General features: G+C 49.1%; 2 protein-coding genes across 2 annotated transcripts; both read right to left on the reverse strand.

The window, feature by feature from the left end:
• Positions 1-14,317: 14,317 nt before the first annotated feature.
• LOC143770274 (ferritin heavy chain B-like) lies at positions 14,318-17,796 on the reverse strand. Its single transcript, XM_077259742.1, has 4 exons — positions 17,536-17,796; positions 16,153-16,299; positions 15,170-15,295; positions 14,318-14,649 (listed from the first exon to the last, which is right to left on the reverse strand). The coding sequence occupies exons 1-4, from the start codon at positions 17,635-17,637 to the stop codon at positions 14,494-14,496; spliced, it is 531 nt and encodes a 176-aa protein (XP_077115857.1). The 5' UTR covers positions 17,638-17,796; the 3' UTR covers positions 14,318-14,493.
• Positions 17,797-25,345: 7,549 nt separating this feature from the next.
• LOC143770275 (ferritin, lower subunit) lies at positions 25,346-28,679 on the reverse strand. Its single transcript, XM_077259743.1, has 4 exons — positions 28,523-28,679; positions 27,371-27,517; positions 26,487-26,612; positions 25,346-25,634 (listed from the first exon to the last, which is right to left on the reverse strand). Exons 1-4 carry the CDS (start codon positions 28,622-28,624, stop codon positions 25,488-25,490), a joined length of 522 nt encoding a protein of 173 aa, XP_077115858.1. The 5' UTR covers positions 28,625-28,679; the 3' UTR covers positions 25,346-25,487.
• Positions 28,680-72,089: the final 43,410 nt, after the last annotated feature.

A 72,089-nucleotide genomic window follows, 5' to 3' on the forward strand; every position in this document is an offset into this window, starting at 1 on the left:
TCACACCCTCGCAGTCCAAATAAATAAGACACCGAGGGGCGTTGTGTGGGTCAGGGCGGCCGCAGAGGCGCAGGCAGCCAAACAATGATGCCAGAAGACGGGCAGCGCTACCAAGGAGCTTGTTGCGTGTCAATACAAAGGAAAATCACACCTGAGGGACGTTTTAATGGTCGCAGAGGACTCATTTTAGACGTGTTCAGTTCAACATGGGCAAGGAGAATAAGTTTCTGAGCCACCTTGCACACATGCAGCATTACTGTCGTACAAGGTGGCTGTAAAACGTAGAAACACCTGGGGGAGGGGGGACAGGTTCCCTTCAATTTCAGTTCTTGTGTCTGCGTGGCTGTTGCAGGACACGTTGCCGGCTGCACAGCAGGGGAACAGCTGGCGGTGCTGAACCCCACTGACACATTGGCTGGTGTTTTTCTCTGTGCGGCTAGCACATCTGGGCCCCAACTGGCGGTGTTAGAGCCCAGGGTCAGCAGGAGGAGGAGAGGGAGCAGAGTGTAGGCCGAAGCCTGCACTGGCGGCAGCTTTGGGTCTGTTGTGCCTGCGTGGCTGTTGCAGGACACGTTGCCGGCTGCACAGCAGGGGAACAGCTGGCGGTGCTGAACCCCACTGACACTTTGGCTGGTGTTTTTCTCTGTGCAGCTAGCACATCTGGGCCCCAACTGGCGGTGTTAGAGCCCAGGGTCAGCAGGAGGAGGACAGGGGGAGCGGAGTGTAGGCCGAAGCCTAATTGAACCAATTTCAAAGGTAACCTTTAACCCCCCCTCAGGTGTTCCAAACTAGAAGAGCCACAGCTTATGCAGCAGTAGTGCTGCACAAGTCAAAGGTTGCTCTTTTAATTTTGCTCCTTGCACACGCTGAAAGGAACACGTATAACATTTAGGCCCTTACACAGTCAAACTGATTTTGAGGCGTGAGTTCCCTTCGTAAAGAGACGCAGTACAGCTGGCAAAAATGCCACCTTGGTGCTTTGCGCGGCCTCCTGAACATCGTTATTTGTTGCACAGGAGTCTGCGCTGTCGTGTTATCCCTTGGCCTTGCGCTGTTAGCGCTGCCCATCTTCTAACATCATTTAATGTCGGCCGTTGCGGTTTGCGATGACCATGAATCCCAGCCCCGCAGTGTCTTAACATTGTTAAAACACTGTGGGGCTGGGATTCATGGCCTGGCGCAGTACATATGTTCGCCTCTCTCTTGGGTTCTTACACCCGCTTCAGACTATGCGGCGTCAGCTGATCCCTTATCGCATGCCACGGCCATGAAGACGCACAGTCCGAAGAAGGCGGAAGGAGATGAGGGACAGGCGAAGAAATGCACGGTTCATGCCCGTCAATCACACCCTCGCAGTCCAAATAAATAAGACACCGAGGGGCGTTGTGTGGGTCAGGGCGGCCGCAGAGGCGCAGGCAGCCAAACAATGATGCCAGAAGACGGGCAGCGCTACCAAGGAGCTTGTTGTGTGTCAATACAAAGGAAAATCACACCTGAGGGACGTTTTAATGGTCGCAGAGGACTCATTTTAGACGTGTTCAGTTCAACATGGGCAAGGAGAATAAGTTTCTGAGCCACCTTGCACACATGCAGCATTACTGTCGTACAAGGTGGCTGTAAAACGTAGAAACACCTGGGGGAGGGGGGACAGGTTCCCTTCAATTTCAGTTCTTGTGTCTGCGTGGCTGTTGCAGGACACGTTGCCGGCTGCACAGCAGGGGAACAGCTGGCGGTGCTGAACCCCACTGACACATTGGCTGGTGTTTTTCTCTGTGCAGCTAGCACATCTGGGCCCCAACTGGCGGTGTTAGAGCCCAGGGTCAGCAGGAGGAGGAGAGGGAGCAGAGTGTAGGCCGAAGCCTGCACTGGCGGCAGCTTTGGGTCTGTTGTGCCTGCGTGGCTGTTGCAGGACACGTTGCCGGCTGCACAGCAGGGGAACAGCTGGCGGTGCTGAACCCCACTGACACTTTGGCTGGTGTTTTTCTCTGTGCAGCTAGCACATCTGGGCCCCAACTGGCGGTGTTAGAGCCCAGGGTCAGCAGGAGGAGGAGAGGGAGCAGAGTGTAGGCCGAAGCCTGCACTGGCGGCAGCTTTGGGTCTGTTGTGCCTGCGTGGCTGTTGCAGGACACGTTGCCGGCTGCACAGCAGGGGAACAGCTGGCGGTGCTGAACCCCACTGACACTTTGGCTGGTGTTTTTCTCTGTGCAGCTAGCACATCTGGGCCCCAACTGGCGGTGTTAGAGCCCAGGGTCAGCAGGAGGAGGACAGGGGGAGCGGAGTGTAGGCCGAAGCCTAATTGAACCAATTTCAAAGGTAACCTTTAACCCCCCCTCAGGTGTTCCAAACTAGAAGAGCCACAGCTTATGCAGCAGTAGTGCTGCACAAGTCATAGGTTGCTCTTTTAATTTTGCTCCTTGCACACGCTGAAAGGAACACGTATAACATTTAGGCCCTTACACAGTCAAACTGATTTTGAGGCGTGAGTTCCCTTCGTAAAGAGACGCAGTACAGCTGGCAAAAATGCCACCTTGGTGCTTTGCGCGGCCTCCTGAACATCGTTATTTCTTGCACAGGAGTCTGCGCTGTCGTGTTATCCCTTGGCTATGCGCTGTTAGCGCTGCCCATCTTCTAACATCATTTAATGTCGGCCATTGCGGTTTGCGATGACCATGAATCCCAGCCCCGCAGTGTCTTAACATTGTTAAAACACTGCGGGGCTGGGATTCATGGCCTGGCGCAGTACATATGTTCGCCTCTCTCTTGGGTTCTTACACCCGCTTCAGACTATGCGGCGTCAGCTGATCCCTTATCGCATGCCACGGCCATGAAGACGCACAGTCCGAAGAAGGCGGAAGGAGATGAAGGACAGGCGAAGAAATGCACGGTTCATGCCCGTCAATCACACCATCGCAGTCCAAATAAATAAGACACCGAGGGGCGTTGTGTGGGTCAGGGCGGCCGCAGAGGCGCAGGCAGCCAAACAATGATGCCAGAAGACGGGCAGCGCTACCAAGGAGCTTGTTGCGTGTCAATACAAAGGAAAATCACACCTGAGGGACGTTTTAATGGTCGCAGAGGACTCATTTTAGACGTGTTCAGTTCAACATGGGCAAGGAGAATAAGTTTCTGAGCCACCTTGCACACATGCAGCATTACTGTCGTACAAGGTGGCTGTAAAACGTAGAAACACCTGGGGGAGGGGGGACAGGTTCCCTTCAATTTCAGTTCTTGTGTCTGCGTGGCTGTTGCAGGACACGTTGCCGGCTGCACAGCAGGGGAACAGCTGGCGGTGCTGAACCCCACTGACACATTGGCTGGTGTTTTTCTCTGTGCGGCTAGCACATCTGGGCCCCAACTGGCGGTGTTAGAGCCCAGGGTCAGCAGGAGGAGGAGAGGGAGCAGAGTGTAGGCCGAAGCCTGCACTGGCGGCAGCTTTGGGTCTGTTGTGCCTGCGTGGCTGTTGCAGGACACGTTGCCGGCTGCACAGCAGGGGAACAGCTGGCGGTGCTGAACCCCACTGACACTTTGGCTGGTGTTTTTCTCTGTGCAGCTAGCACATCTGGGCCCCAACTGGCGGTGTTAGAGCCCAGGGTCAGCAGGAGGAGGACAGGGGGAGCGGAGTGTAGGCCGAAGCCTAATTGAACCAATTTCAAAGGTAACCTTTAACCCCCCCTCAGGTGTTCCAAACTAGAAGAGCCACAGCTTATGCAGCAGTAGTGCTGCACAAGTCAAAGGTTGCTCTTTTAATTTTGCTCCTTGCACACGCTGAAAGGAACACGTATAACATTTAGGCCCTTACACAGTCAAACTGATTTTGAGGCGTGAGTTCCCTTCGTAAAGAGACGCAGTACAGCTGGCAAAAATGCCACCTTGGTGCTTTGCGCGGCCTCCTGAACATCGTTATTTGTTGCACAGGAGTCTGCGCTGTCGTGTTATCCCTTGGCCTTGCGCTGTTAGCGCTGCCCATCTTCTAACATCATTTAATGTCGGCCGTTGCGGTTTGCGATGACCATGAATCCCAGCCCCGCAGTGTCTTAACATTGTTAAAACACTGCGGGGCTGGGATTCATGGCCTGGCGCAGTACATATGTTCGCCTCTCTCTTGGGTTCTTACACCCGCTTCAGACTATGCGGCGTCAGCTGATCCCTTATCGCATGCCACGGCCATGAAGACGCACAGTCCGAAGAAGGCGGAAGGAGATGAGGGACAGGCGAAGAAATGCACGGTTCATGCCCGTCAATCACACCCTCGCAGTCCAAATAAATAAGACACCGAGGGGCGTTGTGTGGGTCAGGGCGGCCGCAGAGGCGCAGGCAGCCAAACAATGATGCCAGAAGACGGGCAGCGCTACCAAGGAGCTTGTTGCGTGTCAATACAAAGGAAAATCACACCTGAGGGACGTTTTAATGGTCGCAGAGGACTCATTTTAGACGTGTTCAGTTCAACATGGGCAAGGAGAATAAGTTTCTGAGCCACCTTGCACACATGCAGCATTACTGTCGTACAAGGTGGCTGTAAAACGTAGAAACACCTGGGGGAGGGGGGACAGGTTCCCTTCAATTTCAGTTCTTGTGTCTGCGTGGCTGTTGCAGGACACGTTGCCGGCTGCACAGCAGGGGAACAGCTGGCGGTGCTGAACCCCACTGACACTTTGGCTGGTGTTTTTCTCTGTGCAGCCAGCACATCTGGGCCCCAACTGGCGGTGTCAGAGCCCAGGGTCAGCAGGAGGAGGAGAGGGAGCAGAGTGTAGGCCGAAGCCTGCACTGGAGCAAGTTGAAAGGGAACCTTTAACCCCCCCCCCCCCAGGCGTTTGTAGCTGAAAGAGCCATCGTGTACAGAACTAATGCTGGAAAAGGTAAACTTAGCTCTTTTAATTATGGTCCTTGCACATGCTGAACCTAACACTTATGAAATGTGTCCCCTCCTACCGTGATACCGTCCGGTAGGTGGAACTTTCCTTTGTGATGTGAAGCAGCACAGCCGTCATTCTTACCCCCTTGGCGCCGTGCGCCGCCTCCTCAGCGTTGTTTGAGTCAGTCCCGGAGCCTGCGCTGTTAGGTTAGCCCTTGGCCATGCACACATTTTGCGCTGCCCGTCTTCTGACATCATTTGGTGTCAGACTGGCTGCGCCTGTGCGGCTGCGCTGGCCGAGATCCCGCCTCGCAGTGTCGTCTAATGTAATCCCACCGCGGGCCTGGGATCCATGGCCATGCGCAGTGCATATCCTCGCCTCTCACTCCCCTCCCTACGGCTTCTTCAGACTGTGCGGTGTCACGGCCGTGGCATGCTATTAGGGACCAGCTGACACCGCACAGTCTGAAGAAGCCGTAGGGAGATGAGTGAGAGGTGGAGGTTCAGATATGCACTGCGCATGTCCATGGATCTCAGGCCCCCAGTGGGATTAAATCAGAAGACACTACGAGGCGGGATCTCGTCCAGCGCGGCCGCACAGGCTCAGCCAGCCTGACCCCAAATAATGTCAGAAGACGGGCAGCGCAAAATGTGTGCATGGCCAAGGGCTAACCTAACAGCGCAGGCTCCGGGACTGACTCAAACAACGCTGAGGAGGCGGCGCACGGCGCCAAGGGGGTAAGAATGATGGCTGTGCTGCGTCACATGACAAAGGAAAGTTCCACCTACCGGACGGTATCACGGTAGGAGGGGACACATTTCATAAGTGTTAGGTTCAGCATGTGCAAGGAGCACCACAAAAAGAGGCACTTTTTCCCTTTGCATCATTACCGCTGCAAAAGGTGGCTCCTTCAGTAACAAACGCCTGGGGGGGGGGGGACAGGCTCCCTTAAATTTAACTTGTTGTGCCTGCATGGCGGTCGCAGTACACGTTGCCGTATACACAGCAGGGGAACAGCTGGCGGTGCTGAACCCCACTAACACATTGGCGAGGTGTTTGGCTCTGTGCGGACAGCACTTCTGGACAGCAACTAGCGGTGTTGGAGCCCAGAGACAGGAGGAGGAGGAGGAGGTGGAGGAGATAGGAGGGATTGCCACACACACAACAGGGGAACAGCTGACGTTACTGAACCCCAATAACAGAGGAGGGACTGTTGGGACTGTGCGTACAGCACTACCAGGCAACAACTAGCGGTGTTGGAGCCCAGGGACAGGAGGAGGAGGAGGTGGAGGAGATAGGAGGGATTGCCACACACACAGCTGGGGAACAGCTGACGTTACTGAACCCCAATAACAGAGGAGGGACTGTTGGGACTGTGCGTACAGCACTACCAGGCAACAACTAGCGGTGTTGGAGCCCAGGGACAGGAGGAGGAGGAGGAGGTGGAGGAGATAGGAGGGATTGCCACACACACAGCAGGGGAACAGCTGACATTACTGAACCCCAATAACAGAGGAGGGACTGTTGACTGTGCGTACAGCACTTCTGGACAGCAACTAGCGGTGTTGGAGCCCAGGGACAGGAGGAGGAGGAGGAGGTGGAGGAGATAGGAGGGATTGCCACACACACAGCTGGGGAACAGCTGACGTTACTGAACCCCAATAACAGAGGAGGGACTGTTGGGACTGTGCGTACAGCACTTCTGGACAGCAACTAGCGGTGTTGGAGCCCAGGGACAGGAGGAGGAGGAGGAGGTGGAGGAGATAGGAGGGATTGCCACACACACAGCTGGGGAACAGCTGACGTTACTGAACCCCAATAACAGAGGAGGGACTGTTGGGACTGTGCGTACAGCACTACCAGGCAACAACTAGCGGTGTTGGAGCCCAGGGACAGGAGGAGGAGGAGGTGGGGGAGATAGGAGGGATTGCCACACACACAGCAGGGGAACAGCTGACGTTACTGAACCCCAATAACAGAGGAGGGACTGTTGGGACTGTGCGTACAGCACTACCGGGCAACAACTAGCGGTGTTGGAGCCCAGGGACAGGAGGAGGAGGAGGAGGTGGAGGAGATAGGAGGGATTGCCACACACACAGCTGGGGAACAGCTGACGTTACTGAACCCCAATAACAGAGGAGGGACTGTTGGGACTGTGCGTACAGCACTACCAGGCAACAACTAGCGGTGTTGGAGCCCAGGGACAGGAGGAGGAGGAGGAGGTGGAGGAGATAGGAGGGATTGCCACACACACAGCTGGGGAACAGCTGACGTTACTGAACCCCAATAACAGAGGAGGGACTGTTGGGACTGTGCGTACAGCACTACCAGGCAACAACTAGCTGTGTTGGAGCCCAGGGACAGGAGGAGGAGGAGGAGGTGGGGGAGATAGGAGGGATTGCCACACACACACAGCAGGGGAACAGCTGACATTACTGAACCCCAATAACAGAGGAGGGACTGTTGACTGTGCGTACAGCACTTCTGGACAGCAACTAGCGGTGTTGGAGCCCAGGGACAGGAGGAGGAGGAGGAGGTGGAGGAGATAGGAGGGATTGCCACACACACAGCTGGGGAACAGCTGACGTTACTGAACCCCAATAACAGAGGAGGGACTGTTGGGACTGTGCGTACAGCACTACCAGGCAACAACTAGCGGTGTTGGAGCCCAGGGACAGGAGAAGGAGGAGGAGGTGGAGGAGATAGGAGGGATTGCCACACACACAGCTGGGGAACAGCTGACGTTACTGAACCCCAATAACAGAGGAGGGACTGTTGGGACTGTGCGTACAGCACTACCAGGCAACAACTAGCGGTGTTGGAGCCCAGGGACAGGAGGAGGAGGAGGAGGTGGGGGAGATAGGAGGGATTGCCACACACACAGCAGGGGAACAGCTGACGTTACTGAACCCCAATAACAGAGGAGGGACTGTTGGGACTGTGCATACAGCACTACCAGGCAACAACTAGCGGTGTTGGAGCCCAGGGACAGGAGGAGGAGGTGGAGGAGATAGGAGGGATTGCCACACACACAGCTGGGGAACAGCTGACGTTACTGAACCCCAATAACAGAGGAGGGACTGTTGGGACTGTGCGTACAGCACTACCAGGCAACAACTAGCGGTGTTGGAGCCCAGGGACAGGAGGAGGAGGAGGAGGTGGAGGAGATAGGAGGGATTGCCACACACACAGCTGGGGAACAGCTGACGTTACTGAACCCCAATAACAGAGGAGGGACTGTTGGGACTGTGCGTACAGCACTACCAGGCAACAACTAGCTGTGTTGGAGCCCAGGGACAGGAGGAGGAGGAGGAGGTGGGGGAGATAGGAGGGATTGCCACACACACAGCAGGGGAACAGCTGACATTACTGAACCCCAATAACAGAGGAGGGACTGTTGACTGTGCGTACAGCACTTCTGGACAGCAACTAGCGGTGTTGGAGCCCAGGGACAGGAGGAGGAGGTGGAGGAGATAGGAGGGATTGCCACACACACAGCTGGGGAACAGCTGACGTTACTGAACCCCAATAACAGAGGAGGGACTGTTGGGACTGTGCGTACAGCACTACCAGGCAACAACTAGCGGTGTTGGAGCCCAGGGACAGCAGGAGAAGCAGAGGAACACAATGTAGGCCGAAGCCTGATTGGAGAAAGTCGAAAGGGAACCTTTAACCCCCCCCCCCAAGGCGTTTGTAGCTGAAAGAGCCAGCTTGTGCAGCACAAAAGATGCAAAAGGAAAAGGTGGCTCTTTTCATTATGCTCCTTGCAAACACAGAACTAAACACTTATAAAATGTGTCCCCTGAAACCGTGAGACCGTCCCGGAGGTGGGACTTTCCTTCGTAATATGACGCAGCACAGCTGTCATTCCTACCCCCCTGGTGCCGTGCCCCGGCTCCTCAGCGTTGTTTGAATCTGTCACAGAGCCTGCGCTGTTATGTTATCCCTTGGCCAGGCACACTTAGCGCTGCCCATCTTCTGACATCATTTGGTGTCAGGCTGGCTGCGCCTGTGCGGCCGCGCTGGACGAGATCCCGCCTCGCAGTGTCGTCTAATGTAATCCCACCGCGGGCCTGGGATCCGTGGCCATGCGCAGTGCATATCCTCGCCTTTCACTCCCCTCCCTACGGCCTCTTCAGACTGTGCGGCGTCACGGCCGTGGCATGCTATTAGGGATCAGCTGACGGCGCACAGTCTGAAGAAGGCGTAGGGAGATGAGTGAGAGGCGGAGGTTCAGATATGCACTGCGCATGTCCATGGATCTCAGGCCCCCAGTGGGATGAAATCAGAAGACAATGCGAGGCGGGCTCTCGGCCAGCGCGGCCGCACAGGCGCAGCCAGCCTGACACCAAATGATGTCAGAAGATGGGCAGCGCTAAGTGTGCCTGGCCAAGGGATAACATAACAGCGCAGGCTCCGGGACAGATTTAAACAACGCTGAAGAGCTGGGGCACGGCGCCAAGGGGGTAGGAATGACAGCTGTGCTGCGTCATATTACGAAGGAAAGTCCCACCTCCGGGACGGTTTTACGGTATCAGTGGACACATTTTATAAGTGTTAAGTTCTGCGTGTGCAAAGAGCTAAACAAAAATAGCTACCTTTTCCTTGTGCAGCATTACTGCTGCACAAGGTGGCTCTTTCAGTAACAAACGCCTTGGGGGGGGGGGACAGGTTCCCTTACATTTCAGTTGTTGTGTCAGCGTGGCGGTCGCAGGACACATTGCCGGCTGCACAGCTGGGGATCAGCTGACGTTACTGAAACCCAATAACACTGGGTCGTATGTTTTGACTGTGCAGACGGCACTTCTGAGCCTCAACTGGCGGTGTTGGAGCCCAGGAATTTAAGTTCAGGTGGTAGAAAGATGAACACAACAGGAGACCTGGATAACGTAGACAGTCACCTAATTATTTAATCAGGAAGAGGAGTGGCAAATTCCTGCGAGATCCAGGCCTTGTTCATTTTCAGGAAAGTAAGCCGGTCAACGTTATCGGAGGATAGTCGCATGCGACGGTCAGTTAGTACACCACCTGCAGCACTAAAGACGCGTTCCGATAATACACTAGCCGCAGGGCAAGCCAGCACCTCCAATGCATACTGGCTTAGCTCTGGCCATGTATCCAGCTTTGAGACCCAAAACTTGAAAGGTGAAGAGCCGTCTGGGAGTACAGCAAGAGGGCAAGACATGTAGTCTGTCACCATCTGACGGAACCGTTGCCTCCTGCTGAATGGAGCCGTCTGTGATGGTGTTGACTTTTGTGGCGGGCACAGAAAACTGTGCCACAGTTGGGCCATACTGCTCTTGCCTTGGGCAGAGGCACTGCTTCTGCTCCCTCTTTGTGCAGAGCCTCCACCACTGCCTGGACGCACTGAGCTGCTTTGTAATGCACTAGCAGCACTTCTCTCACTTGGAATGGAGAAGATGATGGAATTCACCAGTGTGTCTTGGTACTCCCGCATTTTTCGCTCCCGGTTCAACGGTGTGATGAGGCTTTCTACGTTGTCCCGGTAGCGAGGATCGAGGAGGGTGAACACCCAATATTCAGACATGTTGAGAATGTGGGCGATGCGGCGGTCGTTTCTCAGCCACTGCAGCATGTAATCCACCATGTGCTGCAGACTGCCAACTGCCCAAGAAACGCTGTCCCCTGCTGGAGGCGTGATCTCTGCCCGCTCGTCATCACCCCACCCTCGCTGTACACACTGAGTACTGGACAATTGTGTAACTCCCTCCTCTGGACGGATGTCTTCCTCCTCCATTGACTCCTCCTCATCCTCCTCACAAAGTGTCCCCTGCCTACGCGTTTGTGAGGAACCACGTGGCGCTGACTGTCCAGAAGATGATTGAAATGGTGAATCCTCATCCTCCACCTCTTCCACAGCATCATCCCTTAGCGCTTGCAGTGATTTTTCAAGCAGGCAGATAAGGGGGACAGTCATGCTGACTAGTGCATCATCTGCACTCGCCATCCGCGTGGAATAATCGAATGGACGCAAAACCTGGCAGACGTCATTCATAGTGGCCCACTCTGTGGTTGTGAAGTCTGAACGGCGCGGAGTGCGACTTCTTTGCGCCTGATGCAGCTGGTACTCCATTACAGCTTGCTGCTGCTCACACAACCGCTCCAACATATGTAACGTGGAATTCCACCTGGTAGGTAGGTCACATATGATGCGATGTTCCGGCAGGTGGTGTCGGCGCTGCAGAGCCGCAATGCGCGCTTTTGCCGTGCTGGAACGCCGCAAGTGAGCACACTCTAGGCGGACCTTGTGCAGCAGTGCATCAAGATCCGGATAGTCCCTCAAAAAACTCTGCACGACCAAATTGAGCACATGTGCCAGACATGGGATGTGAGTGAGGTTGCCGAGGCCCAGAGCTGCCACCAGATTTCGGCCATTATCACACACTACCATGCCTGGCTGGAGATTCGCTGGCACAAACCACACATCGCTCTCCTGCTTGATGGCATTCCAGAGCTCCTGCGCTGTGTGGCTTCGATTCCCCAAAGAAATTAATTTCAAGACGGCCTGTTGACGTTTGGCCACGGCTGTGCTCATGTCGGTCGTAACAGGTAAACGTTCATCACGGGTCCATGTGGAGGTGGACTGTGACGGCTCCTGCAGCGATGATTCTGAGGAACTGGTGTAAGAGGAGGAGTCAATGCGTACAGAATGGATTCCTGCAATCCTTGGAGTGGGCAGGACACGTCCTGCGCCACTCGCACGATCTGTACCCGGCTCAACGACATTAACCCAATGGGCAGTGAGGGAAAGGTATCGCCCCTGTCCATGTTGACTGGTCCACGCATCGGTGGTGAGGTGGACCTTGCTACTGACGGCATTCAGTAGCGCGTGTTTTATGTGTCCCTCCACATGCTTGTGCAGGGCAGGGACGGCTTGCCTGCTGAAGTAAAAGCGGCTGGGCACATTGTACTGTGGGACTGCCAATGACATCAAGTCACGGAAGCTGTCAGTCTCCACCAGCCTGAATGACAGCATTTCCAGTGACAGAAGTTTGGCAATGCCTGCAGTCAGAGCCTGTGCTCGTGGGTGGTTTGACGAGAAAGGCCGCCTTTTCTCCCATGCCTGTACTACCGATGGCTGTAGACTGGGCTGGGAGTGTGTGGATGACTGGGAAAGTGGTGCTGCGGGTGGAATTACAGCGGGTCTCTGGACAACAGGGCCAGAGGTTCTTCCACGGCGATCCTGGGAGGAAGCCGAACCAGCTGCGTGTGAGCTGGAGGAAGAGGCAACACGAGCTGAAGAGGTGGTAGCTGCCGCTGTTGGTTGGCCTAGCTCTTCAGTGTGTTTTTCTAACAATGCCGCGTGCTTGGTCCGCACATGTTTCCACATGTTGGAGGTATTGAGGCTGCTGACATTTCGACCTCTTTTGACTTTGTGATGACACACCTTGCATTTGACATAGCAAATGTCATCTGCAACTGTGTCAAAAAAGGCCCAGGCACTGCAAGTCTTGGGAGCGCCCTTTTTGGCTTTTGGAAGAGACATGCTCCTAACGGGTGCCAAAGCGGAGGCTGCAGGATCCACAGTCTTCCCCCTCCCTCTCCCTCTTTGGGCCGTACGGGGAATCTCTTCCTCAGAGCTGCTCCCACCACCTTCCTGTCCCTCACGCCAAGATGGGTCAAGGACCTCATCATCTACACTACCCTCTGCCCCCAACTGCTCCTCCTGGGTAGTCTCAGCAGCAGAGCACGCACCAGAAAGTGGCACCTGAGTGTCATCATCAGCGGATGCGGCCTGCGATGTGGTGACCGGAAGCACTGGCCCACCCGCCTCTTCAGAGGAAGAGAGAAAAAGCTGTTGGGCATCACTGCACCCTGCCTCTTCTTCCATTTCTCCAATGCTGCTTGGCTGGCCCCCTGTTTCCAAGCCAAGAGATTCAGAGAACAGAAGTAGAGACGGCTCCTGTCCTGGGCTCTCTGTCTGCCTGGGCAATTTGGCAGGTGGTGAAGAGACAGATGGCTGCTCTCCAGTGCTCTGTGTCTGAGAGGATGTGGCACTAATTGAAGTTGATGCATTAGCTGCCATCCATCCGACAACGGCTTCAATTTGTTCTTCACGCAGTAGCGGTGTACGGCGCTCTGCGACAAAGCTGCGCATGAAGGACTGTTCCCTGGTGAAAGTGGGTGCTGATGAGTCACCGGTGCCCGCAGCAGGCACAGAATCCCCACGTCCTCTCCCTGCTCCGCGCCCACGTGCCTTACTCACTGCCTTCTTCATCTTGGTTAACTGATAAAGATAAGCAGAAAAGTACTAACGGCTTTGTGTGCTTATTCCTGAACAACTCCTAACAGGTATAAGAAACACTAATTTTATAAAGTGTGGACTAGACTTTAATATGAGCTAATGTGGCCTACACAAATGTTAAGTGGTGTCACTGGTGTGTTTGGTGAACTTTATTATTTATTTTTTGGGGACTGAACTGACAACAGAGAGAGCTGCAGTCACACGGAGACCGTGCAGACAGCCGTAAACGGCGCTGCAAGGCTCAAAAACCCTCCTCTACTTTATCCTATGTAGTGTTTTTCCACAAGTTAGCTGGAGACGGGTGGAAAGACACTAATAGGAATTTTTGGACAAAAAAAAACAAAAAAAAAAACAAAACAGTATGAGGCAATGAACCACCCTCCCTGAACTGAATACAACCAGCTATGGATGGCCTATGGCTGCACTCAGACTAGAGAGTGGGCTGCACTCACACACACAGACCTTGCAGATCGCTGTGAAAACAGCACTACAAGGCAAAAGCAAGGTGAATAGTAGGTGAACACAGCGGTTGCTAAATTAGCCTTTGAAAAGCACAAAGAAGCAAATCGCTATCTCTAAACTGGCCCTCAGTCAGCAAACAGCGTCCTGTCACTAACTGAATTCACAGCAGAGTGAGCGCAAAATGGCGCCAGCGACTTTTAAACTGCATCATGACATCATTTCAGCAGCCAATCACAGCCATGCCAGTAGTTTCATGCCCTCCATGCTGAACAGGATGTGCCCACACTTGGAATCATTCTCATTGGCTGAATTTGTGCAGTTTGAATCTGGGAACTTCCGATTCCGGTATCCGATACGCGGCAAGTATCGGATCTCGGTATTGGAATTCCGATACCGCTAAGTATCGGCCGATACTTGCGGTATCGGAATGCTCAACACTAATCAGGACTTCTCTCACTTGTGCAGCACTATGGAAGTCTTGAAAACATGACCTGTGGGGTCAGTGAGGGCTGGCGTTTAGAAATACTGAACTAGAGGGACCCAGGTTGACAATGCAGTGAATCATGAAAATCTGACCTGTACCAACCTTTTGTGAATTAAGTTTAGGCTGCGGTCATATCTAATCAATCACTCCCCCCCCCCCCCCCCCCAAAAAAAAAAAAAAAAAAAAAAAGCAAAAGGCACTTAATAACTCATTTGAAGGCTACATTTTCATAAACTTTAGATTTGACACATGTTGAAATACAGAAAGACTTTATTGGAAAACTTGCTGACAAGCACGGTCACGTCTGATCAGGGAACAAAGATCACACAAGGATTAAGGAGGCCCAACACATCTCAGGGGGCATTATAATTATTCCAGATGGACAAGGAGATGCAGACGAGACTGGTGGTATCCAGGAGGGAGACATCTTAGCTGCTCTCCCCCAGGGTGTGCTTGTCGAACAGGTACTCGCCCATGCCGTTCTGGGGGACCCCAAGGCGCTTCAGGTTGGTGATGTAGTCTCCGAGCTGCTTCATGGCCTTCACCTGTTCTTCCAGGTATTCAGATTCTAAGAAGTCACAGAGCTGGAAGAGAAGGAGGTCGGTTATTAATATGCAAGAATTACTAGTCTCATTACGGGAACAGTTAAACTCAAGTCGATAACACAGCTAACTTCTGTCAAGAGAAATAAATATATAGTACAGATGAATTTGTCTTGGCTACAATATCCTAATCAAATTCAATAGAGCCCAGCTACAACAATATCAAGACTAGTGTAGCACCAAAGTTCAGAATTAACCAGCCATGCTTTTCAAATACTGTAAAGTGCTGCAGAATATGTTAGTGTTCTATAAAAATTAAGACTATTACTGTACTACCCCTTTAAAACATATGAGGATGTTTTTCTACAAGATGAAGTTTCAGCCATAAGCATTATAAGACTGTAGCAGCAAATATTGATGTGGCGAATAGACATATCTGTGTGCAATGCATACACTAAAAGTTTCGCAGTGGGAAGGAAAAAAAAACAAAACAAAAGACAGGATATTACAGGGTAGGGTGGTGTTAACGTTTCATATGAGACAGATCTTCAGGAGCACTTACATGAGGGTCAACCTTGTCAGTAGCCAATTTGTGAAGATCCAGAAGGGCCTGGTTCACAGTCTTCTCCAGCTCCAGAGCAGCCTGCATGGCCTCCAGGGTGTTGGCCCACTCATCACGCTCAGGTTTCTAAGAGAAAAAAAAACAAACGACAATGATCCTAACTATCACTTCTTAAGCTTCATTTTATCTCGAAAACTGAAGACTGAGGTTCCATTCCTGACAAACCTATACCAATAGGTATTCATTCTAAAGGTACCTTCACACTAAACGATATCGCTAGCGATCCGTGACGTTGCAGCATCCTGGATAGCGATATCGTTGTGTTTGACACGCAGCAGCGATCAGGATCCTGCTGTGATATCGCTGGTCGTTGGTTAAAGTTCAGAACTTTATTTGGTCGTCAAGATCGCCGTGTACCGTTGTGTTTGACAGCAAAAGCAACGATGCCAGCGATGTTTTACAATGGTAACCAGGGTAAATATCGGGTTACTAAGCGCAGGGCCGCGCTTAGTAACCCGATGTTTACCCTGGTTACCAGTGTAAAAAAAAACAAACAGTACATACTCACCTTCGCGTCCCCCGGCGTCCGCTTCCTGCACTGACTGAGCGACGGCCGTGAAGTGAAAGCACAGCACAGCGGTGATGTCACCGCTCTGCTGTTAGGGTCGGCACTCAGTCAGTGCAGGGAAGCGGACGCCAAGGTGAGTATGTACTGTTTGTTATTTTACATTTTACACTGGTAACCAGGGTAAACATCGGGTTACTAAGCGCGGCCCTGCACTTAGCAACCCGATGTTTACCCTGGTTACCCGGGGACCTCGGCATCGTTGGTCGCTGGAGAGCGGTCTGTGTGACAGCTCTCCAGCGACCAAACAGCGACGCTGCAGAGATTGGCATCGTTGTCTGTATCGCTGCAGCGTCGCTTAGTGTGAAGGTACCTTAAGTCTACTTTCTGCATGAGAACAGATGAACACAAAAGTCACCTTAATATCCTGCAGGACAACTCGCCCCCCACGCTTGTTCTGGTACTTCAGAAACTTCTCAGCATGCTCCCTCTCTTCATGGCTCTGCTCCTTGAAGAATTTAGCCACGTGGTGAAAGGCAACATCGTCACGGTCAAAGTAGAAGGACTGAAAAAAAAAAAAGGAAAGACAGTGTTAAGGTACCGTCACATTAAGCGACGCTGCATCGATAGCGACAACGATGGCGATCGCTGCAGCGTGGCTGTTTGGTCGCTGGAGAGCTGTCACACAGACCGCTCTCCAGCGACCAACGATGCCGAGGTCCCCGGGTAACCAGGGTAAACATCGGGTTGCTAAGCGCAGGGCCGCGCTTAGTAACCCGATGTTTACCCTGGTTACCAGCGTAAAAGTAAAAAAACAAACAGTACATACTCACCTGCGCGTCCCCCAGCGTCTGCTTCCTGACACTGACTGAGCTCCGGCCCTAACAGCAGAGTGGTGACGTCACCGCTCTGCTTTCACTTTCACTTTAGGGCCGGCGATCAGTCAGAGCAGGAAGCGGACGGCAGGGGACGCGCAGGTGAGCATGTACTGTTTGTTTTTTTACTTTTACGCTGGTAACCAGGGTAAACATCGGGTTACTAAGCGCGGCCCTGCGCTTAGTAACCCGATGTTTACCCTGGTTACCAGTGTAAAATATCACTGGTATCGTTGCTTTTGGTGTCAAACACAACGATACACGGCGATCGGACGACCAAATAAAGTTCTGGACTTTATTCAGCGACCAGCGACATCACAGCAGGATCCTGATCGCTGCTGCGTGTCAAACGAAACGATATCGCTAGCGAGGACGCTGCAACGTCACGGATCGCTAGCGATATCGTTTAGTGTGACGGTACCTTTAAGCAAATTGTGTCTTTAGAGTGTAACAATTGCATCATTCTCACTGAGAAGAGGGCAACCAGTTCATGCGAGTTATTTAGCAGATGTACAGAAGGAACCATTGTATCAGTCATCAGTGTACTGGGCTGGGCATATAAGGAGCAATTGACTACTGGGGTGTTCTTATTTTGCAGAAGACACCCAAGAGCATAAGTAATAGAAGCTATGAGTGTTACAATGTTGCTTCAATGTTTACAAAACAGTCACTGAACTGTAAACAAAGGATGAGGATCCATGAAGTCATTCCATACAGATGGTTTTCTGTGCAGAACAGCAGGGAGGGTACAGAGATCTCGCAGTGATCTGGGGGAGGGAGAGGACTAGAAGCACAATGGAGACTTGCTGGCAATGGCTGCAAAACAAGTACAGAGGAAGAGGTGGAGATCACAAGAACCTCAAGGAAGGGGGAGCTCAGTAATGGCCGCTCTCATAGGCTATGGACACACAATGCAGAGCACTCACCATGGAGAGGTAGGTGTAGGAGGCGTAGAGCTCCAGGTTCACCATGCGGTTGATGGCCGCCTCGCAGTCGCGGTTGTAGTTCTGGCGCACCTGGGATTCCATTGCGGCTTCTTGGTGTCCGAGTGGCGCAAAAAAAGGTTGTAAAAGTCTTGAGGAACTGAAGAGAGGAGAGGAAGGAGCCGAGGACTCGGAGAGGGTTCCGTTCAAGCACTGTTGAAGCAAGAACTCTGCTCAGAGTCAGGGGCCGTCTGATCTCCGCACCCTGGAGCTCAGGATTTATAGGCAGGAGGCGGGGCGTGGAGCTGACGTCATCTGTCTGCAGCCAATCCTGCCCGGAGCTGCTGCAGCCAGAGATCAGGCGGAGCGTCCTGCAGGCGGCGTGCACACTCCCTCCACTGCCGGCTGATGGCACACAGGCGCCTCATGGAACATTTCTAGTCTCACAGATTTTGATGTAACCCCTTCTCATGTACAGCACCATGGAATTAATGGTGCTATATAAATAAATAATAATAATTTATTTCCAACACTTTACAAAATTGCAAGAAAGTGCATGAATAGCAATCCCCTAATCTATAATAATAATTATTATTATCTTTATTGCATTCATTACTATTAGTCTTTATATTATTGTTGGGAATTTCAGATCAGTTGACAAAACTTTTTTCCTTTTTTATTAGTCTATTTGTCTGTATTCTGCTGCAGGTTTGGAGGATGAGAAAGATATTGAAATTTCATGTGTTGTCCCTTGTGTGATATTCAAAGCTGAAATCTGAAGCATTTCTGCATCTAAAATCAGCATTTATTATGTTTTAAGTGCACTTTTTTTGTCACGGAGACGCAACAAAATTAAAATCCCTATTTAAATTAAAGAGGAAAAATCTACAGAAAAAAAACTGCGATTTTGCAACAGAAATTGACATTATGTGTATTTATTTAAAAAGAAAAAGGAGCCAATTTTCTCTTGGATTCCGCACAAAAAAAACATTGGGAGTCGTAATATGGCATCTATACACTTTTAATGGGCTATATTGGACATCCGTGTGTCTCTGATTTCATAGTTTTTTTTACCTTGCTGTTTAATATGTATCCAACAGAAAAAAATCATAGCATGTTCTACCACATTTAGTATCAGGGCTCGTGCAGACGTCCATGAAAATTGGTCCGAGGACGGACCACCGCAGCTTTCCCACCCCGAACGTGACAGCTTCATATATTTCCATGAGGATGATATTTCCGGAGGATTTTTCATCTATATTGTCATCAGTGCATTCATTTTTATTAAAAAAAAATCAGATTCTATACAGATGATACGTAGGGGATCCGATTTTGTTTTCTGCACCGACAGACTGGAATAGGTGTATCTCATCCGAAATGCGAAATAAACTAGTGCGTGCTGAGAATTTTTTTTTATGCCGACTTTGCGTAAAGAAAATGGTTATCAGACATTGAAAAACATTGTCTGAGTGCTTTAACAGTCTGGGGACCTAATACCATCTTCCCTTAAAAATGGTGGTGAGATTAATATGAATGCATCATCAATATGCACCCCCAGCATTTCTACTATTATCATCTTACTCTGCTAAATCCTATACCCAATAGCCAAAGCTACTTCTGCCCTTCTTCTTTTAGGCCACTTGCCTTCCTAAGACTAGGGCTAGAAAGGGATTTTGGTTGTGTTGCAGATGTACAGCGAAATATTGCTGTATGCCGCTGCTACATCCCAACGCATATGAATGGGGGTCGTGTTTCCGCCAGCAAGGTACCACAGCCGCAGCAAGCAAGTTACAAAAAATCCAACTGATTCCAAATTTTGCAACTTGCTTTTCGTGGTCGTGGCACCTTGTGGGATGGCAATGTGACCCCATTCATCTGCATGATACTCCCGTGTAGCAGTGGCACGTAATGACCTTTCCCTGAATGACCTGCGTTGAGGCCAAAGTCACCATCTAGCCTCAGTGTTATGGTTACTTTTAACCTTGTACGCAATGAGCTTATTACATTTGACATATAAGCAGGAATCTATTTATCTCTATCCTTTTATATAGCAGAATATATATGTATATATATATATTTATATAAATGACAGTGTCCACCATAGCCATGATTCATGATATCTACTTTCTGACAAAGAAAGGGAACATATGTGTGTGTATATATATATATATATATATATATATATATATATATATATAATTTTTAGCATGTATGTGTTGTAATAAATCAACGAATGCCGTGTAAAAATGCAGCTATGGAATCTTCTTGAGATATTTTGCACTCGCCTTAGGGCGTGAAAACATTTTCTGACAGTAAATTGGATCCTTTGCACAATTATGAGAGGTTCTTCACCCCTGGAGAGGTCAGGAAAACATGACTCAGCAGGGAGTGCACAGTGCGAGAAGAGCCAGCATGACTAGGCAGAAATGGAGAACACAATAGGGGAAGTGGGGAGGGACAGTGATGAGAGCTGCATGTTCTGGTGATTGAGGAGGAAACTATGGATTATGCAGCTGATTAAATGGTTAGGGCTCATGCAGGTATCCATTTTTCATGTACATGTTCTATCTTTGATTTTCACTAACAGGACACGTATCCATTATAGCCTATGGAGTTTTTCACGTCTGGGACCCTTTTACACTGTCCATTTTACTCCCACTCATAAATGAAGATTTTTTTGGGGCGCCACTTCTTAATCACATATTTGTTACCAGAATTTTATGATTGTTGCCAGTTTGTTCACCTCATTTTATTTGCATAGACTGTAAATCTTCATCCGTGTTCTCACATCCAGAGGCGGAATTTGCAGATTCTGGGTCCAAAGAATAATCTGTAACAGGGCCTTTCTCAGCATGAGTCATTTATATTAATGGTGTCCTTTTTGTCACAGAGAGGTTTTTTGGACCCCCTCAGGCACCAGGGCTTGGTCGTGACTGTTACTTCTGAACCCCCTACTTAATATTGAATTTTACTTACCAAAATATATGTCTGCTTACATAAATGGGTATTCCCCAAATCCTAATGTGGTCTCATCTTTGTGTACATACAGAATTATTTGTTCCAATACAACCTATTTTTCATCTGCACTGATTTGCAGCAAACTCCACCAAATGGTGACCCCAAGGTTCCCTTTACCCTTGGTTGCCTCTGGATCCAACCTACAGTAGTTCTAATGCTATCGATTGAGCATGCTCAGATGCATCTATTGACCCTGTCTAATAAATCATCTGACAGCTGAGGTGTAGCACGGCTCAGCTACGCTATGCTGAAGATCTCACATATACAATACCAGCTGAATTTACACCTAATGACCCTGTCTATTTAATGAAAAACAGATGCACCAATGATGGTCTAATAAAAGACCTCCTTGACCTTTCTCACGGCATCCTCATTGCTTGGATAGGCCGGGTGTAGCACAGCTCAGCTATGCTATGCTGAAAATCCCACTGACACCATCTGCATGTGTGACTAATGATCCTAATTCAAGAAAAACAGATGCACCTATGACCCTGTCTAATAACAGCCCTCCCAGACCGTCTCACGACATCCTCATTGTTCAGATTTAATGGGTGTAGCACAGCTCAGCTATGCTATGCCAAAGATCCCACTGATACAAGCTGCACTTGCACCTAATGACCCTATTCAATTAATGAAAAACAGATGCATATATGACCCTGTCTAATATAAGACCTTCACATGGCATCCTCATTGCTCAGCTTGCTGGAGTGCAGCACAGCTCAACTTTGCTGTACCGAAGATCCCACTGATACCGGCCGCATTTGCACCTAACGACACTGTCTAATTAATGAAAAACAATTGCATCTATGACCCTGTCTATTAAAACACCCCCAGATACTGTCATGGAATCCTTCTTGCCCTGTCAGTTATGTTGTAGCACAGCTCCGCTATCTATACTCAATGCATACAGGATTAAACATTATCTCTCTGAAGATCCGCATGAACCACCAATGAAATTTGCAGTTTGTAGAGTAATGAATTTTGGTCACAAAGTGGGTCAGAGTTACTACATTCAAAATAATCAATGATCACTTTATCCAAATAAAAAATGCACACATTGAGATCTATCTACCTCTATAAGGAAACAGACATGAAAGAAGAGTGAGGGGCCTGCAGCACCGAGGAGAAGAAGGGCACTGCTGGGAAATGTAGTTTTAACTGGGTTCCCATAGTGGCAGAAAGAGATGAAAAAAAAGACACAAAAGGTACAAGAAAGAAACGTTATGTTGGGCTTATACTGTACATTAACAATAGTAATGCATACTGTGGTTTGTAAAAAATAATTCCATTGTGAGAAAAACTTTTTAATTTCTCGGCAAAGGACAAGTGAGCTGCTTAGTTCTGGGATGGACGGTTTTGCAAACCCGGCATCTGATGTCTTTCCTGTGGTGTATTTCCAAAGAAAAAAAGAAATGAAACTGATGACTTACGGAACATGATGACTACAATTTTACAAAAAAATTATCTTTGGGGGGGAAGGGGATGATATAATATGCACTATATTTATACATTTCAATGAGGCTACTTTGTTAAATCCATACCTCACTATTGCAGAACCAATACATATAATAACCCTCATAACCAAATACTTAAAATGCCGTACGCTCCCACATGGCGCCTCTGTAAATGGCGCCACAGTTTTCATTATTGGGTTGGAGAAATATCATGAGGAATTTCAGAAGACGACATGTAGAGAATGAAAATTTGCTTTTTCTGATTTTTTTTTTTTTTTGCATATATTTTCTGACCCGGCGTTAATCCGGAATATTTCATATTTATGACAAACTTTTTAAGAATTTTGTTACAAAAACAGGTTTCACAGAAAAACCTTATGGCCATGTTCACACGAATATATTTTTGCTGAGTATATGCAAAAGCCCATACGTAGACAGCACATGGACCAACGTGCTAGTGCGCATGGGCTTTTTTCCACATGCATCTCAGATCCGTGTACAGAAAAAAAATCTAACCTTGCCTTATTTAAAAGATAGAGATTACGGTTGGTACTTATAAAGTTCTATGGAGAACTGTAACTGTCATTTCAGGAGATCTTGCAGCAGAATGTCTATATAGCTCCTCCTTCCTCCATAGCGTTTTATAAGCACCAACTGTCATCTACTATCTCAGTAATAGGAAAATCTGTCTTCACTAAATATATATTTTACAGCTTTTACTCCTGAATTGAGAATGAAAGATCAGTCCTGCAGGAGGAAGAAGCAGATTTCTCTGATAAGATATATTACAAAGTTTCTGATTTTCATGAATATTGGTTTTTTTTTCTAAATAAAACTTAAAATGATCGCTACCATTTAAGAACCAGACTAGTGCAAGTAAATAATGGGACTAGTGATGTCACCGCACCCCATACAATGATATCAGGAGGTTATGTTGTAACCCGTCACTCATAAGGGGGAGGCAGAAAAGTCTACCACCCTGCTCAATTTCTCAGCACTTGTAAGACTATGTTCACACTTGCCTTGTCCGATATTTTTGAGTGGCAGTCGTAGAAGTCAATAAAGCTTTAAGTTTTTTTTAGCCCACAGGCAAGTGTTAAGATAAAAAACATAAGTTTGATCATCAGCCCTTGCTTTAGTGCTTCTGTGCGGTCACTGCTCCCATCGATCGTTGACAGGCTGCAGTGCTTATGTCATTACTGCTGCAGCCAATCAGTAGTTCTTCTTGCAACTGATTTATACTCCAGTCTCAAATCAATGTACATTGTAGTAAAATGCAGTTAAAAGGTTTGAAATGAAAGTTTATATTGATGACCTAGTATGGATCATTGACATCAGATCAGCGGGGGTCTGATGCCCTGCTCCCCCACCGATTAGGGGGGGGGGGGGAAGTATACAGCTGTTGTTCCCTTTCTTGATTACTACAACTGGTCAGCTCCTATGGAATAGAATGGGAGATGTTGATTTCTGAAAATTGTTGGAGCTGCTAAGAGCTGATGGAGGGTGGTGCTGGGTGTCAGACCCCCCACCTATCTCATATATTGATGAGCTAGCCTGAGGGTAGGTTGCTAGTAAAGTAGTGGACAACCCCTTTAAGAATTCTGTGCACTTTGTATACCAGCAGGCGCTTTGCACATGTTCCATATATTCACCCAGGACACAATGTGGCTTTGTGATACAATGTAGATTGTGTAAACAGAGTCTATTGTGCAATCCGCTCAGATCTTGTGGAAACTACATGTACTGCAGACGGCAGAATGTTTTCATCTGAAAGAATAAATGTCAGTGGAAAATGTGGAGTCTTTACACAATGTGAACTTTGCCCGAGACTGGAGGTAATAATTATCATTCCTGTATTGGTGAGACTGATCGGTTAAATTTCAACCCCGCACCAATTTCACTAGCAGCCTAACTGGAGGACTTTACCCCGTTGTAAAGGGAAGGTGCCGCAATTTTTATTTTTGTATTAATAATTCTTGATTGTATAATCAAATCTTTTTAATACAAATTAAAATGTGTTTTTCCAGCTTTTTTTTTTTTCTGCCTCGGCTTAGGAGCTTCCAATTTTATTTGCTGGTGTGTAATGTCTGAGCACTGCAGTTATACACTGCAAATACGGCAGCACCTGGACACGGGAGATTGCAGATGGTGTTATCTAGGGCCCTGTAGGGTCAGCTGCCGACGAGTGGGGGCAACAAAAAGATCCCCCATAGGGTGCCAACCTCCGCTGCTAGGTGTGACGTCTCAGGGCAGAGGTTGCAATGACATTACTACAGCGCGCCATCTGTGCCGAGTAGTGCAGAGGGTCAGAAAACGCCAAGGAGAGTGGAGCAGTGGGGAACGGGGAGAGGTGAGTATTTGATGATTATTATTGTTTTTTTTAATGTATGGGGGCCCATTATACTGTATGGAGCACTATGTGGGGCTCATTATATTGTATGCAGCACTATGTGGGGGCCATTATACTGTATGGAGCACTATGTTGGGACCCGTTATATTGTATGGAGAACTATGTGGGGGCCATTATACTGTATGGAGCACTATGTGGGGCCCATTATACTGTATGGAGCACTATGTGGGGCCCATTATACTGTATGGAGCACTATGTGGGGCCCATTATACTGTATGGAGCACTATGTGGGGCCCATTATACTGTATGGAGCACTATGTGGGGCCCATTATACTGTTTGGTCAAAAATGGTAGTTACGGCACTCCCAAGGACGGTGCCCAAGTAGGATCCTATCCCATGTAAATCTTGTAAAAAGCTTGGCACTCAGGTAAATGTTGTAAGCAGAGTTTTATTTTGTGCAGGCAATCCAGAAATAAAGAAACGTTTCGGTCCTACAATGACCTTCATCAGTCAGACAGTTTGCAGTGTGCACAGGGTCACCGGCAGAAAGGAACACTCAGGATTCTGACACTCTCCTAGTTTTGGCATAAGTATGAATAAAGCCTTAGAGCGTGGTGCACTTCTGAAAATCCACAGTTTTTGCTCCTTCCTAAAACTTACAGATGCAAGCGCATGGAACCGATTATCCATCCAGCTTTACATTAGTGCTTACAAGACCTGAAAAAGTAAGCACTGCACATGCTCGGCCACCACTGCTAGACTGCAGCAGTGGCTGGTATCCTAGAAAATTAGCATTGATACTTAAAACTGGTCCAGGTGCTTTTTTTTTGTTTTAAACTAAGCAGGTTGAAACACACACACACACACACACACACACACAAAAAAAAGGAATAAAAAGAAAATTTTGGCAGCAATAAATAGGGAGACTTCTGAGAAGCAGCAGGTGATCACAACATCAATGATGAGAAATACAAAAATGGCCGAAGCGGATTTAGTATCAAATATTTAATTGACATTACAACACTGGTAGAAACAGGCAGTTTTTTTTTTTCACCTAATAAAATTCATATTTTTTTATGGCATACAAAAGACATTCTGGGGCAACGAGAGGTGGGTTATTACAGAAGAGGACTCAGCTCAGCGAGTGCTTGTTGAACAGGTACTCCGCCATGCCAGGGTGGCTGCTCCACAGCTTCTTCAGGCTGGTTATATGATCCCCGAGCTTTTTTATGGTCTCTATGCTTTCGGAGAGAAATGGAGACTCCAAGTAGTCAGTCATCTGCAGAAAAGAAGAAGAAAATGTTGAACACTAAAGGGGTCGTCTAATGAAGACATTCTGACACCATGTAGCCACAAGCAAAACAGACTTCAAAAATTCCCTTTTTTGTGTATCTAGAGGCCACAGCGGAGCACATCAGACTGAATGAGGGGTAGATGCAGTACCTGGTGCGGCCATTTTATAGTTGACAGCGCTATGCTGTTCCGCTCCACAACTGATCACATCCGGCCGTTGCCAGCACCAGCTGATGGTCTGGGGTGCCAGATCCCAAATAATCTGATACTGATGACCTATCCTTGACATAGGTCAATATATAAGAGAACAACCCCTTTAAGCCATGATGTTGTGAGGTCTAGGAAACGCCAGGAGTGCTTCAGACGCCCCCCACAGAATAATACACTGGTCCAGCAGCCACTTTTTTTGGCTCAACTCCATACATTTCTCAACAGGGAGAACCGCCAAGGATACACAGAGGCTTCATTGCCTTTTCCAAGCTAATCGCAAGACAATAGTCATTTTCTACATAGTCTAGGACATAATTACTTTTCCTACAGGACTAGACAGTTCAGTGGGTGGTCCTACAAGTAACTGACAGCCATTTCTGCATGCAGGGCCCACCCACTGGACCCACCAGCAGAGCCCACCCACTGGACCCATGCATACAAACACCAGGAATTTTTAAACTAATAAAATTGACGTTTCACTGAAACTTCCCACAAAAGTATCAGTCATTCTGACCCGTTCTTCCTGCCTGAAGATCAGATCACAATTTTCGACAGGCCAGGTCACCTTTAAATTCAAGAATATACAGAATCCATGTGTCTGTGGGAAGATTTAGTGACAGATTCTTACATGAGGGTCATTTTTATCCCCTGCGACACGATGTAGGTCCAGCAGAGCTTGGTTCACAGTCTTCTCCAGCTTCAGCGCCGTCTGCAGAGCTTCCAAACCATTCGTCCAGTCATCCTTTTCTGGTTTCTAATGGAAGAGATGAGAGATGAATGTTGTGTGCAGCCATGGTGTAGTGTGGGGGATGGTGAACATTTTCAGGCAAGTTGCATTGCCAGTTGTTAAGATCTGGGGCCATGCACACGCCGCAGACTTCTGGCTGGATGTCTAGGCGAGTGCCAGGATGCCATGTGCAGGGGCGGACATTGGGGCAACCTGTGCATAGGGGCCCGAAAGGCAAGGGGCCCCATTTTCACCTCTAAATCAGAACTGTGCATTAGGATGAGCTGTTGGACTGCAAAGGGCCCATACATAGTTCTTGCACACGGGCCTCTTCTGTGTCCGCCAGTGGCCACGACTATGCCCCATCTTCTATTCTGTAGGCTACTGGATGTCAGCAGGCAGTGTAAGGCTATGTTCACAAGCAACATTTTTTTTCTGCAGCCAAAACCCTACATTCAAGATAATTTTGTTGTAAGCCATGTATATGACGTCTCCAGATCTACTCTTAAACGGTAACTACTGGCACTCGGAGATAGCGCAGGACCAGGCCATGGTTTACCAGATAACAGAAGAATAGAAAAACATGGCTCAGCTCTTAAAAGATAACTCCCATTGGGGGTAGACATTACACACATGCAAGAACAAGTTAATCCTCATCACAATTCTGCACAGGTCATCATTTAAATGGCACATGTGCAGAACACACATTTCTGCAGCGGTTACAGGTCCGGCATTAATCCCCTGCACAGATCAGCCAACGTAGAGTATAAGGGCCGACATGTCACCTCGATGCTCTGCAGAAAGACTCGGCCTCCTCTCTGGTTCTGATACTTGATGAGTTTTTCTGCGTGTTCCTTCTCCTCCTCTGAACGCTCGTGGAAAAACTTGGAAAAATTGGCAAGCGCTACGTCATCGCGGTCAAAATAGGAGGCCTATTAGGAGAAAAGAACCAAGAAGGTATTATGTGACCGTGGCGTGTATTTAAAAGGTTACACATCGTAGTAGTCAATGGGGGCTGGAATACAGATCTGTCATTAGTCCGCGTAGAAGATTAAAGACCCCCAACCTGATATTTATAGTTCTATTAAAAAAAAAATAATAATAATTCGATATTACCATCAACTTGGGGTCAATGTGGTTTACTAAACTTATTTCTGGGAGCAGAGCTTGATGACTTCTACCATAATAATGTAATGTATGAATAATGCTTTGCATTTATTTTTCATTAAGTAAATTCATTTTTATTTACTCAATTTTCGTGTAAACTTTTTCTTATTCATCACAATCCTTGCATCCGTTACAAAACAAACTGTCTCCCCAAAAATAAAGTTTAGAAAAATCATATTGACCCCAAAATATTACTAATTACAGCTTGTATTAACGTTGGAAGATTGGAAGTGGAGAGGAGCCCACTGAGTTGTACAGCCTTGCACTGGCTCACCGGGGGAGCAGGAGAATTCCCCGGTGGGCCCCTGCACAGTAGTGCCCCTATATGAATAGTAGTTGGTACAATACACTTATTCCACTATGTACAGGCTGAAGCAACATCTCAATCAACAAAACTACCAGAGAAATGAGAGAGTAATGTAATAACTGCACAAAGCTGACCAGTGGCCCCCAGAGTCAGTTACTGGTGGTCTATTGGCTCTCCAGTCCAAAGCTGGATATGATCATCCACAAACCTGCGGTCTGTCCTGACTTGATACAGTTTAGTACATAAAAGCTATTTTTTATTTTGTATCTACCCATAGAAGTAAATATTGTTATATAAGACGCCGCACAGGATCACAATATAGCTGTAGAACAGGATTTCCTATATGATCACAAGACACAAAAACAGCACAACAGTAAAGTAGACGCAAAGGAAAAGGAGAGATTAGTAAGAACACGCGACCCTTTATTGGGGCACGGCGTGGATTAGTGACGGGCAGGCTCACCATAGACAGGTAGATGTAGGAGCTGTGATATTTGAGGTTCACAGTGCGGTTGAGGCCTGCCTCACAATCCTGGTGGAAGTTGTGCCTGATCTGAGACTCCATGATTATTTGTACAATGCAGGCAGATGAATGGAAAGAGGCAAGCTACCCCTCCCCCATTATGTAGAGGGTAGGAAGTCCCTCCTAATACTCAGCGCTCCCCTCCCATCCACAGCAGCAGAGAGTAAACACAGCACACATGTATGATCAAGATCTGCTCCAGATCCATTAGTGCCACACAAGTCGATTGTTTCTCAAGTTTCTTTATATATAAATATTTTTCTTTTTTTTAATATTTTTAAACATCTAAATATTTTAGTTGAAAGAATGCGGCGTGTGTGTGCACCTTCCTGCAGCCCATGATGTGAGAGTGATTACATGGACCCGAGAACGGGCCGATCAGACGTTGCAAAGACTTCTCATAAGGCCTCTTTCACACGTCAGTGTCTCCGGTACGTGTAGTGACAGTTTTCTCACGTACCGGAGACACTGACACACGTAGACCCATTTAAATGAATGGGTCTATGCACATGTGCATGTTTTCACACGGACCGTATGTCCCTGCTGAAAACACGTAGACATGTCCGTTTTCTACCGGCAGCACGGACCACAATATGGACAGCACACGTGCACACGGAGAACAGTGTGCACTCTCCTCCGTGTGCACGTACCGCCCGCAGGAGAGACAGCGCTACACTAAGCGCTGTCCCCCCCGCATGTTGTGCTGAAGGCAGAATTCATCTCTTCTCCCCCAGCGTTCGTTGGAGAGAAGAGATGAAAGATCTTTTTTTTTTTTTGGGGGGGGGGGGTGAAAAATAAATTTTCCTTCCCCCTCAGTGTGCCGCCTGGTCCCTTGCCGCAGAAATACTCACCTAGTTCCCGCGATGTCTCCTCTGTCCTCTCAGCGCTGGCCCCTTCTCCTGTGTGAGCGGTCACGTGGGACCGCTCATTACAGTCAGGGGGGGGGACGCGGACGCACATGCAAACTTTATTTTTCACCCCCCCTCCCCCCAAAAAAAGATCTTTCATCTCTTCTCTCCAACGAACGCTGGGGGAGAAGAGATGAATTCTGCCTTCAGCACCACATGCGGGGGGGACAGCGCTTAGTGTAGCGCTGTCTCTCCTGCACGGTCCATGTGGTCCTCAGGCTGCACACGGGCGGCACACGGATGCCGCACGTATGTGCCACTTGAGCACACGGACATACGGACACGGATATCTCCGGTACCGGTTTTTCCGGTACCGGAAATATCAGGACGTGTGAAAGAGCCCTTAAAGGGATTTGCCCATGAATGACATACGATAAGATCAGTGGGGATCAGATATTTTTCATCTGTCGTTCGGAAAGTTTAAACATTTCTTTCATGGGAAAACCTATTCTGGCCACGTTCACACATTCAGTATTCAGTCAGTATTTTACATCAGTATTAAAAAGCCAAAACCAGGAATGTCCATTGTACTTTTAAAGACGATGTTAAACTGTGCCTTTTTTTTCCCCTATGTGCACACGTTGCGGATTAGCCTTAGAAATTTCTGGTGCTGATTCTGCATCTCTTGGAAGAAAACGCAGCTGCGGATTTGTCGCGTTTTTTTGTGCGGATCTGCAGCGTTTTTTGTGCGGCTTTGCTGTGGATTTTTTGCAGATTTTCAGCGTTTTTTACCCCTGCGGATTTCTATAATGGAATGGGTACAAAAATGCTGCAGATCTGCTAAAAAGAAGTGACATGTTACTTCTTTTAATCAGCAGCGTTTCCGCACCGATTTTTCTGCACCGTCTGCACAGCGTTTTTTTTTTCTCATTGATTTACATTGTACTGTAAATCAATTGCGGATCTGCAGCATTTCTGCACCGCAAAAAACGCTGCGGACACGCAGAGAATCCACAACGTGTGCACATACCCGAAGTATCTGTGAGGAGCCTGAAAAATGCATATAAAACACAATTGTTTTTTTAAGTTCCGAATCTTAGAATTTCGGCAATCAAAGGCTGCCTCAAATCTCCAACAAAAATGCATAAAAATGCATAAAAAATGTGGAAAATATAAAAAAACAACAACTGCACCATCTGGCCAGTCCTAAATAAGACCACTTTTGCCTCATTCAGATGTCCATTTTTTATGTGTTCATGAAAAAAATGTGTTTTTTTTTCCAAGAATGTGCTGGATATGATATTCCTCCATGTGTAGCATTATCCATTATCTTATATGCGAGAAAAGAATGAAAAAATCTACAAACTTATCCTAAGACCGTTATTTTTTTTTTACGTACAAGAAAAACTGACCGAGATTCATCCACGTTTCACTAGTTTTTCTTGTACATAAAGAAAAAAAAGTTTCTCAACCTTCTCTTGTCTAACATTCTATAAAATCGGACTGCGCTCAGATGTTTTCCGAGTGCTGTCTGATTTTTTTCACCAACCCATAGACTTGCATTGTCGATTTTGAGCCAACACTCGGATCAATATTGAACATATGCCCACACCATTTTGTACAGAGCGTTCAGTCCATGGTATAATATATAATATAAAGCACCCCCATGAAAAATAAATAAATCCAATATTCACCTCTCTTCCTCCTGCTTCCTCCGCTGCACTGCCCTAACTCTCTTGGGCATGGAGGTCACTAGAGCCTCATCGGTGGCCACTGGAATCCTCTTCCCTCCTCCTTGATGACAGCATGGAGCTGGAGAATGTTAGAGACCTTGTGCTCCTTCACCTTCTGTTTCAGGATGTCGCACAGATGGTCAATAGGGGCTTAGGTCTGTAGACATGCTTGGCCAGTCCAGCATTGCTGTCAGTTTCTTTAGCGAGACAGATGTCTTCTAGAAATGTTTGGGGTCGTTATGACGTTGTAAAGCCCTGCGGCCGAGTTTTCTAAAGGAGGGGATCATGCTCCGCTTACGTATGTCACAGTACATGTATGGTCTGAGCCAGGGCCGGACTGGCCATAGGGCAGTTCTGGCAAATGCCAGAAGGGCCGATGGCAGTAGTGGGCCGCTCGAATGTGCCGCTGTCTGCACACTCCCCACGCTGTCGCGGCACACTCCCGGCCCCGCATTCAACTATACCGGCGTCATAGACGCCGGTACAGTTGAATGCAATGATGGAGGAGAGAGCGTCTGCTGACGCCCCCTCTCCCATCATTCCCCGCTCTGCCTGCCGCTGACACTGCGGGTGCGCGATGACATCATATCATCGCGCACCTGCTGTGTGACCGGGCGGGCAGACTGCATCTGCTGAGGCCGGAGCCAGGAGCAGCGCGGGACACGAGGAGAGAGGTGAGTAGTGTGTTTGTTTTTTATCAATGAGTGATGACTGGATTGTGGAGCTATTGGGGGGGGGCCTGCATTACTTTCTATGGGGGCCGCCTGCCTGCATTACTTTCTATGGGGGCTGCCTGCCTGCATTACTTTCTATGGGGGCTGCCTGCCTGCATTACATTCTATGGGGGCTGCCTGCCTGCATTACTTTCTATGGGGGCTGCCTGCCTGCATTACTTTCTATGGGGGCTGCCTGCCTGCATTACTTTCTATGGGGGCTGCCTGCCTGCATTACTTTCTATGGGGGCTGCCTGCCTGCATTACATTCTATGGGGCTGTGCTGCATTATATTCTATGGGGCTGTGCTGCATTACATTCTATGGGGCTGTGCTGCATTACATTCTATGGGGGCTGTGCTGCATTATATTCTATGGGGTTGTGCTGCATTACATTCTATGGGGCTGTGCTGCATTACATTCTATGGGGGCTGTGCTGCATTATATTGTATGGTGGCTGCATGCATTACATTCTATGGGGGCTGGCTGCATTCCATTCCATGGGCCTGTGCTGCATTATATTCTATGGGGCTGGCTGCATTATATTCTATGGGCCTGTGCTGCATTATATTCTATGGGGCTGGCTGCATTACATTGTATGGTGGCTGTGCTGCATTACATTGTATGGTGGCTGTGCTGCATTATATTGTATGGGGCTGTGCTGCATTATATTCTATGGGGCTGTGCTGCATTATATTCTATGGGGCTGTGCTGCATTATATTCTATGGGGCTGTGCTGCATTACATTCTATGGGGCTGTGCTGCATTTAATTCTATGGGGCTGGCTGCATTACATTCTATGGGGGCTGTGCTGCATTACATTCTATGGGGCTGGCTGCATTACATTCTATGGGGGCTGTGCTGCATTACATTCTATGGGGACTGTGCTGCATTAAATTCTATGGGGCTGTTCTGTATTACATTCTATGAGGCTGGCTGCATTACATTCTATGGGGGCTGTGCTGTATTACATTCTATGGGGGCTGTGCTGCATTACATTCTATGGGGACTGTGCTGCATTAAATTCTATGGGGCTGTTCTGTATTACATTCTATGAGGCTGGCTGCATTACATTCTATGGGGGCTGTGCTGTATTATAGTCTATGGGGGCTGTGCTGTATTACATTCTATGGGGACTGAGCTGTAATGCTGGATACAGCTGTAATTATATGTTATATAGTTGTGTTACACTCCCCTCACTTCTTGTAGCCTACAAGTGTACAAAGATATTATACAGTCACCATGCGACAAGTGGGCCTGTGTGACTTCAAATGCCAGGGCTGAATTTTAGTCCCAGTCCGGCCCTGGTCTGAGCACTGACAGGCGGACTCCCCACCACTAGCTACTACCTCCGGCTACAACGTTAACTGCTTTCTTCACGTTATGTTGAAATTACGTGTTTGTAAAAACACTGCTGTATTCGGAAGTGCCTATGTATTTCACAAAATCATTTGAATGACGCAAACGAAAAGAGCCAGTTGATGGACAACCTGGCATATTCAATGTTTTTTCCAGCAATAGAGAACTGTCAATGGTGTTACCCATGCCACTTTCCGCAGTGCACGTCAAGCTCTTAATTTATTGGAGAACGACCATCACTGGGATGCATGCATTAATGACGCGTGCAACACGTCACATCCAGATCAAATTTGTGCATTGTTTCCAGCTGACCCCTTGATACCATGTTTTGTCCTCTGCTCGATTAATGTTCCCGTGACTTCCCTTTCCTGCCACCACGCTTGTCTTAGTGTTCGCTCCTTGTGCTTGGACCTCTTGGTATGTGACTCGGCTTGTCTTCTGACCTGTTTGACTGTCTCTCGTCTTTGTTATCTCTGCTCCCATCTGGCTCTGACTTCTGGCTTGTATTTGACCACGTGTATTGCTGTGACCTCTGGTACTTCCTGTCTTGACGGTTTCTGACCCGGCTCATCTGACCACTCTTTCGCCACTTGGTGGCACTTGTGCTGCTGCTCAGTGGTATTATGCTGGGTGTGCAACCTTTCTTCCCTCACCAGCATCCCCTGGTGGAGGTTGAGCCATACTGCACTGCAGCAGCATTACAAAAAAGGCATTTACGATCAAATAATGCAAAATTTCAATAACAGGGTTGGAGAAATCTTCTTGGAGGAACTGGTAAAACGTTATTATTATTATTATTATTATTTATTGTTATAGCGTCATTTATTCCATGGCGCTTTACATGTGAGGAGGGGTATACACAATAAAAACAAGTACAATAATCTTAAACAATACAAGTCATAACTGGTACAGGAGGAGAGAGGACCCTGCCCGCGAAGGCTCACAATCTACAAGGGATGGGTGAGAATACAGTAGGTGAGGATAGAGATGGTCATGCAGCTAATTAGATTGATTCTGGCAGCAACTCGATCCCAAAATGAAGCAGCCTTAGCTCTTTCATCGTCCGGAATAGCTGCGACATTGCTACAAGGTGCAAGAACTACTCATTCCGCTTTGAAATTGCCATTGAACGTACAATTCATTGAAACTCCCACGTGCAACATTTCCAAAGCATCCGGCATGGGAAAAGTATTGCAGAAATGCGAACTTATTGTTTGGGATGAATGCACAATGGCGCACACAAAAAAAAATCGCCCAAGGCTCTTGATCAATCATTGCAAGATTTGAGTGGAAATATCAGACCATTTGGCAATGAATTAATATACACCAAAAGTTTGCTCAAAAAAGAGAGCAATACAAGCTAAGATCTCCATATTCAAGTAGATAATGGGTAACCATGTTGAAATCCCAATAAGGTATATATCTCAAGAGATCAAAAAGTAACCAGAGGAAGTAAGTACAATAAACAATTCAAATTTTATTAAACATGTATAAATACAAATAGAGGACAAGAGTGTATAAGTAGAATATAGCTAAAAGACATACACACTGGCGCCATATAGGATGACATCAGTAGGCTCCAGAATGTAGAGAAATGAATTAACGCTTCCCAAGAATCGCGGCCGCACATACAATGTTATGAGAGACAAGGAGTACAAATGGTCTACAATGTATATAGAACAGAATCGTATTCAAATAGAACAATAAAGTGTCATTAAATTCTCTATTTATCATGCCTGATTAGACTGCACATTGTCATTTAAACCAGAAAGCTGTATGCTTCACTGAGTGCTCTGTCAGGATATGTGACCATATGAGCAAATGAATACGAATAGTTAATTTACTTGTGTCCGGTAAGAGACAATGCTCTCTATCTGAAATGGACGTCGGTGTCAAAGACAAATCACAGTCATAATAGAAATACCGGTGCTTTACCTTGTGACATGATGCTCTCTGTGTGCCTCCGTGTGTATGGGACGCGCTGAGCCTCGACGCGCGTTTCACCGCCTACGGCTTCGTCAGGAGGCGTGGTTAAAAGGTAGGGGTCATGGGTATAAGTATATGACTGAAGGGGCTAATCAGCGAATCGACGTGCTGCTGCCCGCGATGCCCCGCCCCGTGCCCCGTGGGGGAAAGGCCCAGCGCGTGATGCAGACGATGGGAAGGAGGACTTCCGTCATCACTTTCCATCACCGCGGCAACGAGTACGGGCCGCCCCCGACACAGGATGGGTGCAGCGCGCAAGCAGAGCGCGTCTGCGCCAGGGGATGTATACGATAGGGCATTAAATGATAAACAATAAAGTATGACAAAAAATGATGAAAAATAAATAAGTAAACGAAAATATAACTATAAATAAGAAAAATATATTTGTCCATATTAAGATAGGGTAATTATGCACTATCCCGGTTGTGCAATACCGCTAACGTGAACCATAACAGTTAGGAACATCTAAGCTTTTAAATATAACATACTTTACAAGTATCAAACACAGACCACAAAATAGTAATAAACGTTATATAAACTCGATGTTACTATAGGTCCAAGCCGCTTAGCAACGTTCGTCGAATACATCAGGAACCCAAGATATTCTTTCAGATTAGTCCAATAGCGATGATGTACATGGCTAAATCCCCAAAACAGAAAAGGCAATGTGCTTGATAATGAGACAGGATAACATCTAGAAAATCAAAACAGACAATAAATATCAAAGAATAAAAACAAACATAATCCATGACCCAATTAAAATTAGCGCACAGATAAATGTTTAACCCCTTCACCCCCAAGGGTGGTTTGCACGTTATGGACCGGGCCAATTTTTACAATTCTGACCACTGTCCCTTTATGAGGTTATAACTCTGGAACGCTTCAACGGATCCCGGTGATTCTGACATTGTTTTCTCGTGACATATTGTACTTCATGATAGTGGTAAAATTTCTTTGACATTACCTGCGTTTATTTGTGAAAAAAACGGAAATTTGGCGAAAATTTTGAAAATTTTGCAATTTTTCAACTTTGAATTTTTATGCAATTAAATCACAGTGATATGTCACACAAATTACTTAATAAGTAACATTTCCCACATGTCTACTTTACATCAGCCCAATTTTGGAACCAAAATTTTTTTTTGTTAGGGAGTTATAAGGGTTAAAATTTGACCAGCAATTTCTCATTTTCACAACACCATTTTTTTTTTAGGGACCACATCTCATTTGAAGTAATTTTGAGGGGTCTATATGATAGAAAATACCCAAGTGTGACACCATTCTAAAAACTGCACCCCTCAAGGTGCTCAAAACCACATTCAAGAAGTTTATTAACCCTTCAGATGTTTCACAGGTATTTTTGGAATGTTTAAATAAAAATGAGCATTTAACTTTTTTTTCACACAAAATTTACTTCAGCTCCAATTTGTTTTATTTTACCAAGGGTAACAGGAGAAAATGGACGCCAAAAGATGTTGTACAATTTGTCCTGAGTACGCCAATACCCCATATGTGGGGGTAAACCACTGTTTGGGCGCATGACAGAGCTCGGAAGCGAAGGAGCGCCATTTGACTTTTCAATGCAAAATTGACTGGAATTGAGATGGGACACCATGTTGCGTTTGGAGAGCCCCTGATATGCCTAAACATTGAAACCCCCCACAAGTGACACCATTTTGGAAAGTAGACCCCCTAAGGAGCTTATCTAGAGGTGTGGTGAGTAGTGTTGAGCATTCCGATACCGCAAGTATCGGGTATCGGCCGATACTTGCGGTATCGGAATTCCGATACCGGGATTCCGATACTTGGCGCGTATCGGATACCGGAATCGGAAGTTCAATGATTCAAAATTCAGAAATTCAGCCAATGAGAAAGATTCCAAGTGTGGGCACATCCTGTTTAGCATGGAGGGCATGAAACTACTGGCAAGGCTGTGATTGGCTGCTGAAATGATGTCATGATGCAGTTTAAAAGTCGCTGGCGCCATTTTGCGATCACTCTGCTGTGAATTCAGTTAGTGACAGGACGCTGTTTGCTGACTGAGGGACAGTTTAGAGATAGCGATTTGCTTCTTTGTGCTTTCCAAAGGCTAATTTAGCAACCGCTGTGTTCACCTACTATTCACCTTCCTTTTGCCTTGTAGCGCTGTTTTCACAGCGATCTGCAAGGTCTCTCTGTGTGTGTGTGTGTGTGTGAGTGCAGCCCACTCTCTAGTCTGAGTGCAGCCACATAGGCCATCCATAGCTGGTTGTATTCAGTTCAGGGAGGGTGGTTCATTGCCTCATACTGTCCTTTTTTTTTTTTTTTTTGAAGTAGTGCAGGCTGCTGCACATTTTTTCCAAAAATTCCTATTAGTGTCTTTCCACCCGTCTCCAGCTAATTTGTGGAAAAACACTACATAGGATAAAGTAGAGGAGGGTTTTTGGGCCTTGCAGCGCCGTTTACGGCTGTCTGCACGGTCTCCGTGTGACTGCAGCTCGCCCTGTAATCTGTGAGCAGCTATAGCCTGGTTGTCTCCAGCTCAGGGTTTTTCACTGCGTCATACCGCCAAATCAATTTTCTTTTTTTTCAAAGTAGTGTAGTCTGCTGCTAATTTATTTTAAAAAATCCTATTAGTGTCTTTCCACCCGTCTCCAGCTAATTTGTGGAAAAACACTACATAGGATAAAGTAGAGGAGGGTTTTTGGGCCTTGCAGCGCCGTTTACGGCTGTCTGCACGGTCTCCGTGTGACTGCAGCTCGCCCTGTAGTCTGTGAGCAGCCGTAGCCTGGTTGTCTGCAGCTCAGGGTTTTTCACTGCGTCATACCGCCAAATCAATTTTCTTTTTTTTCAAAGTAGTGTAGTCTGCTGCTAATTTATTTTAAAAAATCCTATTAGTGTCTTTCCACCCGTCTCCAGCTAATTTGTGGAAAAACACTACATAGGATAAAGTACAGGAGGGTTTTTGGGCCTTGCAGCGCCGTTTACGGCTGTCTGCACGGTCTCCGTGTGATTGCAGCTCTATCCGTTGTCAGTTCAGCCCCAAAAAAATAAATAAATAATAAAGTTCACCAAACACACCAGTTACACCACTTTACATTTGTGTAGGCCACATTAGCTCATATTCAAGTCTAGTCCACACTTTAGAAAATTAGTGTGTCTTATACCTGTTAGGAGGAGTTGCTCAGGAATAAGCACACAAAGCCGTTAGTACTTTTCTGCTTATCTTTATCAGTCAACCAAGATGAAGAAGGCAGTGAGTAAGGCACGTGGGCGTGGGCGTGGGCGCGGAGCAGGGAGGGGACGTGGGGATTCTGTGCCTGCTGCGGGCACCGGTGAGTCATCAGCACCCACTTTCACAAGGGAACAGTCGTTCATGCGCAGCTTTGTCGCCGAGCGCCGTACACCGCTGCTGCGTGAAGACCAAATTGAAGCCGTTGTGGGATGGATGGCAGCTAATGCATCAACTTCCATTAGTGCCACATCCTCTCAGACACAGAGCACTGGAGAGCAGCCATCTGTCTCTTCACCACCTGCAAAATTGCCCAGGCAGACAGAGATCCCAGGACAGGAGCAGTCTCTACTTCTGTTCTCTGAATCATCTCTTGGCTTGGAAACAGGGGGCCAGCCAAGCAGCATTGGAGAAATGGAAGAAGAGGCAGGGTGCAGTGATGCCCAACAGCTTTTTCTGTCTTCCTCTGAAGAGGCGGGTGGGCCAGTGGCTCCGGTCACCACCTCGCAGGCCGCATCAGCTGATGATGACACTCAGGTGCCACTTACTGGTGCGTGCTCTGCTGCTGAGACTACCCAGGAGGAGCAGTTGGGGGCAGAGGGTAGTGTAGATGATGAGGTCCTTGACCCATCTTGGCGTCAGGGACAGGAAGGTGGTGGGAGCAGCTCTGAGGAAGAGATTCCCCGTACGGCCCAAAGAGGGAGGGGGAAGACTGCGGATCCTGCAGCCTCCGCTTTGGCACCCGTAAGGAGCATGTCTCTTCCAAAAGTCAAAAGGGGGGCTCCCAAGACTTGCAGTGCCTGGTCCTTTTTTGACACAGTTGCAGATGACATTTGCTATGTCAGATGCAAGGTGTGTCATCAAAAAATCAAAAGAGGTCAAAAAGTCGCCAACCTCAATACCTCCAACATGTGGAAACATGTGCGCAACAGGCACCCGGCGGAGTTAGACAAACACACTGAAGAGCTAGGCCAACCAACAGCGGCAGCTACCACCTCTTCAGCTCGTGTTGCCTCTTCCTCTAGCTCACACGCAGCTGGTTCGGCTTCCTCCCAGGATCGCCGTGGAAGAACCTCTGGCCCTGTTGTCCAGAGACCCGCTGTCATTCCACCCGCAGCACCACTTTCCCAGTCAACCACACACTCCCAGCCCAGTCTACAGCCATCGGTAGTACAGGCATGGGAGAAAAGGCGGCCTTTCTCGTCAAACCACCCACGAGCACAGGCTCTGACTGCAGGCATTGCCAAACTTCTGTCACTGGAAATGCTGTCATTCAGGCTGGTGGAGACTGACAGCTTCCGTGACTTGATGTCATTGGCAGTCCCACAGTACAGTGTGCCCAGCCGCTTTTACTTCAGCAGGCAAGCCGTCCCTGCCCTGCACAAGCATGTGGAGGGACACATAAAACACGCGCTACTGAACGCCGTCAGTAGCAAGGTCCACCTCACCACCGATGCGTGGACCAGTCAACATGGACAGGGGCGATACCTTTCCCTCACTGCCCATTGGGTTAATGTCGTTGAGCCGGGTACAGACCGTGCGAGTGGCGCAGGACGTGTCCTGCCCACTCCAAGGATTGCAGGAATCCATTCTGTACGCATTGACTCCTCCTCTTACACCAGTTCCTCAGAATCATCGCTGCAGGAGCCGTCACAGTCCACCTCCACATGGACCCGTGATGAACGTGTACCTGTTACGACCGACATGAGCACAGCCGTGGCCAAACGTCAACAGGCCGTGTTGAAATTAATTTTTTTGGGGAATCGTAGCCACACAGCGCAGGAGCTCTGGAATGCCATCAAGCAGGAGAGCGATGTGTGGTTTGAGCCAGCGAATCTCCAGCCAGGCATGGTAGTGTGTGATAATGGCCGAAATCTGGTGGCAGCCCTGGGCCTCGGCAACCTCACTCACATCCCATGTCTGGCACATGTGCTCAATTTGGTCGTGCAGAGTTTTTTGAGGGACTATCCGGATCTTGATGCACTGCTGCACAAGGTCCGCCTAGAGTGTGCTCACTTGCGGCGTTCCAGCACGGCAAAAGCGCGCATTGCGGCTCTGCAGCGCCGACACCGCCTGCCGGAACATCGCATCATATGTGACCTACCTACCAGGTGGAATTCCACGTTACATATGTTGGAGCGGTTGTGTGAGCAGCAGCAAGCTGTAATGGAGTACCAGCTGTATCAGGCGCAAAAAAGTCGCAGTCAGCGCCGTACAGACTTCACAACCACAGAGTGGGCCACTATGAAGGATGTCTGCCAGGTTTTGCGTCCCTTTGATTATTCCACGCGGATGGCGAGTGCAGATGATGCACTAGTCAGCATGACTGTCCCCCTTATCTGCCTGCTTGAAAAATCACTGCAAGCGCTAAGGGATGATGTTGTGGAAGAGGTGGAGGATGAGGATTCACCACTTCCATCATCTTCTGGACAGTCAGCGCCACGTGGTTCCTCACAAACGCGTAGGCAGGGGACAGTTTGTGAGGAGGATGAGGAGGAGTCAATGGAGGAGGAAGACATCCGTCCAGAGGAGGGAGTTCCCGAATTGTCCAGTACTCAGTGTGTACAGCGAGGGTGGGGTGATGACGAGCGGGCAGAGATCACGCCTCCAGCTGGGGACAGCGTTTCTTGGCCAGTTGGCAGTCTGCAGCACATGGTGGATTACATGCTGCAGTGCCTGAGAAACGACCGCCGCATCGCCCACATTCTCAACATGTCTGATTATTGGGTGTTCACCCTCCTCGATCCTCGCTACCGGGACAACGTAGAAAGCCTCATCACACCGTTGAACCGGGAGCGAAAAATGCGGGAGTACCAAGACACACTGGTCAGTTCCATCATCTTCTCCATTCCAACTGAGAGAAGTGCTGCTAGTGCATTCCAAAGCAGCTCAGTGCGTCCAGGCAGTGGTGGAGGCTCTGCACAAAGAGGGAGCAGAAGCAGTGCCTCTGCCCAAGGCAAGACCAGTATGGCCGAACTGTGGCACAGTTTTCTGTGCCCGCCACAAAAGTCTACACCATCACAGACGGCTCCAGTCAGCAGGAGGCAACGGTTCCGTCAGATGGTGACAGACTACATGTCTTGCCCTCTTGCTGTACTCCCAGACGGCTCTTCCCCTTTCAAGTTTTGGGTCTCAAAGCTGGATACATGGCCAGAGCTAAGCCAGTATGCATTGGAGGTGCTGTCTTGCCCTGCGGCCAGTGTATTATCGGAACGTGTCTTTAGTGCTGCAGGTGGTGTACTAACTGACCGTCGCATGCGACTATCCTCCGATAACGTTGACCGGCTTACTTTCCTGAAAATGAACAAGGCCTGGATCTCGCAGGAATTTGCCACTCCTCCTCCTGATTAAATAATTAGGTCACTGTATACGTTATCCAGGTCTCCTGTTGTGTTCATCTTTCTACCACCTGAACTTAAATTCCTGGGCTCCAACACCGCCAGTTGAGGCTCAGATGTGCCGTCTGCACAGTCAAAACATACGACCCAGTGTTATTGGGTTTCAGTAACGTCAGCTGATCCCCAGCTGTGTAGCCGGCAATGTGTCATGCGACCGCCACGCTGACACAACAACTGAAATGTAAGGGAATCTGTCCCCCCCCCCCCCCAAGGCGTTTGTTACTGAAAGAGCCACCTTGTGCAGCAGTAATGCTGCACAAGGAAAAAGGTAGCTATTTTGGTTTTGCTCCTTGCACACGCAAAACTTAACACTTATAAAATGTGTCCACTGATACCGTAAAACCGTCCCGGAGGTGGGACTTTCCTTCGTAATATGACGCAGCACAGCCGTCATTCCTACCCCCCCGGCGCCGCGCCCCGGCTCCTCAGCGTTGTTTGATTCCGTCCCGGAGCCTGCGCTGTTATGTTATCCCGTGGCCAGGCACACTTAGCGCTGCCCGTCTTCTGGCATCATTTGGTGTCAGGCTGGCTGCGCCTGTGCGGCCACGCTGGCCGAGAGCCCGCCTCGCAGTGTCTTCTGATTTAATCCCACTGGGGGCCTGGGATCTATGGACATACGCAGTGCATATCTGAACCTCCACCTCTCACTCATCTCCCTATGGCTTCTTCAGACTGTTCGGTGTCAGCTGGTCCCTAATAGCATGCCACGGCCGTGACACCGCACAGTCTGAAAAAGAAGCCGTAGGGAGGGGAGTGAGAGGCGAGGATATGCACTGCGCATGGCCATGGATCCCAGGCCCCCAGTGGGATTACATCAGAAGACACTGCGAGGCGGGCTCTCGGCCAGCGCGGCCGCACAGGCGCAGCCAGCCTGACACCAAATGATGTCAGAAGATGGGCAGCGCTAAGTGTGCCTGGCCACGGGATAACATAACAGCGCAGGCTCCGGGACGGAATCAAACAACGCTGAGGAGCCGGGGCACGGCGGCGGGGGGGTAGTAATGATGGCTGTGCTGCGTCATATTACGAAGGAAAGTCCCACCTCCGGGACGGTTTCACGGCTTCAGGGGACACATTTTAAAAGTGTTTAGTTCTGTGTTTGCAAGGAGCATGATGAAAAGAGCCACCTTTTCCTTTTGCATCTTTTGTGCTGCACAAGCTGGCTCTTTCAGCTACAAACGCCTTGGGGGGGGGGGGGTTAAAGGTTCCCTTTCGACTTTCTCAGGCTTCGGCCTACATTGTGTTCCTCTGCTTTTCCACCTGCCCCTGGGCTCCAACACCGCTAGTTGCCGTCCAGAAGTGCTGTACGCACAGTCAACAGTCGCTCCTCTGTTATTGGGGTTCAGTAACGTCAGCTGTTCCCCTGCTGTGTGTGTGGCAATCCCTCCTACCCCCTCCAACCTCCTCCAACCTCCTCCTCCTCCACCTGTCCCTGGGCTCCAACACCGCCAGTTGCCGTCCAGAAGTGCTGTACGCACAGTCAACAGTCCCTCCTCTGTTATTGGGGTTCAGTAACGTCAGCTGTTCCCCTGCTGTGTGTGTGGCAATCCCTCCTACCCCCTCCAACCTCCTCCAACCTCCTCCTCCTCCACCTGTCCCTGGGCTCCAACACCGCCAGTTGCCGTCCAGAAGTGCTGTACGCACAGTCAACAGTCCCTCCTCTGTTATTGGGGTTCAGTAACGTCAGCTGTTCCCCTGCTGTGTGTGTGGCAATCCCTCCTACCCCCTCCAACCTCCTCCAACCTCCTCCTCCTCCACCTGTCCCTGGGCTCCAACACCGCCAGTTGCCGTCCAGAAGTGCTGTACGCACAGTCAACAGTCCCTCCTCTGTTATTGGGGTTCAGTAACGTCAGCTGTTCCCCTGCTGTGTGTGTGGCAATCCCTCCTACCTCCTCCAACCTCCTCCTCCTCCACCTGTCCCTGGGCTCCAACACCGCCAGTTGCCGTCCAGAAGTGCTGTACGCACAGTCAACAGTCCCTCCTCTGTTATTGGGGTTCAGTAACGTCAGCTGTTCCCCTGCTGTGTGTGTGGCAATCCCTCCTACCCCCTCCAACCTCCTCCAACCTCCTCCTCCTCCACCTGTCCCTGGGCTCCAACACCGCCAGTTGCCGTCCAGAAGTGCTGTACGCACAGTCAACAGTCCCTCCTCTGTTATTGGGGTTCAGTAACGTCAGCTGTTCCCCTGCTGTGTGTGTGGCAATCCCTCCTACCTCCTCCAACCTCCTCCTCCTCCACCTGTCCCTGGGCTCCAACACCGCCAGTTGCCGTCCAGAAGTGCTGTACGCACAGTCAACAGTCGCTCCTCTGTTATTGGGGTTCAGTAACGTCAGCTGTTCCCCTGCTGTGTGTGTGGCAATCCCTCCTACCCCCTCCAACCTCCTCCAACCTCCTCCTCCTCCACCTGTCCCTGGGCTCCAACACCGCCAGTTGCCGTCCAGAAGTGCTGTACGCACAGTCAACAGTCCCTCCTCTGTTATTGGGGTTCAGTAACGTCAGCTGTTCCCCTGCTGTGTGTGTGGCAATCCCTCCTACCTCCTCCAACCTCCTCCTCCTCCACCTGTCCCTGGGCTCCAACACCGCCAGTTGCCGTCCAGAAGTGCTGTACACGCACAGTCAACAGTCCCTCCTCTGTTATTGGGGTTCAGTAACGTCAGCTGTTCCCCTGCTGTGTGTGTGGCAATCCCTCCTACCTCCTCCAACCTCCTCCAACCTCCTCCTCCTCCACCTGTCCCTGGGCTCCAACACCGCCAGTTGCCGTCCAGAAGTGCTGTACGCACAGTCAACAGTCCCTCCTCTGTTATTGGGGTTCAGTAACGTCAGCTGTTCCCCTGCTGTGTGTGTGGCAATCCCTCCTACCTCCTCCAACCTCCTCCAACCTCCTCCTCCTCCACCTGTCCCTGGGCTCCAACACCGCCAGTTGCCGTCCAGAAGTGCTGTACGCACAGTCAACAGTCCCTCCTCTGTTATTGGGGTTCAGTAACGTCAGCTGTTCCCCTGCTGTGTGTGTGGCAATCCCTCCTACCTCCTCCAACCTCCTCCTCCTCCACCTGTCCCTGGGCTCCAACACCGCCAGTTGCCGTCCAGAAGTGCTGTACGCACAGTCAACAGTCCCTCCTCTGTTATTGGGGTTCAGTAACGTCAGCTGTTCCCCTGCTGTGTGTGTGGCAATCCCTCCTACCCCCTCCAACCTCCTCCAACCTCCTCCTCCTCCACCTGTCCCTGGGCTCCAACACCGCCAGTTGCCGTCCAGAAGTGCTGTACGCACAGTCAACAGTCCCTCCTCTGTTATTGGGGTTCAGTAACGTCAGCTGTTCCCCTGCTGTGTGTGTGGCAATCCCTCCTACCTCCTCCAACCTCCTCCTCCTCCACCTGTCCCTGGGCTCCAACACCGCCAGTTGCCGTCCAGAAGTGCTGTACGCACAGTCAACAGTCGCTCCTCTGTTATTGGGGTTCAGTAACGTCAGCTGTTCCCCTGCTGTGTGTGTGGCAATCCCTCCTACCCCCTCCAACCTCCTCCAACCTCCTCCTCCTCCACCTGTCCCTGGGCTCCAACACCGCCAGTTGCCGTCCAGAAGTGCTGTACGCACAGTCAACAGTCCCTCCTCTGTTATTGGGGTTCAGTAACGTCAGCTGTTCCCCTGCTGTGTGTGTGGCAATCCCTCCTACCTCCTCCAACCTCCTCCTCCTCCACCTGTCCCTGGGCTCCAACACCGCCAGTTGCCGTCCAGAAGTGCTGTACACGCACAGTCAACAGTCCCTCCTCTGTTATTGGGGTTCAGTAACGTCAGCTGTTCCCCTGCTGTGTGTGTGGCAATCCCTCCTACCTCCTCCAACCTCCTCCAACCTCCTCCTCCTTCACCTGTCCCTGGGCTCCAACACCGCCAGTTGCCGTCCAGAAGTGCTGTACGCACAGTCAACAGTCCCTCCTCTGTTATTGGGGTTCAGTAACGTCAGCTGTTCCCCTGCTGTGTGTGTGGCAATCCCTCCTACCTCCTCCAACCTCCTCCAACCTCCTCCTCCTCCACCTGTCCCTGGGCTCCAACACCGCCAGTTGCCGTCCAGAAGTGCTGTACGCACAGTCAACAGTCCCTCCTCTGTTATTGGGGTTCAGTAATGTCAGCTGTTCCCCTGCTGTGTGTGTGGCAATCCCTCCTACCTCCTCCAACCTCCTCCAACCTCCTCCTCCTCCACCTGTCCCTGGGCTCCAACACCGCCAGTTGCCGTCCAGAAGTGCTGTACGCACAGTCAACAGTCCCTCCTCTGTTATTGGGGTTCAGTAACGTCAGCTGTTCCCCTGCTGTGTGTGTGGCAATCCCTCCTACCTCCTCCAACCTCCTCCAACCTCCTCCTCCTCCACCTGTCCCTGGGCTCCAACACCGCCAGTTGCCGTCCAGAAGTGCTGTACGCACAGAGCCAAACACCTCGCCAATGTGTTAGTGGGGTTCAGCACCGCCAGCTGTTCCCCTGCTGTGTATACGGCAACGTGTACTGCGACCGCCACGCAGGCACAACAAGTTAAATGTAAGGGAACCTGACCCCCCCCCCCCCCCCCCAGGCGTTTGTTACTGAAGGAGCCACCTTGTGCAGCAGTAATGATGCAAAGGGAAAAAGTGCCTCTTTTCGTGATGCTCCTTGCACATGCTGAACCAAACACTTATGAAATGTGTCCCCACACAGCGTTAAACCGTCCGGTAGGTGGAACTTTCCTTTGTCGTGTGACGCAGCACAGCCATCATTTTTACCCCCTTGGCGCCGTGCGCCCCCTCCTCAGCGTTGTTTGAATCTGTCCCGGAGCCTGCGCTGTTAGGTTAGCCCTTGGCCATGCACACATGTTGCGCTGCCCGTCTTCTGACCTCATTTGGTGTCAGGCTGGCTGCGCCTGTGCGGGTGCGCTGGCCGAGATCCCGCCTCGCAGTGTCGTCTAATGTAATCCCACCGCGGGCCTGTGATCCGTGCCCGTGCGCAGTGCATATCCTCTCCTCTCACTCCCCTCCCTACGGCTTCTTCAGACTGTGCGATGTCAGCTGGTCCCTAATAGCATGCCACGGCCGTGACACCGCACAGTCTGAAAAAGCCGTAGGGAGGGGAGTGAGAGGAGAGGATATGCACTGCGCACGGGCACGGATCACAGGCCCGCGGTGGGATTACATTAGACGACACTGCGAGGCGGGATCTCGGCCAGCGCACCCGCACAGGCGCAGCCAGCCTGACACCAAATGAGGTCAGAAGACGGGCAGCGCAACATGTGTGCATGGCCAAGGGCTAACCTAACAGCGCAGGCTCCGGGACAGATTCAAACAACGCTGAGGAGGCGGCGCACGGCGCCAAGGGGGTAAAAATGATGGCTGTGCTGCGTCACACGACAAAGGAAAGTTCCACCTACCGGACGGTTTAACGCTGTGAGGAGACACATTTCATAAATGTTAGGTTCCGCATGTACAAGGACCATAATTAAAAGAGCTAAGTTTACCTTTTCCAGCATTAGTGCTGTACACAATGGCTCTTTCAGCTACAAACGCCTGGGGGGGGGGGGGGGGTTAAAGGTTTCCTTTCAACTTGCTTGAGTGCAGGCTTCGGCCTACACTCCGCTCCCCCTGCTCCTCCTGCTGACCCTGGGCTCTAACACCGCCAGTTTTTGCCCAGATGTGCTAGCTGCACAGAGAAAAACACCAGCCAATGTGTCAGTGGGGTTCAGCACCGCCAGCTGTTCCCCTGCTGTGTAGCCGGCAACGTGTCCTGCGACCGCCACGCAGACACAAGAACTGAAATTGAAGGGAACCTGTCCCCCCTCCCCCAGGTGTTTCTATGTTTTACAGCTACCTTGAACAGCAGTAATGCTGCATGTGTTCAAGGTGGCTCAGAAACGTATTCTCCTTGCCCATGTTGAAGTGAACACGTCTAAAATGTGTCCTCTGTGACCATTAAAACGTCCCTCAGGTGTGATTTGACTTTGTATTGACACACGCAACAAGCTCCTTGGTAACGCTGCCCGTCTTCTGGCATCATTGTTTGGCTGGCTGCGCCTCTGCGGCCGCCCTGACCCACACAACAGCCCTCGTTGTCTTATTTAATGGGACTGCGAGGGTGTGATTGATGGGCAGGATCAGTGCATCAGTTCGCCTGTCCCTCCTCTCCTTCCGCCTTCTTCGGACTGTGCGGCTTCATGGCCGTGGCATGCGATAAGGGATCAGATGACGCCGCAGTCTGAAGCGGGTGTAAGGACCCGAGTGTGAGAGGCGAACATATGTGCTGCGCCAGGCCCTGAATCCCAGCCCCGCAGTGTTTTAACAATGTTAAGACACTGCGGGGCTGGGATTCATGGGCATCGCGAACCGCACCGGCCGACATTACATGATGCCAGAAGATGGGCAGCGCTAACGGCGCTAGGCCAGGGGATAACACGACAGCGCAGACTCCTGTACAGCAAATAACAACGCTCGGGAGGCTGCACCCAGCACCAAGGTGGGATTCTTGACACCTGTGCTGCGTCTCATTACAAAGGGAACTCTCGCCTCCATTACACAGTTTGACTGTATAAAGGGCTAAATGTTATACGTGTTCCATTCAGCGTGTGCAAGGAGAAAAATTACAAGAGCAACCTTTGACTTGCGCAGCACTGCTGCTGCATAAGCTGTGGCTCTTCTACTTTGTAACCCCTGAGGGGGGGTTAAAGGTGACTTTTGAAATCGGTTCAATTAGGCTTCGGCCTACACTCTGCTCCACCTGCAGAGCCCGGGCTCCAACAACGCTAGTTGCTGTCCGGAAGTGCTGGCTGCACAGAGCCAAACACCTCGCCAATGTGTCAGTGGGGTCCAGCACCGCCAGCTGTTCCCCTGCTGTGTAGCCGGCAACGTGTCCTGCAAAAGCCACGCAGACACAACACACCCAAAGCTGCCGCCTGTGCAGGCTTCGGCCTACACTCCCCTCCCCCTGCTCCTCCTCCTCCTGCTCCTCCTCCTGCTGTCCCTGGGCTCTAACACACCGCCAGTTGGGGCCCAGATGTGCTAGCTGCACAGAGAAAAACACCAGCCAATGTGTCAGTGGGGTCCAGCACCGCCAGCTGTTCCCCTGCTGTGCAGCCGGCAACGTGTCCTGCAAAAGCCACGCAGACACAAGAACTGAAATTGAAGGGAACCTGTCCCCCCTCCCCCAGGCGTTTTTACGTTATCCAGCCACCTTGTACAGCGGTAATGCTGCATGTGTGCAAGGTGGCTCAGAAACGTATTCTCCTCGCACATGTGGAACTGAAAACACGTCTGAAATGTGTCCTCTGTGTGACCATTTAACCGTCCCGGTGGTGTGACTTTCCTTTGTAATGACACGCTGCAACCCCCTTGGTAGCGCTGCCCGTCTTCTGGCATCATTGTTTGGCTGGCTGCGCCTCTGCGGCCGCCCTGACCCACACAACGCCCCTCGGTGTCTTATTTATTGGGACTGCGAGGGTGTGATTCATGGGCAGGATCAGTGCATCAGTTCGCCTGTCCCTCCTCTCCTTCCGCCTTCTTCGGACTGTGCGGCTTCATGGCCGTGGCATGCGATAAGGGATCAGATGACGCCGCACAGTCTGAAGCGGGTGTAAGGACCCGAGTGTGAGAGGCGAACATATGTGCTGCGCCAGGCCCTGAATCCCAGCCCCGCAGTGTTTTAACAATGTTAAGACACTGCGGGGCTGGGATTCATGGGCATCGCGAACCGCACCGGCCGACATTACATGATGCCAGAAGATGGGCAGCGCTAACGGCGCTAGGCCAGGGGATAACACGACAGCGCAGACTCCTGTACAGCAAATAACAACGCTCGGGAGGCTGCACCCAGCACCAAGGTGGGATTCTTGACACCTGTGCTGCGTCTCATTACAAAGGGAACTCTCGCCTCCATTACACAGTTTGACTGTATAAAGGGCTAAATGTTATACGTGTTCCATTCAGCGTGTGCAAGGAGAAAAATTACAAGAGCAACCTTTGACTTGCGCAGCACTGCTGCTGCATAAGCTGTGGCTCTTCTACTTTGTAACCCCTGAGGGGGGGTTAAAGGTGACTTTTGAAATCGGTTCAATTAGGCTTCGGCCTACACTCTGCTCCACCTGCAGAGCCCGGGCTCCAACAACGCTAGTTGCTGTCCGGAAGTGCTGGCTGCACAGAGCCAAACACCTCGCCAATGTGTCAGTGGGGTCCAGCACCGCCAGCTGTTCCCCTGCTGTGTAGCCGGCAACGTGTCCTGCAAAAGCCACGCAGACACAACACACCCAAAGCTGCCGCCTGTGCAGGCTTCGGCCTACACTCCCCTCCCCCTGCTCCTCCTCCTCCTGCTCCTCCTCCTGCTGTCCCTGGGCTCTAACACACCGCCAGTTGGGGCCCAGATGTGCTAGCTGCACAGAGAAAAACACCAGCCAATGTGTCAGTGGGGTCCAGCACCGCCAGCTGTTCCCCTGCTGTGCAGCCGGCAACGTGTCCTGCAAAAGCCACGCAGACACAAGAACTGAAATTGAAGGGAACCTGTCCCCCCTCCCCCAGGCGTTTTTACGTTATCCAGCCACCTTGTACAGCGGTAATGCTGCATGTGTGCAAGGTGGCTCAGAAACGTATTCTCCTCGCACATGTGGAACTGAAAACACGTCTGAAATGTGTCCTCTGTGTGACCATTTAACCGTCCCGGTGGTGTGACTTTCCTTTGTAATGACACGCTGCAACCCCCTTGGTAGCGCTGCCCGTCTTCTGGCATCATTGTTTGGCTGGCTGCGCCTCTGCGGCCGCCCTGACCCACACAACGCCCCTCGGTGTCTTATTTATTGGGACTGCGAGGGTGTGATTCATGGGCAGGATCAGTGCATCAGTTCGCCTGTCCCTCCTCTCCTTCCGCCTTCTTCGGACTGTGCGGCTTCATGGCCGTGGCATGCGATAAGGGATCAGATGACGCCGCACAGTCTGAAGCGGGTGTAAGGACCCGAGTGTGAGAGGCGAACATATGTGCTGCGCCAGGCCCTGAATCCCAGCCCCGCAGTGTTTTAACAATGTTAAGACACTGCGGGGCTGGGATTCATGGGCATCGCGAACCGCACCGGCCGACATTACATGATGCCAGAAGATGGGCAGCGCTAACGGCGCTAGGCCAGGGGATAACACGACAGCGCAGACTCCTGTACAGCAAATAACAACGCTCGGGAGGCTGCACCCAGCACCAAGGTGGGATTCTTGACACCTGTGCTGCGTCTCATTACAAAGGGAACTCTCGCCTCCATTACACAGTTTGACTGTATAAAGGGCTAAATGTTATACGTGTTCCATTCAGCGTGTGCAAGGAGAAAAATTACAAGAGCAACCTTTGACTTGCGCAGCACTGCTGCTGCATAAGCTGTGGCTCTTCTACTTTGTAACCCCTGAGGGGGGGTTAAAGGTGACTTTTGAAATCGGTTCAATTAGGCTTCGGCCTACACTCTGCTCCACCTGCAGAGCCCGGGCTCCAACAACGCTAGTTGCTGTCCGGAAGTGCTGGCTGCACAGAGCCAAACACCTCGCCAATGTGTCAGTGGGGTCCAGCACCGCCAGCTGTTCCCCTGCTGTGTAGCCGGCAACGTGTCCTGCAAAAGCCACGCAGACACAACACACCCAAAGCTGCCGCCTGTGCAGGCTTCGGCCTACACTCCCCTCCCCCTGCTCCTCCTCCTCCTGCTCCTCCTCCTGCTGTCCCTGGGCTCTAACACACCGCCAGTTGGGGCCCAGATGTGCTAGCTGCACAGAGAAAAACACCAGCCAATGTGTCAGTGGGGTCCAGCACCGCCAGCTGTTCCCCTGCTGTGCAGCCGGCAACGTGTCCTGCAAAAGCCACGCAGACACAAGAACTGAAATTGAAGGGAACCTGTCCCCCCTCCCCCAGGCGTTTTTACGTTATCCAGCCACCTTGTACAGCGGTAATGCTGCATGTGTGCAAGGTGGCTCAGAAACGTATTCTCCTCGCACATGTGGAACTGAAAACACGTCTGCAATGTGTCCTCTGTGTGACCATTTAACCGTCCCGGTGGTGTGACTTTCCTTTGTAATGACACGCTGCAACCCCCTTGGTAGCGCTGCCCGTCTTCTGGCATCATTGTTTGGCTGGCTGCGCCTCTGCGGCCGCCCTGACCCACACAACGCCCCTCGGTGTCTTATTTATTGGGACTGCGAGGGTGTGATTCATGGGCAGGATCAGTGCATCAGTTCGCCTGTCCCTCCTCTCCTTCCGCCTTCTTCGGACTGTGCGGCTTCATGGCCGTGGCATGCGATAAGGGATCAGATGACGCCGCACAGTCTGAAGCGGGTGTAAGGACCCGAGTGTGAGAGGCGAACATATGTGCTGCGCCAGGCCCTGAATCCCAGCCCCGCAGTGTTTTAACAATGTTAAGACACTGCGGGGCTGGGATTCATGGGCATCGCGAACCGCACCGGCCGACATTACATGATGCCAGAAGATGGGCAGCGCTAACGGCGCTAGGCCAGGGGATAACACGACAGCGCAGACTCCTGTACAGCAAATAACAACGCTCGGGAGGCTGCACCCAGCACCAAGGTGGGATTCTTGACACCTGTGCTGCGTCTCATTACAAAGGGAACTCTCGCCTCCATTACACAGTTTGACTGTATAAAGGGCTAAATGTTATACGTGTTCCATTCAGCGTGTGCAAGGAGAAAAATTACAAGAGCAACCTTTGACTTGCGCAGCACTGCTGCTGCATAAGCTGTGGCTCTTCTACTTTGTAACCCCTGAGGGGGGGTTAAAGGTGACTTTTGAAATCGGTTCAATTAGGCTTCGGCCTACACTCTGCTCCACCTGCAGAGCCCGGGCTCCAACAACGCTAGTTGCTGTCCGGAAGTGCTGGCTGCACAGAGCCAAACACCTCGCCAATGTGTCAGTGGGGTCCAGCACCGCCAGCTGTTCCCCTGCTGTGTAGCCGGCAACGTGTCCTGCAAAAGCCACGCAGACACAACACACCCAAAGCTGCCGCCTGTGCAGGCTTCGGCCTACACTCCCCTCCCCCTGCTCCTCCTCCTCCTGCTCCTCCTCCTGCTGTCCCTGGGCTCTAACACACCGCCAGTTGGGGCCCAGATGTGCTAGCTGCACAGAGAAAAACACCAGCCAATGTGTCAGTGGGGTCCAGCACCGCCAGCTGTTCCCCTGCTGTGCAGCCGGCAACGTGTCCTGCAAAAGCCACGCAGACACAAGAACTGAAATTGAAGGGAACCTGTCCCCCCTCCCCCAGGCGTTTTTACGTTATCCAGCCACCTTGTACAGCGGTAATGCTGCATGTGTGCAAGGTGGCTCAGAAACGTATTCTCCTCGCACATGTGGAACTGAAAACACGTCTGAAATGTGTCCTCTGTGTGACCATTTAACCGTCCCGGTGGTGTGACTTTCCTTTGTAATGACACGCTGCAACCCCCTTGGTAGCGCTGCCCGTCTTCTGGCATCATTGTTTGGCTGGCTGCGCCTCTGCGGCCGCCCTGACCCACACAACGCCCCTCGGTGTCTTATTTATTGGGACTGCGAGGGTGTGATTCATGGGCAGGATCAGTGCATCAGTTCGCCTGTCCCTCCTCTCCTTCCGCCTTCTTCGGACTGTGCGGCTTCATGGCCGTGGCATGCGATAAGGGATCAGATGACGCCGCACAGTCTGAAGCGGGTGTAAGGACCCGAGTGTGAGAGGCGAACATATGTGCTGCGCCAGGCCCTGAATCCCAGCCCCGCAGTGTTTTAACAATGTTAAGACACTGCGGGGCTGGGATTCATGGGCATCGCGAACCGCACCGGCCGACATTACATGATGCCAGAAGATGGGCAGCGCTAACGGCGCTAGGCCAGGGGATAACACGACAGCGCAGACTCCTGTACAGCAAATAACAACGCTCGGGAGGCTGCACCCAGCACCAAGGTGGGATTCTTGACACCTGTGCTGCGTCTCATTACAAAGGGAACTCTCGCCTCCATTACACAGTTTGACTGTATAAAGGGCTAAATGTTATACGTGTTCCATTCAGCGTGTGCAAGGAGAAAAATTACAAGAGCAACCTTTGACTTGCGCAGCACTGCTGCTGCATAAGCTGTGGCTCTTCTACTTTGTAACCCCTGAGGGGGGGTTAAAGGTGACTTTTGAAATCGGTTCAATTAGGCTTCGGCCTACACTCTGCTCCACCTGCAGAGCCCGGGCTCCAACAACGCTAGTTGCTGTCCGGAAGTGCTGGCTGCACAGAGCCAAACACCTCGCCAATGTGTCAGTGGGGTCCAGCACCGCCAGCTGTTCCCCTGCTGTGTAGCCGGCAACGTGTCCTGCAAAAGCCACGCAGACACAACACACCCAAAGCTGCCGCCTGTGCAGGCTTCGGCCTACACTCCCCTCCCCCTGCTCCTCCTCCTGCTGTCCCTGGGCTCTAACACACCGCCAGTTGGGGCCCTAGGAAGACAAGCTTGAATAGGTCCCCATCCTGGTTCCAGTACCGTCAGCTGGTTCTCGGCAGTGTCTTTTGCTCTTGTACCTTCTGCTCCCCATCCTGGTTCCAGTACCGTCAGCTGGTTCCGGGCAGAGCCTTTGGCTTAGGTGCCTCCCTCTGGGTATCCGAGTTCCACCAACGTCAGGTGGTCCTTGGTAGTGCTTTCAGGCACGGGTACCTCCTGCTTAGTAACCGGGTTCCAGTAACGTCAGCTGGTCCTCGGTAGTTCCATTGGCTCTTGGACCTTCGGCTACCCATCCGGGTTCCAGTACCGTCAGCTGGTTCTCGGCAGTGTCTTTTGCTCTTGTACCTTCTGCTCCCCATCCTGGTTCCAGTACCGTCAGCTGGTTCCGGGCAGAGCCTTTGGCTTAGGTGCCTCCCTCTGGGTATCCGAGTTCCACCAACGTCAGGTGGTCCTTGGTAGTGCTTTCAGGCACGGGTACCTCCTGCTTAGTAACCGGGTTCCAGTAACGTCAGCTGGTCCTCGGTAGTTCCATTGGCTCTTGGACCTTCGGGTAGCCATCCGAGTTCCAGTTCCATCAGCTGTTTCTCGGCATTTTCTCAGCCTTCTTGTACCTTCTGCTACATTTCCAAGTTCAAGACCCGAAAGACGATGACCCGGAAGACCACCCCTAAGATGATGACGACACCAGAAACGACAACCACCGAGATGACGACGACCCTGGAGACGATGACCCTGAAGACGACCCCGATGACGACGACCCCGATGACGACGACCCCGATGACGACGACCCTGGAGATGACGACCCTGGAGATGACGACGACAACCTGGAAGACCGAGAAGCAGAAGAACAAGAGGCTGCAGAACAAAGAGCAGAAGAACATTAAGCATAAGACTAAATATCAGAGCAAAAGATATTATCTAAATTATAAGCAGAAGAAGACTAAGCAGTGTATGGGGGTGAGTCCGTTCCTCCTCGTGGTGCCCCTGGATAAAGCCTGATGCTGCAGGCCAAACTGAACGCGGACAAATGTAACTGTTTTGTGACAGGCAGAACGGAAGGTGTAATCTTCAAACTTTTATAGATAACAACTACGGGAATGCCTGTCACAAATAAGAATATGATGAAGAAGTTGAATATAAAAAAGATAATAGTTAAATAAAAAGAATATGAACAATGTAAAAAAAAAAATATATATATACGTAGAAAAGAAGAAGATGAATAAGGTGAAGAAGTTGATGTCACAGAAGCTGATGATGAGGATAATGAAGAAGAAAGTGTGGGAGAAGTAAAAAATAGGGTGAAGGGCGTGGAAGTAGTGAAACATCAATATCTGACAAAATAAATAAAAAATTAACATAGTCAAATTCTTTCTAACGCCGAACGTCATAAAAAAATTAAAAATACTGCTATTCTATTTGATTGGGATAAACCCCTGTGCCTTTAATGTCTCCGCCACCTCCCCCAATACATCCTACATTATTCTTAGTTGTTTTCCTTCATGTAGAATTAACCTACAAGGAAAGAAAGGGTTTATTTTAATTCCGATATTTTCGTCCCATTGACTTGCATTGGGATCGGGTATCGGTATCGGATTGGATTCCGATACTGTGACGGTATCGGCCGATACTTTCCGATACCGATACTTTCCGATATCGGAAAGTATCGCTCAACACTAGTGGTGAGCACTTTGACTCACCAAGTGCTTCACAGAAGTTTATAATGCAGAACCGTAAAAATAAAAAATCATATTTTTTCTCAAAAATTATCTTTTCACCCCCAATTTTTTATTTTCCCAAGGGTAAGAGAAGAAATTGGACCCCAAAAGTTGTTGTACAATTTGTCCTGAGTACGCTGATACCCCATATGTGGGGGTAAACCACTGTTTGGGCGCATGGGAGAGCTCGGAAGGGAAGGAGCGCCGTTTGACTTTTCAATGCAAAATTGACAGGAATTGAGGTGGGACGCCATGTTGCATTTGGAGAGCCACTAATGTGCCTAAACATTGAAACCCTCCCACAAGTGACACCATTTTGGAAAGTAAACCCCCTAAGGAACTTATCTAGAGGTGTAGGGAGCACTTTGACCCACCAACTGCTTCACAGAAGTTTATAATGCAGAGCCGTAAAAATAAAACAAACATTTTTTTCCCACAAAAATTATTTTTTAGCCCCCAGTTTTGTATTTTCCTGAGGGTAACAGGAGAAATTGGACCCCAAAAGTCGTTGTCCAATTTGTCCTGAGTACGCTGATACCCCATATGTGGGGGGGAACCACTGTTTGGGTGCATGGGAGGGCTCGGAAGGGATGGAGCGCCATTTTGAATGCAGACTTAGATGGAATGGTCTGCAGGCGTCACATTGCGTTTGCAGAGCCCTAATGTACCTAAACAGTAAAAAAAAAACACAAATGACACCATTTTGGAAAGTAGACCCCCTAAGCAACTCATCTAGATGTGTTGTGAGAGTTTTGAACCCTCAAGTGTTTCACTACAGTTTATAACGCATAGCCGTGAAAAAAAAAAAAACACATTTTCACCCCAAAATTATTTTTTAGCCCCCAGTTTTGTATTTCCCAAGGGTAACAGGAGAAATTGGACCCCAAAAGTTGTTGTCCAATTTGTCCTGAGTACGCTGATACCCCATATGTGGGGGTGAACCACTGTTTGGGCGCATGGGAGGGCTCGGAAGGGAAGGAGCGCCATTTGGAATGCAGACTTAGATGGAATGGTTTGCAGGCGTCAGATTGCATTTGCAGAGGCCCTAATGTACCTAAACAGTAGAAACCCACCACAAGTGACACCATTTTGGAAAGTAGACCCCCTAAGGAACTCATCTAGATGTGTTGTGAGAGCTTTGAACCCCCAATTGTTTCACTACAGTTTATAACGCAGAGCCATGCAAATAAAAAATATTTTTTTTCCACAAAAATTATTTTTTAGCCTCCAGTTTTGTATTTTCCCAAGGGTAACAGGAGAAATTGGACCACAAAAGTTGTTCTCCAATGTGTTCCGAGTACGCTGATACCCCATATGTTGGGGTAAACCCCTGTTTGGGCGCACGGGAGAGCTCGGAAGGGAAGGAGCACTGTTTTACTTTTTCAACGCAGAATTGGCTGAAATTGAGATCGGACGCCATGTCGCGTTTGGAGAGCCCCTGATGTGCCTAAACAGTGGAAACCCCCCAATTATAACTGAAACCCTAATCCAAACACACCCCTAACCCTAATTCCAACGGTAACCCTAACCACACCTCTAACCCAGACACACCCCTAACCCTAATCCCAACCCTATTCCCAACCGTAGATGTAGTCCAAACCCTAACCCTAACTTTAGCCCCAACCCTTAACCCTAACTTTAGCCCCAACCCTAACTGTAGCCTTAACCCTAACCCTAGCCCCAACCCTAACCCTAGCCCCAACCCTAACCCTAGCCCCAACCCTAGCCCCAACCCTAACCCTAGCCCCAACCCTAGTCCCAGCCCTAACCCTAGCCCCAGCCCTAACCCTAGCCCCTGCCCTAACCCTAGCCCCAACCCTAACCCTAGCCCCAACCCTAACCCTAGCCCTAACCCTAGCCCTAATGGTAAAATGGAAATAAATACATTTTTTTAATTTTTTTTATTTTTCCCTAACTAAGGGGGTGATGAAGGGGGGTTTGATTTACTTTTATAGCGGGTTTTTTAGCAGATTTTTATGATTGGCGGCTGTCACACACTGAAAGAAGCTTTTTATTGCAAAAAATATTTTTTGCGTTACCACATTTTGAGAGCTATAATTTTTCCATATTTGAGTCCACAGAGTCATGTGAGGTCTTGTTTTTTGCGGAACGAGTTGACGTTTTTATTGATAACATGTTCAGGCACGGGAGATTTTTTGATCGCTTTTTATTCCGATTTTTGTAAGGCAGAATGATCAAAAACCAGCTATTCATGAATTTCTTTTGGGGGAGGCGTTTATACCGTTCCGCGTTTGGTAAAATTGATAAAGCAGTTTTATTCTTCGGGTCAGTACGATTACAGCAATACCTCATTTACATCATTTTTTTTATGTTTTGGCGCTTCTATACGATAAAAACTATTTTATAGAAAAAATAATTATTTTGGCATCGCTTTATTCTGAGGACTATAACTTTTTTATTTTTTCGCTGATGATGCTATATGGCGGCTCGTTTTTTGCGGGACAAGATGACGTTTGCAGCGGTACCATGTTTATTTATATCCGTCTTTTTGATCGCGTGTTATTGCACTTTTTGTTTGGCGGTATGAGAATAAAGCGTTTTTTTTTGCCTCGTTTTTTTTTTTTTTTTTTTTACGGTGTTCACTGCAGGGGTTAACTAGTGATATAGTTTTATAGGTGGGGTCGTTACGGACGCGGCGATACTAAATATGTGTACTTTTATTGTTTTTTTGTTTTTTTTATTTAGATAAAGGAATGTATTTATGGGAATAATATTTTTTTTTTTTTTCTTTATTTAGGAATTTTTTTTTTTATTTTTTTTTTTACACATGTGGGAATTTTTTTTACTTTTTTACTTTGTCCCAGGGGGGGGACATTACAGATCGCTGATCTCACAGTGTGCACAGCACTCTGTGAGATCTCCGATCTCACTTACAGCCGTGCAGGCTGCAGCTTTCATCTGCAGCCTGCTCGGCACCCGGAAGTGATCCCTGCAGGACCCGGATGCAGCCCCGCGGCCATTTTGGATCCGGGGCCTGCAGGGATAGGAGGTAGGAGACCCCCGGAGCAACGCGATCACATCGCGTTGCTCCGGGGGTCTCAGGGAAGCACGCAGGGAGCCCCCTCCCTGCGCGATGCTTCCCTGTACCGCCGGCACACCGCGATCATGTTTGATCGCGGTGTGCCGGGGGTTAATGTGCCGGGGGCGGTCCGTGACCGCTCCTGGCACATAGTGCCGGATGTCAGCTGCGATAGGCAGCTGACACCCAGCCGCGCTCCCCCCGTGAGCGCGGCCGATCGTGCTGGACGTACTATTCCGTCCTTGGGAATTAGGGCCCACCCCACATGGACGGAATAGTACGTCCGATGACAGAAAGGGGTTAAAGACAGGTCTTGAAGCTGATGGCCTCATTAAGGCCATTAGGGGTCATGGTGTCGAGGATCACTATCCACCGTGTTTCTTTCTGCAAAAGTTTTTGTTTAAGGTTCCCTCCCCGAATGTCCATATATACGTGATCAATACCACGGGCTATAAGCCCCTTTGGATTGCATTGATGGACATCTAGGAAGTGCTTTGGGATGGTTTTTAAAAGTTGTGGTTCTAGGCATTCTGCTGCATTTTTGATGTCTCTTATATGCTCTTGGATCCGAATTTTGAATGCTCTGGTCGTCATGCCAATATAAATAAGGCCACAAGGGCAACTTAAGTGATATACTACTGCTTCTGTATTGCATGTGATGTGATGCACTATTTTGTATATCTTGTCACCCTTTGAGTTTGAAAATTCCTTTGTCCTGATAATGTTACGGCATGCAGAGCAGTTTCCACAAGGGAAACATCCCCAAGGTGGTCCTTTGCTGTTAGTTAGAAAAGGATTATTTTTGGGAGGTATGTAGTGACTTCTGCATAATGTATCGCCTAAAGTCTGGGATTTACGCCTTGTAATGGAAGGATAGGGTGTAAGTTGTTTTTGTAGGTCTCTATCGGTTAATAAAATTGGCCAATGCTTTTTAAAGATACGGTTGATCTCCATCCAGTTTGAATTAAATTTAGTGATGAATCTTGGCCGTGTGTTATGGACCTGGTGGTTAGGAGCACCCGGAATGACCTGATGAGTAAACTAGTAAATTGAACAAGCTCTGGGAAAGTGGGAGCTCTGCTGACCGCAAACCCTACTCCTATCACACACACTAGAAATAGCCGTGGAGCGTACCTAACTCTCCCTAGACGCCTCTTCACAGCCTAAGAGCTAACTACCCCTAAAGAGAAATAGAAGCCTAACCTTGCCTCAGAGAAATTCCCCAAAGGTAAAGGCAGCCCCCCACATATATTGACTGTGAGTTAAGAGGAAAGTCACAAACACAGGAATGAAACAGGTTTTAGCAAAGGAGGCCAGACTTCACTAAATAGTCAGAGGATAGAAAAGGGAACTATGCGGTCAGCACAAAAGACTACAAAAAACCACGCAGAGTAAGCAAAAAGACTCCCCACACCGACTCACGGTGTGGAGGTGCCACTCTGCACCCCAGAGCTTCCAGCTAGCAAGGGAATATCATGATAGCAAGCTGGACAAGAAATTAGCAGTACTAAGAAATATATTCAGGAAGCAGTAACAACAAATGAACTAGCAAAGACTTAGCTTCTGCTGGAGTAGACAGGTCCTCAGAGAAGTCCAAGAGAGATCTGAACCAATACTGAAACATTGACAGCTGGCATGAAGTAACGATCTGAGTGGAGTTAAATAGGGAAGCCAGCATAGCAATAAACGAGAGCAGCTGACAAAGCCAACCTCAGTGACCAGCAGTTCCACTCAAAGCCACCAGAGGGAGTCCAAGAGCAGAACTAACCAAAGTACCATTCATGACCACAGGAGGGAGTCCGAGAACGGAATTCATAACAGTACCCCCCCTTGAGGAGGGGTCACCGAATCCTCACCAGGGCCTCCAGGCCGATCAGGACGAGCCAAATGAAAGGCACGAACTAAATCGGCAGCGTGGACATCGGAGGCAACAACCCAGGAATTATCCTCCTGACCATAGCCCTTCCACTTAACCAGGTACTGAAGCTTCCGTCTCGAAATACGAGAATCCAAATTTGTTTCCACCACATACTCCAACTCCCCCTCAACCAACACCAGGGCAGGAGGATCAACAGAGGGAACCATAGGCGCCACGTACCTCCGCAACAACGACCTATGGAACACATTATGGATGGCAAAAGAAGCTGGAAGGACCAAACGAAATGACACAGGGTTGAGAATTTCAGAAATCTTATAAGGACCAATGAAACGAGGCTTAAACTTAGGAGAAGAAACCTTCATAGGAACATAACGAGAAGACAACCAAACCAAATCCCCAACACGAAGTCGGGGACCAACACAACAACGGCGGTTAGCGAAACGTTGAGCCTTCTCCTGGGACAACGTCAGATTGTCCACTACGTGAGTCCAAATTTGCTGCAACCTGTCCACCACAGAATCCACACCAGGACAGTCAGAAGGCTCAACCTGCCCCGAAGAAAAACGAGGATGAAAACCAGAATTGCAAAAAAAAGGCGAAACCAAAGTAGCCGAACTAGCCCGATTATTAAGGGCGAACTCAGCCAATGGCAAGAAGGTCACCCAATCATCCTGATCAGCAGAAACAAAGCATCTCAGATAGGTTTCCAAAGTCTGGTTGGTTCGTTCGGTTTGGCCATTTGTTTGAGGATGGAAAGCCGAAGAAAAAGACAAATCAATGCTCATCTTAGCACAAAAGGACCGCCAAAACCTAGAGACAAACTGGGAACCTCTGTCCGACACAATGTTCTCCGAATGCCATGCAAACGAACCACATGTTGAAAAAATAATGGCACCAAATCAGAGGAGGAAGGTAATTTAGGCAAGGGTACCAAATGGACCATCTTAGAAAAGCGATCCCAAACCACCCAGATGACAGACATCCTTTGAGAGACAGGAAGATCTGAAATAAAATCCATGGAAACATGCGTCCAAGCCTTTTCGGGACTGGCAAGGGCAAAAGCAACCCACTGGCACGAGAACAGCAGGGCTTAGCCCGAGCACAAGTCCCACAGGACTGCACAAAAGAACGCACATCCCGAGACAAGGAAGGCCACCAAAAGGACCTAGCCACCAAATCTCTGGTCCCAAAAATCCCAGGATGACCAGCCAACACTGAGCAATGAACCTCAGAAATAACTCTGCTAGTCCATCTATCAGGGACAAATAGTTTCTCCGCTGGACAACGGTCAGGTCTATCAGACTGAAACTCCTGCAGCACCCGCCGCAAATCAGGGGAGATGGCAGACAGAATTACCCCCTCTTTGAGAATACCAGCCGGCTCAGGGACTCCCGGAGAATCAGGCACAAAACTCCTAGAAAGGGCATCCGCCTTCACATTCTTAAAACCTGGAAGGTATGAGACCACAAATTCGAAACGGGAGAAAAACAGCGACCATCGAGCCTGTCTAGGATTCAACCGCTTGGCAGACTCGAGATAAGTCAGATTTTTGTGATCCGTCAAGACCACCACGCGGTGCTTGGCTCCCTCAAGCCAATGTCGCCACTCCTCGAATGCCCACTTCATAGCTAGCAGCTCCCGATTGCCAACATCATAATTACGCTCAGCAGGCGAAAACTTTCTAGAAAAGAAGGCACATGGCTTCATCACAGAGCCATCAGAACTTCTTTGAGACAAAACAGCCCTTGCTCCAATCTCAGAAGCATCAACCTCGACCTGAAAAGGGAGCGAAACATCTGGCTGACGCAACACAGGGGCCGAAGAAAAACGACGTTTCAGCTCCTGAAAAGCCTCAACGGCCGCAGAGGACCAATTCACCACATCAGCACCTTTCTTTGTCAAATCAGTCAAAGGTTTAACCACACTAGAAAAATTAGCGATGAAGCGACGGTAAAAATTCGCAAAGCCCAAGAATTTCTGGAGGCTCTTCACAGATGTAGGTTGAGCCCAATCATAAATGGCCTGAACTTTAACAGGGTCCATCTCGATAGTAGAAGGGGAAAAAATTAAGCCCAAAAAGGAAACCTTCTGAACTCCAAAGAGGCATTTAGAGCCCTTCACAAACAAGGAATTAGCACGAAGGACCTGGAATACCATTCTGACCTGTTTCACATGAGACTCCCAATCATCCAAAAAGACCAAAATATCATCCAAATATACAATCATGAATCTATCCAGATACTTTCGGAAGATGTCATGCATAAAGGACTGAAACACAGATGGAGCATTTGAAAGCCCGAATGGCATTACCAGGTACTCAAAATGGCCCTCGGGCGTATTAAATGCTGTTTTCCATTCATCGCCCTGTTTAATACGCACAAGGTTATACGCCCCTCGAAGATCTATCTAAGTGAACCAACTAGCCCCCTTAATCCGAGCAAACAAATCAGACAGCAGAGGCACAGGGTACTGAAATTTGACCGTGATCTTATTGAGAAGGCGGTAATCTATACAGGGTCTCAGAGAACCATCCTTCTTGGCCAAAAAAAAGAACCCTGCTCCCAAAGGTGATGAAGACGGGTGAATATGCCCTTTCTCCAAGGACTCCTTTATATAACTCTGCATAGCGGCGTGCTCTGGCACAGATAAATTGAAAAGTCGGCCCTTAGGAAACTTACTACCAGGAATCAAATTTATAGCACAATCACAATCCCTATGAGGGGGTAGGACACTGGACTTGGGCTCATCAAATACATCCTGGTAATCCGACAGAAACTCAGGGACTTCAGAAGGAGTGGAAGCAGAAATTGACACCAATGGAACATCGCCATGTACCCCTTGACAACCCCAACTAGACACAGACATTGATTTCCAATCCAATACTGGATTATGAACCTGTAGCCAAGGCAAACCCAACACGACCACATCATGCAAATTATGCAACACCAAAAAGCGAATATCTTCCTGATGTGCAGGAGCCATGCACATGGTCAACTGAGTCCAGTACTGAGGTTTATTCTTGGCCAACGGCGTGGCATCAATTCCCCTTAATGGAATAGGATACTGCAAAGGCTCCAAGAAAAAACCACAGCGCCTGGCAAACTCCAAGTCCATCAAATTCAGGGCAGCGCCTGAATCCACAAATGCCATAACCGAGTAGGATGACAAAGAGCAAATCAGAGTAACGGACAAAAGAAATTTAGGCTGTACAGTACCAATGGTGACAGACCTAGCGAACCGCTTAGTGCACTTAGGACAATCAGAGATAGCATGAGTAGGGTCACCACAGTAAAAACACAGCCTATTCTGACGTCTTTGTTCTTGCCGTTCAGTTCTGGTCAAAGTTCTATCACATTGCATAAGCTCAGGCCTCTGCTCAGAGGACACCGCCAAATGGTGCACAATTTTGCGCTCACGCAAACGCCGATCAATTTGGATGGCCAAGGACATTGATTCATTCAGACCAGCAGGTGTGGGAAATCCCACCATAACATCCTTAAGGGCTTCAGAAAGACCCTTTCTAAAAATTGCTGCCAGGGCACACTCATTCCATTGAGTAAGCACAGACCATTTTCTAAACTTCTGACAATATATCTCCGCTTCATCCTGACCCTGACACAAAGCTAGCAAGATTTTCTCTGCCTGATCCACTGAATTCGGTTCGTCATAAAGCAATCCAAGCGCCAGAAAAAACGCATCTACATTAAGCAATGCAGGATCTCCTGGCGCAAGGGAGAATGCCCAGTCTTGAGGGTCGCCACGCAACAAAGAAATAATAATTTTTACTTGCTGAATGGGGTCACCAGAGGAGCGGGGTTTCAAAGCAAGAAACAGTTTACAATTATTTTTGAAATTCAGAAACTTAGATCTATCCCCAGAAAACAAATCAGGTATTGGAATTCTAGGCTCTAACATCGGATTCTGAACTACATAATCTTGAATGCTTTGTACTCTTGCAGTGAGATGATCCACACAAGAGGACAGACCTTGAATATCCATATCTACACCTGAGTTCTGAACCACCCAGAGATTAAGGGGAAAAGAGAGACAAAACACACTGCAAAGAAAAAAAAATGGGTTCAGAACTTCTCTTATCCCTCTTTTGAGATGCATTAACACCCTGTGGGCCAGCTGTACTGTTATGGACCTGGTGGTTAGGAGCACCCGGAATGACCTGATGAGTAAACTAGTAAATTGAACAAGCTCTGGGAAAGTGGGAGCTCTGCTGACCGCAAACCCTACTCCTATCACACACACTAGAAATAGCCGTGGAGCGTACCTAACTCTCCCTAGACGCCTCTTCACAGCCTAAGAGCTAACTACCCCTAAAGAGAAATAGAAGCCTAACCTTGCCTCAGAGAAATTTCCCAAAGGTAAAGGCAGCCCCCCACATATATTGACTGTGAGTTAAGAGGAAAGTCACAAACACAGGAATGAAACAGGTTTTAGCAAAGGAGGCCAGACTTCACTAAATAGTCAGAGGATAGAAAAGGGAACTATGCGGTCAGCACAAAAGACTACAAAAAAACACGCAGAGTAAGCAAAAAGACTCCCCACACCGACTCACGGTGTGGAGGTGCCACTCTGCACCCCAGAGCTTCCAGCTAGCAAGGGAATATCATGATAGCAAGCTGGACAAGAAATTAGCAGTACTAAGAAATATATTCAAGAAGCAGTAACAACAAATGAACTAGCAAAGACTTAGCTTCTGCTGGAGTAGACAGGTCCTCAGAGAAGTCCAAGAGAGATCTGAACCAATACTGAAACATTGACAGCTGACATGAAGTAACGATCTGAGTGGAGTTAAATAGGGAAGTGTCATGAATCCCCAATGGCTAGGGATAGCACAGGACAAGCAAAGTACAAATAAATAACGGACGAGCTCTAGGGTGATGGAACCTGAGCTGACCGCTGCCCTACGCCTGACAAACGCAACTAGAGATAGCCAGGGAGCGTGCCTACGTTGGTTCTAGACGCCACGCACCAGCCTAAGAGCTAACTAGTACTGCAGAGAAAATAAAGACCTCACTTGCCTCCAGAGGAATGAACCCCAAAAGATATAGTTGCCCCCTCACATGTATTGACGGTGAAATGAGAGGAAGGCACACACATAGAGATGATATATATAGATTTAGCAAATTGAGGCCCGCTGTAAACTAGAAAGCAGAACGATACAAAAGGGGACTGAGCGGTCAGCAAAAAACCCTAATCAAAAAACCATCCTGAGATTACAAGAACCCATGTGCCAACTCATGGCACATGGGGAGAACCTCAGTCCACTAGAGCTACCAGCTAGCATAGAGACATAATAAGCAAGCTGGACAAAAAACCAAACAACTGAAAATCAGCACTTAGCTTATCCTGAAAGATCTGGGAGCAGGTAGGCAGGAACCAAACAGAGCACATCTGAATACATTGATAGCCGGCAAGGGAATGACAGAAAGGCCAGGTAAAATAGGAAACACCCAGCCTCTGATGGACAGGTGGAAACCAAAGGCCGCAACCCACCAAAGTCACCCAGTACCAGCAGTAACCACCAGAGGGAGCCCACAAACAGAATCCACAACAGTACCCCCCCCTTGAGGAGGGGTCACCGAACCCTCACGAGAACCCCCAGGGCGATCAGGGTGAGCTCTATGGAAGGCGCGGACCAAATCAGTCGCATGAACATCGGAGGCGACCACCCAGGAATTATCCTCCTGACCATAACCCTTCCACTTAACCAAATACTGGAGTTTGCGTCTGGAAACACGAGAATCCAAGATCTTCTCAACAACATACTCCAATTCTCCCTCCACCAGCACCGGAGCAGGAGGCTCAACCGAAGGAACAACGGGCACCTCATACCTCCGCAACAACGACCGATGGAACACATTATGAATAGCAAACGATGCTGGGAGATCCAAACGAAAAGATACAGGGTTAAGAATCTCCGAGATCCTATAAGGACCGATGAACCGAGGCTTGAACTTAGGAGAAGAGACCTTCATAGGGACAAAACGAGAAGACAACCACACCAAATCCCCAACAAGAAGTCGGGGACCCACGCGGCGACGGCGATTAGCAAACTACTGAGTCTTCTCCTGAGATAACTTCAAATTGTCCACCACCTGATTCCAAATCTGATGTAGCCTGTCCACCACCATGTCCACTCCAGGACAATCCGAAGACTCCACCTGACCAGAGGAAAAACGAGGATGAAACCCCGAATTACAAAAAAAAAGGAGAGACCAACGTGGCAGAACTAGCCCGATTATTAAGAGCAAATTCGGCCAGTGGCAAAAAAGCAACCCAGTCATCTTGGTCAGCAGAAACAAAACACCTCAAATAAGTTTCCAAGGTCTGATTAGTTCGCTCCGTCTGGCCATTCGTCTGAGGATGGAATGCAGACGAGAAAGACAAATCAATGCCCATCTTGGCACAAAACGTCCGCCAAAATCTAGACACAAACTGGGATCCCCTGTCAGAAACGATATTCTCCGGAATCCCATGCAAACGAACCACGTTCTGAAAAAATAAAGGGACCAACTCAGAGGAGGAAGGCAACTTAGGCAAGGGCACCAAATGAACCATCTTAGAAAAGCGGTCACACACAACCCAGATAACGGACATTTTCTGTGAAACCGGGAGATCAGAAATAAAATCCATGGAAATGTGCGTCCAAGGCCTCTTCGGGATGGGCAAGGATAACAACAACCCACTGGCCTGAGAACAGCAAGGCTTAGCTCGAGCACACACTTCACAAGACTGCACAAAGGTACGCACATCCCTAGACAAGGAAGGCCACCAAAAAGACCTGGCCACCAAGTCTCTAGTACCAAATATTCCAGGATGACCAGCCAACACAGAAGAATGGACCTCGGAGATGACTCTACTGGTCCAATCATCCGGAACAAACAGTCTTTCTGGTGGACAACGATCCGGTTTATCCACCTGAAACTCCTGCAATGCACGTCGCAAGTCTGGGGATACGGCGGACAATATTACCCCATCCCTAAGAATACCAGTAGGCCCAGAGTCTCCAGGAGAGTCAGGCACAAAACTCCTGGAAAGAGCATCTGCCTTCACATTCTTTGAACCTGGCAGGTATGAAACCACGAAATTGAAACGAGAAAAAAACAACGACCAATGAGCCTGTCTAGGATTCAAACGCCTGGCAGACTCAAGGTAAATGAGATTCTTGTGATCAGTCAAGACCACCACACGATGTTTAGCACCCTCAAGCCAATGACGCCACTCCTCAAATGCCCACTTCATGGCCAAAAGCTCCCGATTACCCACATCATAATTGCGCTCGGCGGGCGAGAATTTTCTAGAGAAGAATGCACATGGCTTCATCACCGAGCCATCAGAACTTCTCTGTGACAAAACCGCCCCCGCTCCAATCTCGGAAGCATCAACCTCAACCTGAAAAGGAAGTGAAACATCTGGTTGACACAACACAGGAGCAGAAGAAAACCGGCGCTTAAGTTCCTGAAAGGCCCCCACAGCCGCAGGAGACCAATTAGCAACATCAGCACCCTTTTTAGTTAAATCAGTCAAAGGTTTAACAATACTGGAAAAATTTGCAATGAACCGACGATAAAAATTAGCAAACCCCAAGAACTTCTGTAGGCTCTTAACAGATGTAGGTTGTGTCCAGTCACAAATAGCCTGAACCTTAACGGGATCCATCTCAATAGTAGAAGGAGAAAAAATGTACCCCAAAAAAGAAATCTTCTGGACTCCGAAGAGACACTTTGAGCCCTTCACAAACAGAGAATTGGCCCGCAGAACCTGAAACACCTTCCTGACCTGTAGAACATGAGACTCCAAGTCATCAGAAAACACCAAAATATCATCCAAATACACAATCATAAACTTATCCAGATATTCACGGAAAATATTGTGCATAAAGGACTGAAAGACTGACGGAGCATTGGAGAGTCCAAAAGGCATTACCAAATACTCAAAATGGCCCTCAGGCGTATTAAATGCGGTTTTCCACTCATCACCTTGTTTTATCCGCACCAGATTATACGCACCGCGAAGATCTATCTTAGTGAACCACCTAGCCCCCTTAATGCGAGCAAACAAGTCAGTCAATAATGGCAATGGATACTGATATTTGACTGTAATCTTATTCAGAAGGCGATAATCTATACAAGGCCTCAGGGAACCATCTTTTTTTGCCACGAAAAAAAAACCTGCTCCCAGAGGGGACGAAGATGGACGAATATGTCCCTTTTCCAAGGACTCCTTAATATAATTCCGCATAGCAGTATGCTCTGGCAGTGACAGATTAAATAAACGACCCTTAGGGAACTTACTGCCAGGAATCAATTCTATAGCACAGTCACAATCTCTATGAGGAGGGAGCGAATTGAGCTTAGGCTCCTCAAAAACATCCCTATAGTCAGACAAAAACTCAGGGATCTCAGAAGGAGTAGATGAAGCGATAGAAATCGGAGGTGCATCATCATGAGCCCCCTGACATCCCCAGCTTAACACAGACATTGTTTTCCAGTCCAGGACAGGATTATGAGTTTGTAACCATGGCAGACCCAGCACTAGTACATCATGTAAATTATACAGTACAAGGAAGCGAATCACCTCCTGATGAAAGGGAGTCATGCGCATGGTCACTTGTGTCCAATACTGCGGTTTATTCATAGCCAATGGTGTAGAGTCAATTCCCTTCAGAGGAATAGGGACTTCCAGAGGCTCCAGACTAAAACCGCAGCGTTTAGCAAATGACCAATCCATAAGACTCAGGGCAGCGCCCGAATCCACATAGGCATCAACGGAAATGGAAGACAGTGAAAAAATCAGAGTCACAGACAAAATGAACTTAGGCTGCAGAGTACCAATGGCAAAAGATTTATCAAGCTTTTTTGTGCGTTTAGAGCATGCTGATATAACATGAGCTGAATCACCACAATAAAAACACAATCCATTTTTCCGCCTATAATTTTGCCGTTCACTTCTGGACTGAGTTCTATCACATTGCATAGTCTCAGGTGCCTGTTCAGAAGACACCGCCAACTGGTGCACGGGTTTGCGCTCCCGCAAACGCCGATCAATCTGAATGGCCATAGCCATAGACTCATTCAGACCTGTAGGCGTAGGGAACCCCACCATAATATCCTTAATGGCCTCAGAAAGACCATTTCTGAAGTTTGCAGCCAGGGCGCACTCATTCCACTGAGTAAGCACCGACCATTTCCGAAATTTTTGACAATATATTTCCGCTTCATCATGCCCCTGAGAGAGGGCTAATAAAGCCTTTTCAGCCTGAATCTCCAGGTTGGGTTCCTCATAGAGCAATCCCAATGCCAGAAAAAACGCATCCACACTGAGCAATGCAGGATCCCCTGGTGCCAATGCAAATGCCCAATTCTGAGGGTCGCCCCGCAGGAAAGATATTACAATCCTGACCTGTTGAGCAGGGTCTCCAGAGGAGCGAGATTTTAAAGAAAGAAACAATTTACAATTGTTCCTGAAATTCAGGAAGGTAGATCTATCTCCAGAGAAGAACTCTGGAATAGGAATTCTAGGTTCAGACATGGGAGTGTGAACAACAAAATCCTGTATGTTTTGAACTTTTGCCGCGAGATTACTCAGGCTGGAAGCCAAACTCTGGACATCCATGTTAAACAGCTAAGATCAGAGCCATTCAAGGGTTAAGAGGAGGTAAGAAGCAGCTAGACAGCAATTAAGGGCTAGGCAGCAAAACTCTGAAGGGGAAAAAAAAAAAAAATTTCCCTTAAACACTTCTTTTTCTCCTGCTTCAGCCCAAACCATTAACACTTTGTGGGCCGGCTATACTGTCATGAATCCCCAATGGCTAGGGATAGCACAGGACAAGCAAAGTACAAATAAATAACGGACGAGCTCTAGGGTGATGGAACCTGGGCTGACCGCTGCCCTACGCCTGACAAACGCAACTAGAGATAGCCAGGGAGCGTGCCTACGTTGGTTCTAGACGCCACGCACCAGCCTAAGAGCTAACTAGTACTGCAGAGAAAATAAAGACCTCACTTGCCTCCAGAGGAATGAACCCCAAAAGATATAGTTGCCCCCTCACATGTATTGACGGTGAAATGAGAGGAAGGCACACACATAGAGATGATATATATAGATTTAGCAAATTGAGGCCCGCTGTAAACTAGAAAGCAGAACGATACAAAAGGTGACTGAGCGGTCAGCAAAAAACCCTAATCAAAAAACCATCTTGAGATTACAAGAACCCATGTGCCAACTCATGGCACATGGGGAGAACCTCAGTCCACTAGAGCTACCAGCTAGCAGAGACATAATAAGCAAGCTGGACAAAAAACCAAACAACTGAAAATCAGCACTTAGCTTATCCTGAAAGATCTGGGAGCAGGTAGGCAGGAACCAAACAGAGCACATCTGAATACATTGATAGCCGGCAAGGGAATGACAGAAAGGCCAGGTAAAATAGGAAACACCCAGCCTCTGATGGACAGGTGGAAACCAAAGGCTGCAACCCACCAAAGTCACCCAGTACCAGCAGTAACCACCAGAGGGAGCCCACAAACAGAATCTACAACAGGGAAGCCAGCATAGCAATAAATGAGCAGCTGACAAAGCCAACCTCAGTGACCAGCAGTTCCACTCAAAGCCACCAGAGGGAGTCCAAGAGCAGAACTAACCAAAGTACCATTCATGACCACAGGAGGGAGTCCGAGAACGGAATTCACAACAGCCGTGTGTCTGTCAGTGTGGTTTGGTTTCAAGGGGGTTTTGACAGAAGATGTGATCTGTCTTCTTGTAAGGTGCGAGAATAACCCCTTATTATGTCCTTAGATGGATATCCTCTATTTTTGAACCTCCGTTCTAAATCTTTAGCTTGTCTATGGAACGTCATGTCATTGGAGCAGATGCGACGAGCTCTTAAGAATTGTCCCGTAGGGATGGAGCTTTTAAGTTTTGGCGGGTGTGAAGATGAAAAGTGCAGCAACGCATTCGTTGCTGTGGCTTTTCTAAAAATATCAGTGCAGACACTACCGTCCTCAGATTTGGTGATTTGTAGATCGAGAAAATCAACTGTGGTTTGGCTAAATTTCCAAGTCAACGTAATATTTAATGACAAAAGAAAAAAAGTGGTCAGCACTCACCAAACCCGATGCTGTAAAATGTCTTTATTTGGACATGGACAGGGAGAACATGGTGTCTAAGGATGACAGGATCTTTTTG

Source organism: Ranitomeya variabilis, chromosome 4 (genome assembly GCF_051348905.1).
Source record: "Ranitomeya variabilis isolate aRanVar5 chromosome 4, aRanVar5.hap1, whole genome shotgun sequence".
In the NCBI taxonomy this organism is placed as follows: Eukaryota; Metazoa; Chordata; class Amphibia; order Anura; family Dendrobatidae; genus Ranitomeya; species Ranitomeya variabilis.

Coding starts and splice junctions, on each gene's coding strand:
- LOC143770274 (XM_077259742.1), bottom strand. CDS start 17,637: ATGGAATCCCAGGTGCGCCAGAACTACAACCGCGACTGCGAGGCGGCC. Junction 15,296..16,152: donor TTGTCCTGCAGGATATTAAG/GTGACTTTTGTG, acceptor TTTTTCTCTTAG/AAACCTGAGCGTGATGAGTG. Junction 14,650..15,169: donor CTGACAAGGTTGACCCTCAT/GTAAGTGCTCCT, acceptor CTTCTCTTCCAG/CTCTGTGACTTCTTAGAATC.
- LOC143770275 (XM_077259743.1), bottom strand. CDS start 28,624: ATGGAGTCTCAGATCAGGCACAACTTCCACCAGGATTGTGAGGCAGGC. Junction 27,518..28,522: donor CCTACATCTACCTGTCTATG/GTGAGCCTGCCC, acceptor TTCTCCTAATAG/GCCTCCTATTTTGACCGCGA. Junction 26,613..27,370: donor TCTTTCTGCAGAGCATCGAG/GTGACATGTCGG, acceptor CTCTTCCATTAG/AAACCAGAAAAGGATGACTG.